The sequence below is a fragment of the Pseudopipra pipra genome, chromosome 1 (genome assembly GCF_036250125.1).
Source record: "Pseudopipra pipra isolate bDixPip1 chromosome 1, bDixPip1.hap1, whole genome shotgun sequence".
NCBI classification, from domain to species: Eukaryota; Metazoa; Chordata; class Aves; order Passeriformes; family Pipridae; genus Pseudopipra; species Pseudopipra pipra.
The window spans coordinates 61,616,538-61,688,626 of record NC_087549.1 but is presented as its reverse complement, the minus strand read 5'-3'; the positions used below and the strand labels follow the sequence as shown (position 1 = coordinate 61,688,626).

The 72,089-nt window shown below is 38.8% G+C and overlaps 1 long non-coding RNA gene across 3 annotated transcripts; it reads left to right on the top strand.

Moving 5' to 3' along the window:
* The first annotated feature begins 28,510 nt into the window (after nt 1-28,510).
* LOC135416120 (uncharacterized) lies at nt 28,511-66,464 on the top strand. 3 transcript variants are annotated; one of them, XR_010431445.1, is made up of 5 exons: nt 28,511-28,929; nt 38,610-38,822; nt 40,330-40,512; nt 54,660-54,753; nt 64,253-66,464. It is a non-coding gene; the product is annotated as an uncharacterized LOC135416120 (long non-coding RNA). The 3 variants fall into 3 exon arrangements; XR_010431450.1 differs by having other exon boundaries at nt 64,250-66,464; XR_010431447.1 differs by lacking the exon at nt 40,330-40,512.
* Nucleotides 66,465-72,089: the final 5,625 nt, after the last annotated feature.

The window sequence follows — 72,089 nt, the reverse complement described above, 5'->3', positions numbered from 1 at the left end:
GTTTTCTTACTGTGTCAAATACCCACAATCAAAAACCAGGCCCTAAAAGTATTAATTTCATCGCCCTGCATGTTCTACAAATTCCAGTTGTTGTGAGATAAGTGCAAATTTTTAGTGTTTGGCTGGCTCTCCATAAATGCCCATTTATTTAAGCTCATGAGTTGATAGATTCTGTGGTGTTGAGCAGAAAAGACACCGAAGGTCAGCTGAGGCCCTGGAGGGAAAAACATCCTTCTGGATATTCCAGGATGACATCAGTTAAAGCCTAGAAGAGATTCATAAAAGCCCTGGTTTTTAAAATAGACATCAGCTTTCAGAAGGAGCTTGGTACATAATACCTTTCACAACCAAACATGCCAGTGTGTTGAGTGAATCTAATCCTTCAAGTGCAGAGTAAAAGATAGTAGTTGGCTGTATACCATGCTGATTAATTTTCTTTGGATTTTATTCCCTAATAAACATTCTGGAGTTGATTCTCACGTTTCAAGTTATTGTGACACGATAGGGTGTACACTATTCTGAGCCTATGGACATCCAGCCCCCAAGCTTCAGTAGGGACACAGGATTTTTTTAAGTATAGACTGGAACAAAAAGTTCTAATTGTGAATCAAATTCTAACAGTGTGATCATAGATCCAATCAAAAATATTTCTCTGTCATTTATGAGTAATTTATGTTTGTTTGTTTTTTTTAATTAATGTGAGTAGAGAAGATGTTGTGTGGGTTTTTCTACAGCCAAGATAAACTAATTTGGACATCGCTCATTTGCTACTTACAATACTTTGTTGGCCACTTAAAACTTCAACTTTCATTCAGATGTATCCAATTTCCCTTTTTTTTTTAGGTGACAATTATGTTTGTCAGTTTTTCTGAGCTATACTTACTACCTTCCATAAATATTCAATTTTAATATTACAATTTATTCTTTTAAGAAATTGTTTGCAGCACATCCGGTGAAGTATTATCCTTGGTTTTAGAATAATGACTGGCTTAAGAGTAATTTACTAGACATAAATAAAAATGGTAAATGAACATGGTTCTGCTTTTCAAAGGAGTCAAGTGTCCTGCTTATTTCCTGCTACAGTAAGTTATCATTCATAAATACCTTACTTTTTTAAAAGTTTATTTTATTATTAAAAACTCCAGAAAATTATATTAGTAATGATTTTATGAATGTTGTGACTTAGGAACAAATCTGATTTAAAATATTTTTTTATGAATATTGGAAAGTAACTTCTGTGCCCTCCTTGGAGAAGCCAAATATTTCATCTGGAATTTAATTGTTCAAATAAACAAACAAAGAAACAAAAAATCTTTATTTGGGGGGGAGTTAGAATGTTGCTCCATGATATGGTCAGAAAATGTTCTCAAAAAACCACTGCAGAAAAATATAATTATGCTCACAAACAGAGTTGTTAGAGATGAATGAGCAATGAGTGGACAGAATGTGTTGCTCGATAAATTTAGCTCTGCCTCTGACTGCCACTTGTTTGTGAGCTGCTTTGGTCTTTCTCGAATATATTTGTTACTCTAAATTAGTCTCCAGTCATGGTGGCAGCTCTTGTGTGTTCCCACGGCCCTGGGAGCTATGCCAAATGTGTTCTGCTGCAAGCAGAGCCTTCTGAACAGGGCAGGTTGGAGGGGATGGGCCAGAGTCAGAATCTGGTCTTCTTAGCTTGGCCTTTGGGCAAAGCTGAGCACTCCCGTCCTTTTGATATAAAGCCAAATAAATATTACAGATAAATGATAACAGAGACAAATTACGCAGGTACGGAAAACAGACTAAAAGCTGAGAACATGGAACATCTGGATCTCATCAAAGGCAAAAATCACAGCCAAAGATGGAGTAACTCTCTCGAAAGCATATCCTAATCTCAGCAGAATGGAAATGGAACCCTTGAGTACGAAAATCTGAAAGTGCAGTTGCTGTCTTTGAAACAAACTACGAGAAAACTTGATATCAGCATGCGCGCTCTCACTGAAGAAACAGTAAATCAAGTCTAGAGAGAACTTGAAGGAGCCTATACCAGCTCCCAATGTTGACATTAAAATGTTCCTTACACTAAAGTATTAAAGTGGGAAAAGGAGAAGGAACTATACCTGTAACACAACTGCTCACAGTGGGATAAGATTACTTAGATTTGCAGTTCTAAATACCATTTCATTGCACTCACAATGGCATTTGCAAGAATATATCAATATTCAGAAATGGAATTCTTATCTACTAGATGAACCACAAACTGACTTAAGACAACAGACTAACATTCAGCCTAAGGGAACCTACTTGTGCTTCAGGCCTCTGTTGTGCAAGAGAGAAAAATGCTCCTTTAAATGGATGAAATTAAGAGACAAAGTACAGCTTAAATAGGGAATCTGAAGAACAGGCAAGAATCATGCAGTGATGTTGGTCAACAGGAGCTGGCTTTAAAAAACATTGATTGAAGTGTACAGAGAGTATCAATACTGTAGCTCTGTTATAAGGTATGCAGTAATTCAAAGAATAGGTGGATTGTTTTAATGAGTATCATCGTGGTGAAATGGATGAAGACAAAGATTCAGAGACATTTTCTTGGCAGCTGAACCACTTGCGAAAGCAATATTTTTTAAAAGAAGCCAGATCATAAAGGAACAATAAAATTTCTGATGAACTATTAAAATATAGGAAGGTGTAAGTTAAGAAAAAGATCTATCAATTTCTTTCTTATGTCAGGAATTTTGAAAAAAAACCTTACAATTAATGCAAAGTAGGATTTTCATAGGTACAGGACCACCTCAACTTGCAATATCCCATCTTATTTTTACAGTTTCATATACGTTTAACACTTACACAGAGGGCTTAGTAAGAAAATATGAAGGCATTACAGAAAAACAGGTATGTTGTTGCTCAAATATTTTCAGTTTGTCAGCTGCTTGAGAAAAGCAATAAGAATATATGATCTTTCCAGAAGATATGGAATTATATAGCTCAAGAAAGTACTGTGGACACAAGGAAAAAGTTGGACTCCCAGGAAAAGTATTAAACTTTGTCTTTGCAGAGTCTAACAAGAGAATGAGATCCCTGCCTAATTTGTTATGAAGTGATGCTACTCAGAATCTACAATGGGCTGAAAGGAGGTGGTAACGAGGTGGGTATTGGTCTCTCTTCCGAAGTAACAAGTCATAGGACAAGAGGAAATGACCTCAAGTTACAACAGGAGAAGTTTGGAATGGATATTAAGAAAAAATTCTTCACTGAAAGGGTTGTCAAGCATTGGAACAGGTTGCCCAGGGAAGTGATGGACTCAGCATCCCTAGAAGTGTTGAAAAGACGGGTAGATGTGGCACTGAGGCACACAGTTTAGTCGCGGAATTGGCAGTGCTAGATGAACAGTTGGCCTTCATGATCTTAAGGTTTTTTTCCAACCTAAACAACTCTATGATTCTAATCTTTGATAAGGTAGGAAGTAATTTTTAAAATGAGAATGGAAAAAGGGCTGTGATAATTACAAAATTCTGTCTTTGGTGTAGGTGGCCTTTATTGACTTCTATTTTGTGTTGATACATGCTAATGATCAATTTACCATGAAATAAACAAAAACCAGGATACAAATGAATATTTGAAAACTGTGCTTGAAGTAGCAAGAAACCCCAAATATATCTAAACCTATGAAGAACTGCTGAGCAAGCTTGCTTAGTAATAATCTGATACCACCAAATCAGACAACGTAATACTTGGAAGCATTTCTTGTTAATAATGCCAGGCGGATGGCTGAACTTAAGATGTGCATCAGAAGCATGATTTTCTATTTATCTAATGGGCATATTTAGCCACCAACAACCCCTGAGGAGAAGCAATACTGGCCCTCTGTAACTTGGTCTATGCATTTGTTTATGTGGATGTATGATGAGCACATACAATAAGGATGAGAAATGCCTGGTGTCGAGAGACACTTTTTAGTGAAGAAGGGCAGCAAATATATACAATAAAAACTCTGATGAAGATTTCACGGAGGGTAGTAAAGATTAATAACAGTAAAAGTAGTGATTCCTGATCATTTTTGTGGACTGAAGTGCTGTGGTGTTAGAATAAAATTTGATTGAACATGTTGTGGTAGGCTCTTTGAATATTTTCTAAACGTGTAGCTGATCACAGTAAGAAAGAACAGCACTGAGTGAACTAAGCCTGAGAAGTCTCATGTAAAATACCTGTAACAGGAACAATATGACTGTGGTAAGTTGTTAGAGCAGTCCAGGACCTCTAGCACCCTTCCTGGCATAGTGTCAGCCCTGATTATTATTCTTTATAAGTATATGATATGAAGAATTATGTAGGCCTATTTAATGGAAGAATATGACAGTGGTTATGTCCTGCTAAGGAAAAATCTGTGAACCATGCTATCAATGTGAATTGCTGTGTATCTGATTAGTACCTGCACACTAAAATTGCTCTTCAGTTTTCACTGAATTTGCTGTTTTGCAAAGCAAATTCCTACAGCTCACTTATCATTAATAGATGTGAAGAGACCCAAAAAAGTCACACAAGGTGAGTGAATGGAGTTTTTTGTCTAAAGTATTTGTGCTGTTGTACTTCTCTCACACTAATTTATTTATTATTTAATTTTTTCTCTTATTCTGGGCCTTGAACTTCACATACTCAGTATGGGGGTCAGAACTTCTTGATAAATCCAATTAATTTGTGAGCAGTTGGCATCTACGGAATACACAGTAAATTTTTACATGAAGCCTCTTATGAAATAGCTGTTGTTGTTGCATATGTAATGACAGTCAGTGTTTGAATAGGATTTTTTGATTGGACCAAACAGAAACAAGATCTATTAGAATTATGTTTCCATTATTTCCGTTTTACAAATTAAAAAATATCCAATGGATTTGTACCAATTCCAGATGTCTATCTGAGCCAAGCAAACCATCAGATTTCTGAATTACTGAAAACTAGTTAATTGACTGTAAACTCACAATGCTTTTTGTGATATGATTCCATATTAATCTGAGAGAGGAGACTGTGGAAAAAAAGGACTCATATGGCTTGAGATAAGGGATGACAAGTGGCCAAGAATGTTTGGTTTTGACTAAAAGGACATCTACGTCTAGAGGACAATGGAACATGGATACAGTTCTGCTTAGAATTAAGCTGTATGAGAGCATTTGAAGCCAATCATTTTGCACATGAAACAAAGAAGGAATCAGTAAGCTCTATATGAAAGAATCCTTCATACCTGCTTTACCTGGTTTAATGCTGTAACAAGCAATATATGTATTTATTTTTTTTAAAAGAGCTATTTTTCAGGCAAGTATTTCTTGATTTGTTTTGATATCAGATGATATCACCTGAAATTAATAATTCACTTATTATTCACTAAAAAGAAAAAAAAATCAAATTCTTAAAAGTATGTTTAGCTGGTTATATATACTGTTTTATTTACAATAGATACATTATTACATTTAACTGAAGAGTCTAAAAATCCTGTTGTCTGTGGTTAACCCTTATATGGTGGATAAAATAAGTGTCATAAGCATGTGGATAATGCAGCATCATTCACCAGACACACTGAGTAACTGAAATTCATGAGACTTGGAGTGCATCTTATTATTTGAACACTGATAGCTAGCACTAGGCCTGGCATTGCTTCCTCAGTACTCAGTAAAAAAAAAAAAAAAAAGAAAGCAAATTCTATTCTGTTCCACTCTTTATAGCACACTAGGTTTCCTTGGTATTTGAAGTTCTATACAGCCATCTGTTAGACAAATGGAAAGGGGGAATAAGAAAGCCATGTTTATAAAGTCAGAGTTTAGGGGCAGATTTTAGATCATCTTTTCACAGGCAAAAATGGTACCTATAATTCAAAGGAATTACATCAGAATAATTAAGATCAGAAAATGACCTTTCAGGACACATCCTGCTCACTCTTTCTCTGACCTTGTGTACAGCTTTGCAGCAGAAGTGGGACCAGGAGCTGCTCCTAATAGGTTACACGGAGATCCTCAAGACATGAAGGATATGTGGGTGCTGTTAAATGGATATATCAGTTCTGTCTCTGTATTTGCACCCAAGGGATGTCTGAGCTTGGCTGGAATCAATAGCAAGTGCTGAGTAGCATGGTAGGAATTGCTTTCAGAGAAAAAGCCTCTATAAAATAACAAATAAATTATGAGCATAACCTAGTCATGTAAAATCCTCCTGCAAACACGTGGAACCAGGAGGTTTGTATAACCTTCTGTAACTTTTGGCTGGAAATGACACAGATCTTTCCATAGGAGGCAAAATATGGCCCTTCAGAAATAAGGGACGAGCATTGTCATACAGATTTTCTTTTCTGGCCTGTGGCCTGATACAGCTTTCAACGTTTTCCTAATGTTTCAGGCACTGGTGTTTCCTGGCCCTTTTGGGAGGAAAGAGAGGGAAAGGAAGGAAAAGAATTATATGGCTGCTTCAAAAGCTTTTGCTGGCTTGACAATCACTTAATTCAACTCTTCATTGACTACTTGCTGAAGAAACAAGGCTTTCACCTGATGAATTTAGGGGACAGTTATGAGTGGAAAGTGGAATGATAGTTTTATAAATGCTCTGGTTCTGCAGTGAAATAGCCATGGAAGCTGGTGGTCAATTTATTGGAAGAGGGTTTTGTTTTCAGTGTATGCTTAGGAAAAAGCAAATTGAACCCTTTTGTTTTCTCAAAATCTAGGTCTTATTTTGATAATGACAACAATAAAAAAGGCCACAAAAGACCAGAGTTGTAAAGAAAAAGCTACATTAACACTATGATTTCTCAGCAATGATCATATTAATGCCACTACTGAAAGAGAAGGTTTTGAACCTCAAAAGGTAGATCAGAACACTTTATTGGCCAAAATAGAAGATGCTGGCTACCCCATACAGCAATGCATGTGTGCTGCTCAGTTACCACTTCTTCAGCTCCTGAGGAGGTAAGATATCTGAGTAGACTGTGGGTCTTCACTCCCCTCTAGTTGTTGGTCTTTTCAGATCTCCATGTAGGTGAGTCCAGGTTATTGTTAGCCCAGGTATATACCGAAATTCAATAAGGCTCAGTCACTTTGAAATTATATCACCCTCAAAAAAGTATGATCAGACTTCCCTTGATTTCAAACAGCTGTAATTTTGCCATACATATTTACATTGATGGTGTGAAGTAAATCTCAGGAGCTTTTGAAGGCTGGAAAATTTTTCTATGCCAGTAACACAAACCAAGAGATGTCTAGTGTTGCCAAGTGGAGTTGAGTGAAACATTTTTCATTGCTTTCTTTGTATACAGAATAAATAAAAATATTTGTGAATACAGGTTGTTTTAACTCAAAAGTTATTAACCTGATATCAATGTTTTCCAAACAGAGATTTTATTTTTTATTAAAAAAACATTAATGTTAGAAGTTAGTTACATTTAATAGTGACATAAATGAAAAATTTTAAAAAAAATTCAAAACCCCACAACAAAAGAAACCCCACCCAAGCTTAACAGTTTCATTTGATCTGAAATAGATCAGCCTTCTCTCATTTATTTCACTGTGGAAAAAAATAACCAATGGCTGATGGTCAGATAAGTCAACTCTTTGTGCTGCCCTAGTTACAACTGCCTTTCAGTTCTGTGACAATTCAAAATAATTTGCATGTTTGATGTTTCTTTTCTTATGGCACATTTTTACTGAAAACCCAAATATTATGCATAACCCCAAAGTGTGCTTTTTTAAAATTTTTTATTTAATCGTGGCAAAGATGCATAATTACAAGTGTTAAAAGTTGGAGCTGTGAAGAAAAGTGGTTTTTTTTACCTGTGACTCAACACTGCAGGTTTGCTGTGGAAGACTGTGTTCACCCAAGAAAGTGATTAATACTCAATCCTGTCTGCAAAGGAATAACTAACTTCTTAGACAATTTTTATCTTACATCATGCTGTGTTCTCCTGTTTTCATGAGAAAATCTTTGCAAAAGAGAAAAGTATCGTTAGTTGCTTTCACCATCTAGCATAACCTTCTAGAGCTTCATGTGAAAAAAGTGATTTTTGATACCACCAGTTTGAAGAGTAGGAGCAGAAATTGGTCTTACTGTCATACTTCTCAAAAAACATGAAGTAGCTGAAGCACTAGATAAATTTTAAAGTACTTGACATTTACTTGCAATATACTTATAGGTATTGATTTCTTTTTCAGTGTTCAAAAGGCACAGTAAATATTTTCATTAATTGAAACTTAAATAAAAGAAAGCTAGAACTTTCCCTCCCCATTTTCTAAGCAGCACTTAAAGAAATGTGTTCAGAAATGCCGTGCTGAAAGTTTTCACCATTTTAATTGCACACTGTCCAGTCCTGCTCCTCGTAGTTCCTGAAGGTTCCAGTTGAGATCGGGATCTTCCTCCTGCAAGCACTAACTGTACATAATCAGGGGCAATCCTGTTTCCAAGACCTTCAAGGCACATGAAGCAAGACAGGAAAAATAAGCACCAGTGTTCTTGCTTTTTCCAGCTGGGCACTAAGGGACTGAGTGATTAGGATACTTGCCCAGCGTCAGTAAAGTTTATTGCAGTAACAGGAATTGAACATATGCCTTCATTTTCCCAGGCTCCTGCTTTAAATAGAGACTGCCTTTCCTTCTGCGAAACCTTATTCTGTCTGAAATGCTGTATTCAAAATTCACAATGGTCGAACCTGAATATTTGAACATAGGTTTTTCAAATTTGTTGTGTTTTTACAAACTTCCAAAAAATGGCCTGCTAACACTCTGTTTTTAAAGGCCATTAAATAGTCTGGGCCTAGATGTCAGGCCACACTTTCAAAAATTTTTGCCAGCAAAAATATCTTTCTTATGCAAACAAATCAATATTTATGCGTCCTAGCTGGATATTTACATGAACAAATATGAGTTTTACCTGGGCCAACACTGATGCATATCCAGGCATATCTCAGGCCAGAGCTTTAATTAAACATGTTTTCTAGCAATAGGTGAAGTGTCCATTTTGAAAGTGTAGTGGTTTATGGTATAAGAAGAATGATGTTTTTCATGTTAGTAAAATCTGGAGAAATAAATAGTACTAGGACAGAACAGACATATTTGATTCTACTTTTTCTACTAAGTCTTCAAGTTTAACATATCTTCCTCCTACAAAGTTATTATTTCTCCTTTTGCAATGTACTCTACATTTTTGCCATAATTTCTAGATGCAAGGTCTCCTACATAAATCATTAATTCAATGTCTATTTAGGTTCTCGGTTTTGAATGACATGCTTTGATTGTAAATTCAGGACAACGAATTAACAACTTTTGAGCGGGCAGGGAAGAGAGAAAAATCCTGTGATTTTAATTTCCCTAGAAGGACTGTTTGTCTTCTTTTCTGACAATTTGTCTTGAGTTATCCTTATTGGCTGTAACTGCCCACCAACATAAAATGGAAGATTCTGACTTGAGAACTGAAGACTGTCCAAACTTTATGGAATTTAAATAAATCTAAGTAAATATCATCTCACCTGCAGTGCAATTCTTCTGTTCAGACTGGGAGGTCTTGAAGGAGTCTGTCTCCTTGATTCCTTTTAGCACCTTGGAATTCAATCCAGAAAAAGACGTAGGTGTTTAAATTTAAAACTGCAATTTAAAAACAACTCCTTACTTGCTACCAACTCATAGAATGGTCTGAACTCCACAGTATGACTTATTTTTGTCTTTAGGCAGTCTTTAGGTATCTGAAATATGTGCCTCTTTTACAGATCATCTTATGAGATCCTTTTTCAGCCACTTCCTTCTGAAGAGGATCATGAGAGGCAGATGGATGATCTACCCTACAAGCTTGATCATTTGGATAAAGAATGAAAAATATGTATCTATTTCTTCTTTGACCTATATATTTCCTTTGAAAATTCAGTTAAACCAAACCTCCCATTGCTCCCAGTCAATAATGGAGGAGGAGCCTCACATTTTTTTATTTGTTATTGCAGACAGCACCAAAGATCTTTCTCAACTCTTACCCAACTGCAGAGGTGTGCCACCAGGTTCACTGAAAATGTGTTTATGCTGATACTGCAGTCCCTGTGGCTTTGCACAGTGCAGTCATTCCCTTAAGAGCACAGAAGTTCCTGCTTTTGTCTTCAGCCTGATCTCCATCTCCCTTCATGGTAGCTGCCAACTGGGACCTTCAATGCAGGCCGCTGTTTATTGCGGCCCACCAGAGCGAGGGTAAAACAAAGAGATGTGGTAAAACAAAGATAGATTGGCCCACTTTTGGGAACTTTCTTGAAACCAAAAATCACAACAGAGGTTTGTTTTCAAGAGTATTAAACAGCCTACACCAGCCTGGCCTTGAGAGTATTCTTGCACATACATAGTGTAGATGGGGGCTAATATGTGACTGCAGTTAATAGGGGCAGGCAGCAATGGAAGTGTGACCTCTTTCATGAAAGCATTAAAATCAGCCCTGCACAGCAGTCTCACTTTAAGACATCATATTATACATTGGAGCCACAAACTGGCATCAATGTAAAAACAAGATTCCTTTCCACACAATAATTTAACCTTTGCTGAGAGAATCCATTGCCCTTTCTATCATTTTTTATTAGATAATATAATTCTGCTTTCCTCTTCACATCCTTTTAACTATGCAACAAATAATACTACTTGTTACCTGTCACCAGAGGTGTCCTGGGCCACCTTCATGAAAGGGGTAATCTGTCTAGGCTTCAAAATTAAGGATGCATAGTTAATCCTCTACTACTACAGTTAAAAGTAGAGAAAAGCTTGTGTTTAGAAAAAAAGATTGTAAAAATTAAAATGAATACATCAGTTACTTGTGCTACTTGAAATATAAGGCAACACAACTTCAGAGTTTCTCTTTCTAGATATATGTCTTATTTTCAAAATCAGATTGTTTAATAAAATTCTGGTTTTCATCTTTGCCAGAGTAGGTTGAAGATAGTCGTAACTCGGGAGATACAAAATAAAACATCAACCTGTCTGAGTTTTCCTTGTAATTCTCTATGTGCTAAAGTGCCTGAACGAGTAAGACTTGTGGAGAAGGCTCGCTGAGAATAGTCTGAGAAGCCAGAAATGGAACAAAAAGTGATTCATACATTATCATTCATTCACGTTCAAATAGAAAAGCTTATACAAGATTCAATTCAAAGAAGCCTAGGAAGAAACCATGCTATGGTATATTGAGTGCATACTTACCCAGCATTAGTATACAGGGAATTGAGAGAGGCACTATACCTGTCAACAGCAGGAACAGGGAGTTGTGGGGGAGTTTTTTTGTTCGCCACGTATAGACAGGTAACACCAACTTGTATTGTTCAAAGAAAATGTAACTATAGAAATGCTGTTGACTGGTCTGCATTTTTACCAGGTTTGGCATTTTTTCATGTTGTAAATATGGTTTATTGTACACATTCTCCAACCTAATCACGAGAACTGTCCTGCTTCTCTGGGTCTGCCCATAGATGTGGTTTTAATCCCAGTAGCATGCAAAACAAAATATCACAAGTTTCGGCAGGAAGGGGAGCCAGGACCTGAACGTGGTAAACATCGACAGTGTCCTTGGTATCCTGCAGCACCTGAACATGGCAAGCAGAGCATGTTTTATGATAACAACTTCAGCCAAGAAAGAGTCCAGCCTGCCAGAGAAGCCCACAGCAACATGGTAGGTCCAAGGTAAAGCAAGCAAGTCAGAAAGTCAGTGGTAGGATCACTCCATTCTTGGATATGGTTGCCAGGTCAGACACAGTCTGTTGGTCACAGTGATGAGGCAGGTCCATGGTCAATCCACGGAATCAACTTGGAGGTAAGGCTAGAGGTGCAAATCATCAGGTTACAATGTCGAGGACTGGACAAGTTTCAATGCAGCCACTCTGACCAAAGCTGGGACTCTCAGATTAAAAGCTGCTCTGGAGAGAAAAAGGGAGAGTGGCTGCTGAGGCTTCCTAGTGGTCTTGAAGAGCTCTCATCTGGGCTCAACACCTGCTGAAATTGGCCCTGATCCCAGACTGCCAACACCCTGGGCAGAGGGGGGCTTGCTTCAGTGAGCAGCGTGCTCCATACAGACCTGTACTTGTGCTGCAGTTTGCCCCTAAACACACTGAGGCCAGCATCACTCAGCTGTGGTCTGTGGGCCAGTGCGCATTTCGGAGGCATGAAAACAGTGATGCCCAAAGTGGTTGCTGGATCCTGATCTTTCAAAGTGCCCGGGAAAAGGATCTGTTGCATTTTGTTTGCAATATCAATTATAGTTTGCATGGTTGCAATTATAACATAATGCACATTTGGTAAGCAGTAACATTAAGTGGAATTAATCTGGTCTAATTTAGGGATCTAAAAATTACATGGCTAAATCAGACATCTCAAAAAGCTGAAATGTATCTCTTGAGCAAACCACGATGAGAAATTTTGGCATTTTGGTGATGTGCACCACTCAATTTAACAAGATATACAAATGTTGATTTTAGTATTTTGCACTTGGAGTTTTTTGCCATATAGTTTCTTGTGTTCTGTCAGTTAAAACCTGCAGTGCTCTCAGTTCACCTGAATTCATTCTCTCCATGTCCTAGCAGACCAAAAGTGACTGTTAGATGTGGAGAAAAAAAATTGTGTTTGTTATGTACAAAAGATCTGTCATTGTTTGTATAAAAGTTCACTCGCAGCTCCTGCTAAAAAGCAGCTTGAACTCTATATTATTTCTCATGAAAACCCCTAAGTGTTCACAAAGGAAAGCCCCATTTAAATAGAAAGTAAGTGGCTTTTAAAAACAGTCTCTTCTTGCACCTTTTCACTTAAATGTGAACACAGCTTATGAATCTGTACTGTCATATTAGAACTCAAATTTGTATGCTAGATAATAATAAATGCATTTCACTTGCATTTTTATAGTTTATAGCTCTATTTCAGACATGTGAGGCATTTTGTGCATCAATTCTTCACACATTTTATGGCCCCACACAACCCCTCAAATAGATTGTCATAGATAAGGGTCAACGAAAACAAATGGCATCAGATCTTATGAAAGCTCTATGTTTTTCTCTCCTACCAAAACTGGCAAACTTTTGACATATTGTCTTCCTACACTTCTTGTTAATATACTAGCGCTAAGCCGGTAGGTCCACGTCCCATATTGATGTAGATAATTAATTCAATTAGGTGTCCTTTATGAATTTCAGGCTATTTTTTTCAGATCAGTTCTTCAGTCTGTAGACATTTGGCATACTTGTAGACCTCTTCTCTTTTTTGTCATTGGCTAATTCAAGTAAACATCCTCTCTGTTTCTTCATATAAGCTGTTAATGAAATTATTTAATATCTTTAAATCCAGAACAGTTTTCATGTTTCTCCATTCAGCACTGTCTTCAGGCTGACGGGAACCATTATTAACTAGTCTGTGTGCAAACTGCTCTAGCTATGTCTACATCCATGATTTGATTCAGAGAAGCAGAGTTATCAGTGGCCTATTATGTGTGTTGGTTTAGTTTTATAGAACATTTTGGAGTGTGTGACCTAGAGTCTTTTGAGACGAAACAAAATCTGAATTTTGGCTCCAGGTATATACAGAAAGATCTGAAAATCTGTCCAGAGACTGCTGGAGTACAAACTAGTGATTAGTTCTTTCAGTGTCTTTGAACACAACCCTCTAGTTGTGTCTGCTCCTGTTGTGCCAAATTAGTTGCTGTGTATGCATGTTTTTCAAGCTTGTTTATGAGACTATCATGTAAGACAAATTTGAGAGTCCTGATAAAGTCAAACCTACTTTAACATGATCCTTATTCCACAACTGTGTTCATGATTCTGATTCCACAACTCTGTTACAGTGACTTAATGCCATTGCTTTAATGTTTTCTTTAATGTGCAAAAGCTCCTTTGTGATTTGTAACTGACTAAAGGAGTATAAATCTACAAATGGCTAAACTGCCTCTTGATATGTCATGGGAGCTACAAATTGTCACATCAGTCAGAATTCTGTGAAGTAGCATAGTCTTTCTCTCTGAAAACTGCCAATTTGAGCACAATATTTGTCAAAACTGGCTTCTTTTTTTTTTTCTTCCCCCCCCCCCCCCTCCCCCCCCCAGTTCACTTCTATTTGTCCATTTTACAATCAGGCAAAGAATATGCCTAGTAAGACAGATCTTTTATCTGTATTGCTCCCCAAGAAAGGCTGTAGTTGTTGGAATTGTCTGTTGCCAGCTTCTTGGAGGAAATTGTGCTGGTTGCTTGTGGTTGCTGCTATTAAAATGAGTTGTATGATCTTCTAAGCAGCAGGAGCCTCTGTAAAATTTTCCATAAAATTTGTCTTTACAGGGCAAAGTACCAAGGTGTGCAACTGGGGGAGATAAATGAAAGAAAAGACAAATTTCCTCTCCCTCCTCCTACCTTCAATGAACGCTTCATGTTGGGAAGTGTCAGGTTTCTAAAAATGGGGCACTCTTGAACAGCAGAACTGGGATGCTCAAAGTTTGTAAGAGGAAGCTTGAGCCAAACACAGACCAAGATGCTGTGCCTAGTCTTCTTCTAGTAAACGGGTGGAGCCCCATTCCTGGAGAGTGCACCGTTTTACACTAGTTACAGTTTTTTCGTGGCACTTCCAAGTGTCTTTTCCAACTGCAAACTTTTGCTTTATTCTCTGACTCCGATTTTCTAAGAACTGTATATTTGCTTAGTAGTATTTACTAAAAGATTAAATGCCTGAAAATTTTTGATGCATTTATCACGCTCTTGCTTTCAGGTCTAATTCTCCTGCCAAGCTTTTTGTCAATCTGAAATAATGCATGACAGCAGTGACAGTGCCTCTAGTGAAAGCTGCAGGAGAATCAGGCCCCACATATTTTTGTTATTTATATACCCAGAAGTTCCTGCTCCTGACAGCAACTGCAGGAGTGTCAGCACCAATAGTGACTATGGCAACAGTACTGCTTTGCAGACGGAGTTATCATCCCTTGTCATCACTTTGGTAAATCAAGAAGCCCTCCCCAAATATGCTCAGACTTCCTTATTTCTTGCTGGTTGCATGGCACGTAGGCCTGTCCTTCGGTCCAGCCTCATGCTTGCTGTGTCTGGACTATGGCAAAGAGAAGGTCCACTCTGGTGGTTTGTGTTCAAAGTGCTGTGACCAGAGAGGTCTGTGCATGCCTGGATCAGGCTGTCACTTCACATGGTAGCCTTGGTGGTAAAGCACGTGGTTAAGTAAGGACTGTAATGATCCTGGGGAGCAATGAGAGCCTGGGAGCCTTCCCTGCAGCAACTAACCAGCTTTGTGTGGCGCCTTTCAAAAGAGTAACTTTGATATAAAGAACAGCTCAGGCTGTTGAAACTGGTCTTCCTAGATTTCTTCAAGGGGGAATTACTGATTTAATCACTTGACTGGCCTCTGCATCAGATCATTGATTCATATGACGAAGATCTTAATTAGGGCTAAGGTCTATCACTGCATGTGGCAGACACTTTCTCTGCCTCTTTCCTGGGGATCTTTCAGCTTCAGGAAGTGAAGTGGCAAGCAATAAAAAGACCATTTTGTACAGTTTCTGAGGAGTTGTGTGGGCCAGTCAAAAGAAACAAATACTTCTGAGAAGGCTTTGAATGAATGAGTGGATCTCTGGTTATCATCCAATTGGGAAACAAATCATCTCCTTTGTAACATTTGAATTTTTTTCAATTGCTCATTGTTGCTTGTGGTTCTGGTTCCCAGGACTTAGTGACCATAAATCTTCGTGCGAAAGCAATGACTTCTATTTTGATTTATGTAAGATATGTTAATATATCTTAAGATACGAAAAAAAAATCCCAGAGTAGACCAGATTGCAAAGGACATCTTGATTCAAACAGGCCAGAACACTGGTAGGTCTAGCTAGAGTCCAAATCCTGCTGACTCAGGCTTCTTTCCATGTATTAGCCTGCAAGGTTCTTTGCTGGTTTAATCTGCAGGCAGTTTAGGCTGGCTGGTCCATAATTTCTTAAAAGCAAATCTCTCAGTCAGAACTTCAAATGTCTCCAGAAATGGCAGTTTTTAACACAGGAGAATCTTTATGTAGAAGATCTTGTCATTGTGGCAGAATAGTGAAGAGAAGGCCCTTGGCCACACGTGAGAAATAGGACACAGTGACTATGTGGATGATTATCATTAGATTTATTGCTAATATTGTATCTAAATACTGCCAATGCTGTATCTAAATAACAGCTCTATCACCTGTTAGAAAGGATTATAGTAGTATCAGGTCACGATCCCTCCTGTTGTGTCACAAGCTTCAGTGAGACTCCCTTGCTTTCTAAATTTCTGAGAGATGTCTAGGTGCGGCTAGGTCCACTTAGTCTCAGATTTGATCAACACTTTATGTCTAAAGGGTTATAATGTACAAAGGTTCAGCTAGAAACATAGAAGTTTAAAGGTTTTGGCCTTGCAGATTCCCAACTACAAAACAACAAAACACCTATGTGCCTATTCTGGTTTTATCTCCATATTTGACCAGGTCTTAGTGCTTTTTACTCACATGTCCAAAAGTGAGCGTCTCCTGTCTTCATGCTGGACATACCCTGCAAGTGTCCCTGCCAGATCCACCCAGAAGCTGCCTGCAACCTCAGGAGACCAGTTTGCACAGCTGGCCCAGTCTTCAGCAGCATTTTATACCCTTATTCAGGCTGATGTGCACCAAAGCCAATCATAAAGATCTCAGCTCCCCATCTCTGGAATGCGTTAATTATGTGAGTATCCAGACAGTTCATCCTGAAATACTCAATTGGTGTTCTTATCTGGAAAAACCACATTACCCATCAGAGAGGGAAAGTGTGTGTGTGTGCGTGTGTATGTGGGAGGACACATGCAAAGACATGACTATCTTTCATTGCCATCAGCGTAATTCTTAGTTTTGTCTACAACTTCTTATGTTTTTGCAGTGTTGCAGCATGAAGTCGTTTGTCTTGATTATTTAGTCAGCCTCCAATATAACACGTTATGAAATAATATAAAAACGTGCCTATAGTGGGTATCTTGCTACTACTTTCATGTCAGTGATAACATAGAGGTGCCACAACTTTATGCATTTCATTTCCTGTCTAACATGGTTGATGGATGATCATTAGGTGCTTGCCATCATTTGAATGGTTTAACTAAAGAATTTCATTTTAACCAAGATATTTGTGTCCTTTTGTATACCAATTAAATACACACTAAGACCCCATATCAAGTAATCAAACATCCCATATCTTTATTGTCATAATAATTCAATGTGTTATATTACAAGAAAGATAAGAGAATGTGCTTCATCAAACTTATTGAGACTTGTGGTTGACTGAGGAAGCTGTGCTTATTCTCCACAAGTTACAGCTCACTCTTGAAACATTCAAGTGAAATCTGCTGCTTGAAATCTTCGGGTTGCAACGACTCAATGTTTCACATACTAAGGTGAAGATCTGTCTATTATGTTTTACATTTTAGCACCTGGAATCAGGTTCCTCTCACCTCATTACAGCTGACTTTGCAATCCATGCTGGCAATGGAAAGAAATGAGAACCATTAGCATGGTATTCACTTGACCTATCTTAAAAATCTGCTCAAGGCATAAAAAAGTAACTCCATAGTTTGTGTTAATTAGACTGACTAGATGTCCAATGACTCTAAGAACAATTTATGGTGCTTAACTCCTATTTAAATGTCCACGTGGTACCTTTCAACCATCAGACAAATGGTGTTCCTAATACAGGAGGAATCAGTAGCTGATTCCACCTTAAATAATCAAGGTCACAGAGGAGACTTAGAGAATCCAAAGATTTATATAAAAAAAGCTGTTAATTTATTTGGTGCTCCTACTTCTGACCTATTTTGCTCCTCACAGCTGCCATTACTATTTTTCATTGGAGTAGCATGGGCCATATGTACCAGAGCATACAGAACAGAACAGGGCAAGTTACTTCTCCCAGTAAAACAGACCTTGGTTCTGGTTGCCCAAGGCTGTGCTCTCCCAAAGTAGCAGTGGTGCAACATTTGCAGAAAGCATTCAGCATGCCTGAAAAGCAAACTACTTCAACTTAGGTATCTTCTGTGCAGTTTGAATGCTCTTGTCTCAGGCTTCAGCTGTGAAGGAAGGGTGGTTGTGATATTGGGCTTTGTGTTGGAACATAAGGTAAAGAAAACCCTCCCACTTTTACTATCCAGAAAAAAAAAGGATTCTCTCCTCTCTCTCCTAACTACTACTCAGATTTTAGAAGAAAAGGCTAGCACATTTTTTGGCACAAAAACACTTCCAGATTGTGTCATATTTCTTTGAACTATGCAGGCTAAGATAATGATATAAGGATAATTATATTTCATGCTTCAAACTGAAGTTGATAGGAGAGAAATATCCTTCTGTGTGGAGCTTTTACATCATGTTTAAAACATCTGTTATTAGCTGAAGCCAGAAAGACCTATGCATGTATTTAATGAATATATTTAAAGAATGGAGAACACAACCGGCATTAAAAAAAACACCGAAATTTTTTTCCTTATATTAACTAATCTGATATTTTAGTTGCATCAACAGTAAAGTCACCAATGATATATCCCATGCTGATCATGAGTGTACCAGAAAAATAATTCACAAGCAGTTTCAAAACACTCAGTTTCCAGAAAAACATAACGGTAAGATTATCTTTTTTACAAGAACCCCCAAAAGCTCTTACCACACAAAAAAACCCGAAAAAAGCTTCAAGAAAAATACAGAACGCTTCTTTTGAAACAACCTCACCAAAAAGGAAAGAAAATGCAATGATTTAGACTGCTAATTCTAAATTAAATCATTCAATTCTGCGTGCAAAACAGATTTGGACTAGAAATCACGAGGCTGTTTCATGAGGGCTGCTGAGCTTCATCACTGAGGATGACCATGGTAGGGCTGTCTATAGCTAGGCAATGCCTCTTTACATCCCCTGTCACTATTCAAGAAGCTGAGTAGTGATATGTTGAAGGCTACTTCAAAATTGGTTATTAGATAGATGGTTGCAGAGGGTCTGGATTTCCCCTCTTTTACGTTTTGCACGTTTTAAAACCACACTGAGTGAACACATATCATGTAATTGAAAAAATAATGAATAAGTAAACTTTTTGGAACTTCAGAAGAAGAATTCTTCTGTGGGTCTTTATTGCTGTGCATGGAGCTGAAGGAAGAGCACTCCAATAATGCAATAGCAAGCATTAAGACTTAGTTGGCACTTGGCTCTCTGCTGGGACATGAAGCATCAGGACTTCTGTGAGACAGCTGGCAGGACAAGACCAGCAAAATGCCTAGTGAAATAAATGAAATCCATCTCCTTTAAATTAAGAAAGGTGATGGACTGAGACTGATTGTTCTGCACCCAAAATATCTGTGATATGAAATCCTCCATCTTTCATCTTGTTTCACCTATAGCGCTCCTGCTGCAGGTGCTTTCATGAGAGGGAACTGAAATGTAACTTAAAACCTTATGTTACCAAATGAATTCCTCTGGAAGAAGGAATTCCTTTGCTGCCTTCATTTATCCTCCAGAATAGATTTTGTAAAATTCTGGAAATTTTGTTTTTCTTCTTGTCCATTAAACTTACAGAATTATTGGACAACTTATTATCTTTTTCTTTCCTGTCACTCACTAGTTTTGATACTTTACCTTTAATCACTGTGAGGTCTTAAAGGTCTGATAAATAAATAAATAAAAAGCTACAATTTTGGGGTTAGCTCCAAATTTGTGATTTTTAGAAAGGAATGGAATATCAAGATCACCAGACTCAGTAAAGATAGGTCTTTCACACTGTTAGAATAAGAAAGGGCTGTAGAAGATAAAGTTGTGCCATTTGCAAAGGAGTTGGGGCAGCATCTGACAGAATATCTGACAAAGCAGTTTGCTTTTATGTGTCTTGTTGCATGCAACACAAAGCTGAGCGCTGGCAGAAACTCTTTGAGTGAAAGGATGTTATTAGGTCCCCCTTGCCTCTGTGACTGGCAACATGACTGTGGCTGACTGATTAGCGAAATTGCTGATCATCACTTTTAGTCTTGAAACTGTGGGGCTGTGTTTTTTGTTTTGTTTTATTTTGTTGATAGAGAACAGGATAATAATTCATGATGAGACCATATAGGCTACAATAAAAAGCACCCATAAAACAGAAACCTTTGCATAGCAGTTGGTATTCAGTTCTCCGACAGGCAGAATTTAGAATAAAAGGTTGCTAACATTTTGGCAGTGTTTTCCTCATGCTTTCTCTTGTATTTCTGCCAAATATCTCACAAGACTCAGATTTGATTAAAATGGCAATGCTCTCTGCTACTTGAATGTAATTAGAGCCATTCATTACCGCTTTAGTTGACAGTTTGGCAACCTGTACATTTTTCTGAATATGGACAGTATTCCATGGAAACAGTTCAAGGGAAGAGTGCAGAAAGAGGGTCCTCCCTTGAACTGCAGCAAATGGAAGGCTGTCTATGTTTAGAGAAGTTTACAGGTTTCCAAACTGTCAATCGAAGCTGCAAGGAAGAGCTCTAATTAGATTAACCTAGCAGAGCACTACAATTTTTGTCAGCCAGCTCCTGCAACCTCCTGCTGTATAGTTATCACATATGCTATAGGGCAATTAAGTATTTCTATTGCAAGTCATTCTATTTTGCTGCTATTAACCCCAGCCTTAGAACACTGTTGGATGGCAAGTAAATCAAGAAAATGTAAACCTTCTCTGCAAGCCAGCTTTTTGCAGAATTTAGGAGAAGATTTTTAATCTGCTTGAATTTCCCACCCTTTCTAGTATGTATAAAATAAAACATGACTCTAGTCAGGTCAGAGCAGTCCTAAGCTTCTTTCAGGTTCCCAATGAATTGTATCTTTCAGTTCAAAATATTAAGTCAACTATTGTTATTTTCATTTTGCATTCTTCTGTGCTGCACCCTGAAAATGATAAAATACAGGAAGAAATATCACTTAATGCATCTTCCAAATCATCTGAAAACACAAAACTGTGGATTCCAATTAATTTTTCTTGTGATTAAAGTAGGAATGTCTTAGTCCAAAATCTGATGAGAACAGCTCTTTGTTTTCCCTGCGGATCATCACTGTTAAAAGGGAAAAGGAAGAGTGCAGATTAATGGATGGGGCAATCTGTAGTTTGTTTTTGCATTGCTTGTTGCTGGGCTACCTCACTGTGCAAATCAGGGGATGATAGCCTCATTGCCCTTTTGGTTTCATGGCAAACTGAATACCTCTCTTTGCAGGAGAGAGAGTGCATCTGCATGAAAAATGGGTTCAAATTTGGGAAAGCCTTGAGGTCATTTGTTTGTTTACGTAATTGTACATAAAGCCCAGTTCCTCTCAACAGCAATAGGAACAGGCAGACCATGAGCTTTTGCCAAAGTCTCCCATCAGACAGTTTAGCCATGTGCCAGGGAAACATCTGTCTCTTTCTGCCTCAATTCCTTTATCCCCTGACATTTAACTGCTTTCCTCATTCCCAGCCTTGTTAGATGTCCCTGGGTCTGGAATCTCAGAAAACCTCTTAGCTCTGGGTGGAGCCGTGGCTTTGGGCTGGATGTTTGGAAATGCTTTTATTCTGCTTTGCTGTAGTGTGAGTTGCAGAGTTGTCACAACTCGGGACATGGAAGGCACCAGGAAGCTGTCACCTTCCTGATCCTGAGCCACCCCCTCTTTCCTCACAGATCATCTGAACCTCCCAGAGCAAGCTTGGTGTAATTTCTTTTACAATACCTATGATGTCCCTTGGGGTAGTTGCTTGCTATGTCTGTTCTATTTAATTTCTCTTAATCCTTGTGTATTTTTATACCATGTTAAATACATTAGATAAGAAATCAAGGGAAGCTATGTGAAACAGCATCTTTACTGTCAGAAATGTAATCACAAATGTTTAACTATTTATGTAGCATTCTGTCTTTCCAACTTTTCAGCTCATCATTGCAAATCCACTTTATTTCCTTCCCGTTCTTCTTGGAACCTCCCTCTGTGTGATCTCCTTTCTTTCCCATACATAATGTAAACAACAGCTTTCAGATGCCTCTGGCTTGGCAGAGGACCTCATAGGTGATACCTACTCAAGTGATTCTAACTCATAAAATGGGATTTTACTGGCAGGCCAACTGTACTTGGTGCCTACCTCTGTACAAAGGCATCACAGTTGTGTTCCATTCTCCCATAGGGAGTGCAGTAAATACATCGCAGTGCTGAAAGTTTCCCTATGCCTCAAAACCAATTTCATGCAGTTCTGTCCGAAATTTTCTCTAAAATGTGTATGCACTTAGATGTGAGAAGCCACTCAAATCACTTTAAGAAGCATCCTTAGCTCCGTGTGTTCTTTTACTAAGCCACAAACATTAATATCTGCGTTGAATATGAAAGGGAATTTGAAACATATGTAGGTATGTATATGTAGGTGTAGTAAGTACACAATTTGACTCTGAGATTGAAAGCAAAATAAAATATTCTTTGGAGAGCTCTGTTCTTATCTTGGTTTCTAGTAGTTTTCTAGTAGCTCATTTGTGGTTCCCTTGTCTGTGTTACAGCCTGCAGTGAACACATGACTTAGACAGAGATGGTCACAAATGGGCTTCAAATGCGGTTCCCTATCTGGTTAGGGTGATCAGCACCATTTCTTTCATCTGATGCATGGAAACCGTTGTGGCCAAATATGTCTCGCAAGACTCCAGGGTTCACACTTCAACCTGTTTCTCTCTTTTCTTAGAAGACTATTATATTGTGTGACTGATATTACAGTCATATTTCAAGGTCAGTCCCTGGCATTAGAATCAAAGAATGGTTTGGTTTGGAAGGGACCTGAGAGATCGTCTAGTTCCAACCCTCCCGCCATGGGGGATTGCCCCATCCAATTTGGCCTTGAACTCTTCTGGAGATGGGGCATCCACAACTTCTCTGGGCAACCTGCTCCAGTGCTCCACCACCCTAAGAGTAAACAATTTCTTCCTAATATTTAATCTACTCTCAGTTTGAAGCCATCTGCCCTTGTCCTATCACTACATGCCCTTGTAAAAAGCTCCTCTCCATCTTTCTTGTAGGATCCTTTCAGGTACTGGAAGGCTGCAATTAGGTCACCCCAAATCTTCTATTTTCCAGGCTAGATAGAGAGAAACAAAGACAAAAATTAAAATAACAACATTCCCATCAACATCCTCTTTTCCCAGGCTCAATATCACTCTTTCATTCTTGACTATTTTACCTCCTTCTCCCCTGAGCAGTGCAGGGAGATGGGGAAAGTGGGCTATGGTCAGTCCACAACAGCTCTTTCCTGATGCTCTTTCCTCCTCATGCTCTCCTCCTGCTCTTTCTGGGTTCCTCTCACAGAATGCAATTCCTTCAGATAAATCTGCTCCAGCATGGGTTCTCCCCAGGGTGTAGTTCCTTCAGGAAACATCCACCTTCTCCATATGGTGTTCTCCATGGGCTGCAGTGTGGGCATCTGCTCTACCATGGTCTCCCCAGGGACTGCAGGTGAGTCTCTGCTTGGGTGCCTGAAACACCTCCTCCCCTTCCTTCTGCAAACAAAACTGACATGCTTATTTTGGCTGTTCAGACTCCCCTCTGTCACCACCATCTCTCACATGGTAACTGAGGCTACACTTTTAAGTTAGGGTACTTTTTCCCTCAAGCTCCTCAGGATCACAAAGGTGGGAAATTTCTAAATACCCTTCTCTTCACAGATTCTCTGATTGGCCTGTCAGCTTTTCAGGGTATCTTGCTTCCAGCCATCTGCACAGAGAAAGAAAGGATGCTCTGACAACTTGTTTGCTCTTCTGGGCCTCCCTGGCATCTTGCTGCACGTCAGAGTGCTTTCCTGATTATCACCAGCCAGTAGAAGACACTTTCATCTGTTTCCTATGTTATGTATGTGAACTAGCTCCTCACATAATCCACACTGCTGCTCTTTGGCTAGTCTGGAAGGTGTGTTGGGCAGTGATTTTACATGATGAGGTGCCTTGGGGCCCTGCTTTGGAATTTGCCACATTTATTGATCAGAAATGTATCAGTGATATTCATATGAAATCATAACTTAATAACATCAGGTCACATTAGGGTTACGTGGCTCATACACTTATGTGTGTAATGTACATATTTCACTTACAAGAGATTTTAAAATACACAGGGAAGAAAATTCAGGCTTAATCCATTAAAAATTATATCAGAAATGTTGCTCTTTCTGTCTCTTTCTTCCCTGTGGTGGGTTGATGTTTGCTAGATGCCAGGTGCCCACCAAGCCACTCTATCACTCCCCTTCCGAGCTGGACAGGGAAGAGAAAATAAAATGGAAAACGACTTGCACATTGAGCTAAGGCAGTTTACTAAAGCGAAAGCAAAATCTTGTGTGCACATAAGCAAAGAGAAAAAATCGAAATTGTATTCTCTACTTCCCATCAGCAAATGATATCTAGCTGCTCCTTGGGAACAGGGCTTTAGAATGAGTAGTGCTTGCTCCAGAAGGCAAACATTGTAAATAACTAATGCCCCCCCTTCCTGCTTTGTTACTTAGCTTTTATATTTGAACTGACATCATATAGTATGGAATATCCCTTTGGTTAATTTGGGTCAGCTGGCCTGGTTGTGTCCCCTCCCAGCAGCCAAAACACTGATGTGTTATCAACACCCTTCTAGCTACCAGTGCACTGTGAGGGCTGCTATGGGGAGCTGAACTCCATCTCAGCCATACCCCATGCATTCCCCTTGCCCATTTAACTTGCTGTTTCCACTGGAAGGGTTATCCCATTCAGTCCTTCGTATAGTCCCAAAGCACAACAACTTTTAGAGCAAGTTTCTTGAAGAGGTTCTAGTCAAATAATTTCACCCCAAAACCTATTCTATATTTTCCCTTGGCCATCCTTCTTGGTTAAATTAGGTATAATTTCTCTCCCTTGTGATCTGCAAATCACTCTCTATTAAGCTAAGGGTGATTTTCTGCACAGTTCTGCTGACTGAGAAATAAAATCAGTTCCCATCCTTTGGTGATTTTTAGGCCCATTTGCGTGTGAAATGGATCCAGTTCCTACAGAAATCACTATATTAACAAACATGCTCGATACAAATTCGTAAGGGAGTTAAGTGCAGGTAGATAATTTGCTTGGTTGAAACTAGATACTGTGGCACTTGCTCCTACAGCAATTTGACCCTCACCCTTAGCCTTTCTCACTTCAGCTCCCTGTAGCACAGCTGTCAGTCTCAGCTTTCCCTCTCCTCTCAGCCGTGTGACCAAGGCTGTGCCTACACTCTAGATGCCAGAGCCAGCTCCAGACTCACTGCATGGTGTTAATGTGTTGCCAGTTTCCCAAAAAGGACTTGATCCTCTCTATGGCAGACTGATGAAATTGCTTAGGCAGCTCTTGCCCTCTAAGTGCCCACTCTCCTCCTCTGAATTTGAAGGGTTTATGTGTGGGTATCTACACTGCAGATAGTGTTTCAATGCTGTGCGTGTAAAACATGAGAATTGCAGTGGTTTGTAGCCTAACAGGGCAAATGTTATTAAAATAGCAAATACCATGCTATTTTAATTAGACAGTTCGCTAGGTAGCACTTTTAGGCTTTTCAAAATTCTGTTCTGTAAATTCTCTCTGCAGTTCATGTTTGATCAAGTAATTTCAAGCTTTCTAGATTCTGTAGAATCAGAGAATCCTAGAATCATTTAAGTTGGAAAAAGCCAACCGTTACCTAACACTGCCAGGTCCACCACTAAACCATGTCTCTAAGGGCCATACATACATGTTTTTTGAGCACTTCCAGGTACTGTGATTCCACTACTACCCTTGGCAACCTGTTCTACCCTTTCAGTGAATAAATCTTTCCTAAAATCCAGTCTAAGGCTCCACTGATGTAACTTGACACTGATTAGAATGAGGTACAAATAAATTCTTTGTATGCATTGATTCTTATGATAAGCTGGATGCAATTGAAGCAATTTGAAGGGGGAACTCATAACCTTTAAATAAAGTATGACAGCTATAGAAGCAAAGCCACAGTTCGGCCCATATGCTAACAGAGCTACCCAGTGCACTAGGTACGTTTCCAACTGTGCTGAACTTCCCAGCACTGAGGAGGACACTTCTGTGGGTACTAATACCTTTAGCTTGCCATCCAGGCTGAACAGTGCCTTACTGAGCACGCCAGGATGAATTATGGCCCAGAAACAGAGACCTGAAGCCATACCCCTGCATGCACTCTGGGTGAGTGAGTATTTGTTGCAGAACATCAGTAACACTGCATATTAGATAATTATGGATATCTGCCTCCATTTTGGCAATCTTGAGGGCTCATCACTTATGTGCTTTTGGCAGTGCTGGGATCTGTTTTGTCTTGTGCTGTGTGTATTTCCAGAGGCTGGAATCCACATGTCTCTCTGAAAAGAGAAGCAGATTTTCTGTGGATCAGTTCTGATATCTCAGCTTTGTTATGGGAATTTTACCTGACGAGATGGGTGAGTGGCAGCACATGGTGTGGCAGGGGCACAACCACATGAGGTTGTCCTGTCAATACACATATGCTGACTGGCCACCTGGCTACCATCTCTGGCCATGCACAGTGGCAGGATCTCTTTGGCAGAACCAGCTTGGTTAGTTTTTCTTTACCCAAACAAAAAACTTGAACAAGTGTTTCATCTTTGACATCTTCATCCACCCAGTCAAGTGAAATAAAAATACTCTGTTGTTTCAAAAGAGAGAAGGAAAGAAAAATGTATGAGTGGACAGACCTTATTTCCTTAGAAACCCAAAGTAACCCACTGATCTCCAGAAACCTGGAAAATAAGAAAAAACTCATTGGACTGTTACAGAGGGGTATGTAATATAAAGAGTAAAATATGTCCTAGGTTTATTATTTTGGTTCAGAGCAGTAGGACTATGAACGCAAAGATGGAGTACCTATGGGGAAGAGATTTGAATTTGGTGACTGGAAGTCAAAACATGGCCATCTCAACCCAAATTTCCTTCCTTCTGTACAGTTTTCTGGGGTAGGGTTTAATGTTTTCCCTGGCGAGAAAAATTAAATGTTTTCTTGAAGAGCATTTGTAAAACTAAAGAAGTCTACATGCTTGTGACATCAAATCACAAATGGAGTGCTATATTGCCCTGTGGGCATGAAAATTTCAAGCTCTTTAGTACACTATTATAATAAGTTTAAAATTCATTTCTTGCAAACAGTGTAATTCCAGGAGACACTTTAGTTGTACTTTGGCTTACAAATTGTTATCACAGTTGTGGAAAGAAAAGAAGAAAATATTTCTCTTTCCAAACACCAGAATCAGACTTACAGGCCTGTGCTCTATTTGAGGGATCAGTGGTGACTTCTGTTTTCCTTTGACTGTGAAACTGCTTTCCAACCCTTATGCGAAAGCATTAATCTTTGCTAGAAACAAAGCAAAGCACATCTATTCGTAAAAATCCCTTCAAGAATTTATCTCAGTATGCTTTCAAGAAACAGTTTTAAAATGCTTTCACTGAAGCAGGTTAAATTAAAAAGAAAGATATGACCTGGAAAAATTGCAATGACTTTTAGTCAGATACCTCAGTGTCTGGCCTTGCTGTGACATTCAGGTTATGAGGCCATTTTCAGCATACTTGTCAGTCTGTTCCATGTATTTCAAGGAAACTAGGTTGTAATAAATGGAGACAACTTGTGACAACATAACATTTAGCTCACCACAGCCATTTCTGATGATTTTGGTGAGAAGGTGGATTCCCCAGTTCTCATCTTTGCCTCCTGAAAGCTCTGATTTCATTACGCTGAAGTAACTCCCCACAGACTGATGTCTTGAATATCCTCCATGAAGTTTATTTCACAGCTTTTCCTGGCATCTTGTTTCTGATTTGCATCTGTGTTTATTCTGCCTTCACATAGTTATGAAAATGTCCCTAATTTTTAGTATGCATTTTTTTCATGTTAATGCTTTATTTTATTACCTCCTGGTCTTCCCCGTTGGTTAGTAAGACTGAATTATCTCTTATCTAATATCTATTCATATGTCTGTGAATAACCCTGCTTCCCCTTGGTCTTTTATTTCCATGAAAGCTTGTCCATAGTTGAAGATATTTTCAAATTCAACAGCATTTTTAAAATTTGCCCCTATATTTAAAAAAAAATAAAAAAAGAATTCAAGATTGGAGCTAACTGTAGTGACATAGTTCTATTTTTAACATGTTGTTTTTATTAATATTACCCAACATAGTGTTTAACTTTCTCTGACAGTCATGGTAACTTGAGTACAGTACATTAACAGCTTTAATCTTCTGATATGACTTGCTGATGTCTTTATAATGATGGGTTTGATTAAATCTGGATTAATTTGAATAAATTTTCCACATCTGATTCAAGTCATATTTATTTCTCTAAAACCCTGGACTTCTGTACCAAAAATCAGTAGTGAGTTTTAACTGTCTCTTTTGGCCTGTGAACAGACTTCAAATCCAAAGTTTTTGATGCTTAATTCAAAAAATATAATACATTTTAAATTATTCAGTGCTTGAAAAGTTTTAGAAAGTGCTAGCTATGAATGCCTGGCTTTGCTGACCTAAGGAGAGCTAACTGCACTGCTATGACGTGGTAGAAACATAAGCAAAGGTAGGGGAAACTGCTGTGATAGTGGGAAGAAGCTGGTAGCTGCTACCAGGAAGAAAAACAGATGCAAAGACAGAAAAACATGATCTACGCTGGAACTGGCAGCAAGAGAAGTAATTTTGTTGGAACCGTGACTGAGAACTGAAACATTATAGACCCATAAGAACCTCTGATAGCAGTACGTGATTTCATAGTAACCTGCAGAAGGTAACTGGATAACACTTTGGACTGGACAATAACAATTTCTAGCCTGAACAGCTTACCCATGCTAATGAAGATGGAAATGGGCTTTCACATCTAACTCTTACAGGGTTTTCCTGTGTCTTGGCTAAAATGGATTTTCATTTTATCACCGATGGCAAGAACTTACTCAGGTCTTAACTAGGATGGAATAAACCTACCTAATCCAGGTATGAAATGGTATTCTTTGAAAACGATGTTTTCCCCTTGCAGTAAGTTTTTTCCAGTGTGATTTGTAGTACAGATTTCCTGCATGTCATTAACATGAAATGGATTGCTCAGTAAATCTTCTAGTTTTGGCTTCTGCTAGACTAAAACCATCCACTTCAAGGATTGTCCATATCACATCAGTGAAAAACATCTCATTACTTGTTTTAAAATTCTGAATTCGGACGGGTATTTTAGTCAATCCCAAAATTGGTTCTGGTTCCTAAGAGATAGATTCTTAAACGCTTGTGTTCAGTTCCTTATCCTGGTAGGATAATAAAATGAGACTGGACTGGATTATGATCATGCATCAAGAAGACTGCTACAGAATTTCCTTGAGGAGATTTAAAGATTCTTGCAAACTGTTCCTTTACAGACAGTATCTTTTCCATTCTTGCCCCAGATCCGCTATTACAGAGCCAGTAGCTGATTTTCTGTGGCTTACCGGTTCCCCAAAAAACACATAAATGCTGTACCTTTGCTTCAGCTTCATGCATCCTTACCCCTTACTTGCCTCTTGCTAAAACAAGTAATTTATTTTGTGTTGTTTTGGAAGTGCTCCTGCTCAAATTGTTTATTCATGTTGATGCTCTTCTGTGATAAGATACTGTACAACTTTACAGTGTCACACACTAACCACAGCAGCATGCAGGAGCTCACATGATGGTCATTTAATATCCATGACTCACAGTCCACAGGACTAGGATTCCGGCCAGCCAGGATTTGTTCTAAGTGGCGTGAAATGACAAACAGTGCATGATATACAGCTCAGATACCAAACATGGTGGCCAAGCATTTTAAAAAACATGGCTCCTTGCCCTCTCCAGTAAAAAAAAAAAAAAAATAAATAAAAAAAAAAATCCTGCAATATATTCACCCAATGACTATTCAATATTATTTTTTGAAAAATTAACTGCCAAAATAAAGAACATGGCGTCTTGGTCTTTCTAAGTGGTTTCTGCACCCTCTCTGGTCTCTGGTTATTCTCCTTTGTTTAATTTTCCAGTTTGAGTTTTATGGTGGCAACTGGTAACTGCTCTGACTGTGCTTGTGATACCTCTGCCTGATTTTTGTATGTAAAACTGCAACTTATTTTCCCTGGCTTGTTATTCAGCTGGGATGTTATACAGTTGCGGAGTGCGAGAGGGATTAGATGTTACTCTGTGATTCACCCAGTCCCTGAGGACAGCTATATAAAGATCATCCTCTTCCCCTTGGCCCCAGGGAAGCTAGGGGGCAGATTACGAGCTAGCGGAAAAGACGAGGGCATAAAGAAAAAAACTCACCATCTGCAAAGAGGTTCCTGGAGCACACATTCCCCTGCTCTCACATTGTACAAAACTGGGAAAAAATGCGCTCCACTGCTCGGCTACTGTTGGTATAGCCATAGAGGGGCAGTTCAAGGGAGAACAAAGCCACTAAAAGTTCTCTTTCCCACATTGTGACTGCTCCTTTCACAGAAGTTTCTCAAGGTTTCCTTTTCCAAGAAGAAGAAGGTGATGGGAAAGGCAGGACCTAGAGACTCTGTTGTTTACAGATGCCTTTTCCCCATGGCCTGGGAATCCCGAAATGTGATTGCCTTGTAAGGGCAGGTTATTTTCAGCCACTCCCTTCATTATGTTCCTGTTAAACCCACGGTTTAAGTGGGGCTTCTGTCCTGGAGAGATTTTGCCCTGGCTGTCTGCCCAGGGATAGATTGCAGCAAGAGTAGCCTCCGACAGAAATAGGTGGCTATGTGTGTATACCTCCAAGTCTTGAAATGAGAATATTGCTGCTCAAGGTCAGGGTTTACGCTTGCCAGTATTTCCCTCGTTTACTGAAGTCAGTTGACACTCCTTTGCCAGCACTGGCTATTTTTGTAGCAGTCTCACAATGGCGGGGATTTTCTCATTTCAGTCCATACAGAAACGTCTCAGCTTGGGATACTTTTGCCTCTGAGACTTCGCTAAGAAGTTCAAACTCTGTGTTTTCATGGTAAAATTTCTTCTAGATTACTTGTTTACAAGTGAGAAGTATTTTAAATTAATTTCAATAAAATATTTAATTGCATTTTGATGTGTTTTATCTGAGGCTTTAATATTTTAAGACTATTATTTTGTTCTCTGGAAACTCTTGTCTTTCCTAATCTCTCAGAAGGAAAGCTCTGAATTCAAGAAAAGAAAATCAAGATAATTGAGTTGTGAGGTTTGTTTGTTTTTTTTTAAACCAATATTTGTTGGGTTTATAGTGCTTTTCAAAACACTTGGAATTATGGATTTAAATCCAAAAGTCTCATATTTGGTCCTTATTTTGCTTTTCCATGGTTCCTATGGAAGAAACAAGCTACGATTTGAAAAATTTGAAGAAAGAAGGAACCTGAAAGCCGACAGTGGTGACAATGCTTGCCTCAGCTTTCTGTGTTCTGTGTGGCACATTCAGTTACATTTATCCTTCTATTTTTGCATCATCATTTTGTCCCACATCTTGTCACATGCAATAGGGTTTTGCTGCTTCAAAGTCTTTGTCAACTATTAAGTCCCTGCTCCATGTAGTTTATTTAAGACGAAAAGTCTTTCCAAAATGGAGGTTTGGCCTTTTTACAACAGGAACAGTGTATTTTCTTTTGTTTTCTTCAATTTTTAATTAAGAGTTTTGATGTAGCACTATCTGGTATTACCATTGGCTTTACTAAGTCGTCACTGCCTTAACTTTTGTTTTTAATGTTCATTATGCTCAAATGTGTTTTGTTTTAAAATTCATGTTGCTATTCATGTTACTGAGAGCAAACTCAAAGTGTCCTGTACAAGAAGGTAATGAGATTTGTGATGATTCTCGGTTCCTTGGGGAATGATTTCAGCCTTAGATGGCACTTTGGGAACACTCTGTCATTCCACAAGTAAGCTTCCCTTAGTTATAAGCAAATACTTAATATAGGGTCGGATTAAAATGATAAAGGTTGTAATGACTTCACTGGGTCAATGATTTTGAAAGACAAAAATGAATAGATATGAACAACGTGTTGCATTATCTCCCTTGTTAAGGGACATCACTTTTGGCATGAATCTTTTATTTCAACAAAGCACTTCTTCTGAAGGAAGAACTGTAGTGTGCATGGAGATGAATTCATACTATGCTACCCATTGGACTTTTTGGGGTGTTTTGTATTTTCTTGGCAATAACACACAAGGAAGAGAGAGGTGAATATGTAAACATTTCTTCTCTGTTAGTAGATGACATTGGTAAGATGTGTTTAAAAATTCGTCTGTCTGGCCTTAATCTCTTTACTGATTGGCAGTCTAAGCTATTTATTACAGATTACTGAGCACTGAATCCGTAGATATCTAGCAGAACATTTCAATCACTTTTTGACAATAGATGTTCCTTTCTAGCAGTTTCCACTGAGTATTGAGCTATTGAGAACTCATCTTTGGTCAGCTAGGCTCTAGAGGCTACTGTTGTTTTCTGGTACACATATGGGAATAATGGACAGGATTACAATTTTCAATAAAATATTGAGTTACAAAGAACCTAACAGATTAAGAATTTTCACAGAAATATTATCCAATCTTAACTCCTTAATGTCATATAATTTGGAGGGAGTGAACTTAAAAAAAAAAAAAACAAACAAAAAGAAAGAAAAAAAAAATGAGAGAATTAGGAGTTTCTCAGATTTGGAACAATTCATTTTTCTCTGCCTTGCTCTATAGTTTATGTTTCCAAAAGAGAAAGCATTGGTATTGGCACTGTGTTGACTGGAAAAAAATTGGTATTCTGAGCCCTGCCCTACATTTTGCAGGGCTGGCAGTGCTTCTTTACTTGATATCACTGCACCCTACCTTCCACAGGCCTGTAGATAAAAGGCCTGAATCAAGGCACTTTGCTCATCTAATTCACAACACAGTCTCTCTCTCTGCAAATCAACTATTAGGCCACTGTTCCCTTCTTTCTACTGTCCTGCACGATTTCTTCTGTTTTGTAAGAGGAATGCATGCAATTGTGTTGGTCTAGGCGATGTAAATTTCAATTTGCTTTGCTTAATAGTTTCAGTGTGCTCACTTTTGTTGCTGCCATCTCTCTAGTCTGGTTCTCTGACTGGAAGTCAAGATTAGAAGGTCATGTCTACATGGACATATTGTGAAGACAGGATTAGAAGATGTTCTGAGCACATGTTTTGGAGAGGACCTATAAAACTTCAGTGAAGTTGAAGAATGTTTTACATAGCAAAATGTCAGGAGTCTAAAAGGCTTTTAAATGGAAAGTATTGTAAGAAACCTCCTTCTCATCTGCTGATGCCTGAGTAGCTTCTCCTGTAGAAGAATGCCCCAATGCAACTTGCTATCCTTTGCAGCTTTAGTTTAGCAGACAGAAAGAAAAGAATGAAAAGAAAAAGACAGATCTACTGTCTGAAGGAAACAAATGATAGAATTCAGTGTCTCACTCCACTTGGACCTTGAAGGTCTGCAAAAATCATTTGAGGCAAAAGCAAGGTAAAGTCTGTGAGACCAAAAGTCATAAAACATTTCAATCTTGCCGACCAAACTTCTAGAAAGACTGATTTTTGTAGCCGAATGAAGAAGTACCCAGCTTCAAAGACCTGGACCGAGGCTGGGTGTGAGCTCATTTCACAGTAAACTCTGTGTATCCGGGTCTAAGGGGAACGCTGATGACAGTGGGGTCAGTGAGTAACTTTACTCACCATTTGGGGGGATGCAAACAGCTTCAGCACAACACTTCCAAGAGAAGAGAAAGTGATCAGTAGAAAATTCTCCTATTCTCCCTCTGTCATTCGTGAAGATTGGTGAATGTCTTTGCAGCTCTGTCCTGTCCTCGTCTTTTCAGCGAAAGAATCCTGCTAGTTTTCTCATAATGGTAGAAGTAATTAAAAAGGGGATCAACTTCAGAGGAACATAAAACACACACCAAAAGTCTGTCTCTTTAATGCTATCCCCTACATACTTTCCTGGCGGGCATTCTGCTAATCTAATACCTGTTAATTCTATTTTTAATTAGGAATATACCTCACCAGAAGCTATTTTTTATCTAATATACATGTGGTTAAAGGGTTTAATCCTTGATTAGGGAAATAATCTGGAGCTATGGAAAGAGATTTTAGAAGAGACTGGAAGATATGACACACAAGACGCTGGAAGTTCAATAGCTTGTTGTATCTTGGCTCAAAACCACCATGGAAGATGCATGAAGCTTGCTTTGTACTTTGGACAGAAGGGAATTTTATAGGGACAAAGCTCACTGTGTCCATAAGTGTATTAACTTTCATTACAGCCATGTTTTACACAATGTTTGACAACTCAGAAATTTAGGGCCACTATGCTGTTAGCAGAATGGAATTATGAATATGAGGCATACTCCTCATTCCCCAGTGTCCCTCCATTACTGAAGTGAGGCAAAGAGAACACCTGGCTGCTAGGGAAAGACAGCCTCTAAAAAGGAACTATATATGTATGTGTACATATTGCCTCTGTTGGGGGCAAATGTACCACTTTCAAAGTTAGGCTGAAATTTCTCAATTAAATTAACGTGTAGTTGAGACTGAGGATTTTACAAGAATTTTTCATTTCTTTGTAATACAGATGTCCTGTAGAATTCCTGTCCGGGTTTGCTGGATTCCTGGCAAAGCAGGTCACTCATCACTCAGTTTCAGGGGAGATCCAAGAGGCATATTGCCAAACTTTGGGTTCCCAAGCATGTGCAGAGTCTTATGTTTCCTAAAACCATAAGCCTGAAGGCTCTGGGAGGGAGAAGGATCTGAAAGCTACAAGGCTCCCCATCACTGAACTGAGATTTAGCTTCTATAAATTCTGGAGTGGGCTTCCACAGGGTCTGCAGCTGGAGCACTTTCTGTATGATGAAGTTATGACAGAACTGTGAATCACATATGCTGCCCAGAGCCTTTAAAAAGTGGCCTGCAAACATGGATTTTGTGTTGGAATAAGATTAGCATGTATTTAGTCGTGACTTTACTAAGATTATTTTGTAAACCAGGCCATCCCTGAATGCACTGATATGGCTTCATATTCCTTATAAAATTTGCTTGCTAATAGAAAACTTTCTGGGTTTACCTCCACTTTGTCAGAATCCTGTCTACAACTCTTCATGAGCAGTAGCTTTCAGTTAGGTTGAAGATAATGTCAATAATTAGAGTTTTAGGAATCATGGCTGTACTGTGGAACACATTCCATCTAGGTCATCTCCAGCTTGTATTGAATAATAATTGATGACTATCTTGTCAAGAAACAATAATTTTCCACAGTTTTTCTGAGGCTAATTGAAACTACATTTGGAAAACTGCTATCAAGTTATTCAGTCTTCATTCTCGTATTTGCAGAGGGGTTTTTTTACTATGTAATATCGATAGCTCCATCCAACTGAAATTCGTATATGAGGCTTTTGCAATTGCTCTGCTCTTTGAAAAGTCACACTGGGCTGGCTTGCAAAGTATGAGGAGCAAACTTCAGGGATTTACCGAAGAACTTGCACTTGAAGAAAATTTGCAAGTATTATCACACTGGAGATGGCTTCTGCAAGGAACTGGATATGAGGTTACAAGGAGGGAATGCCTGGTAAGTCTTTGAATTCTAAAGGAGCTTATGGCCATCTATAATGCTTGCAGTAATATAGGGCACCAATCAGAAGAAAATAAGGTTATACATATCCTCTATGAACTTACAGTTATTCCTAATAATAACACCTTCCATCACTGCAATTCTGTTCACTTCTGACAGTTTATGTCTCTCAAACTCCCGTATTATGTTTTAATCCTTCGGTTTTTAATTTGGTGCCTTTTTTTTTTTTTTTTAAATATGCATGTACTTACACACTGATAGAGTTGCACAAGACTAAATCAAACCAAATGAAAACATCTGGAAATGTCAAAATGTGGATGAATGGAAGTCTCAGCTGGATTGTTCCATACAATTTTGGATACTATATTTCAGAAAATGTGTGGGCCAAATGGATGTACTCTGCAGAGATTAAAAAAAATAACTGGAAACTGTGATCAGCAAGGAAAGCAAAAGCAGAATTAGGTTTATTTAGTCTGAAAAAGAGAACTCCAAAGAAAGACAGGAGAAATATTCCTTAGGTATGCAAGTGCTTCCTGGGAAGGAATTGCTTGCTCTCAGAGCAATCACAATGCACAAGAAATAGACAATGGGTCTAAACTGCAGTAAAGAAAATTCATGGCCCAATTAAGGGGTAAAATATGAAAAGGTACTCTAGTACTGAATTATATTGCCTGAGAAAGCTGTTAAAGCTCCATCATTAAGGGACATATTTGCCATTGTTTTAGGCAAGTATTTCTCAGGTATGTCTAGGTGTGGGTTAAAAAGAGGGACTAGGTTGAGTTTTGAGAACACATCCAGCCATATTTTCTATAATATGTTTTGGAAGTAGGGAAGGAGAACTATTAGAGTTTGGAGGCAAAACATTCAAAAAATATGATCTTTCACATTATTCTTTTGTTGGCAAATGCCACATATAGAAAGTATATACTTGTATCTTCCCTAATACATTTAGATTTCAAAAAATAGATGACTGTTCGCCACATTTTTACAAATGTGATGAAGTGATAGTCCTGTTATTATCTCTCTCATTGTTCTATTACTGAAAGAGCAATAAAGTTACAATATTTACCCTACAGTAGTTTTAGGCATTAAAGCCCAGATATTGTTGTCAGCCCCGCAATAGACTCTCTCTCTGATATTGTGCAAGGCTAGAAACCTTTGCCATAGTCCATTTTATAAACGCCATTACTCTTCTGCCTCACAGACAAGGCATAAGCTATTCAATATCTGCAGACAGTTTGATCTATGTATTTGAAGGAAATATAAGGTATTAGTGTCTCACTTATTTGTATTTTAAAATATCTCATAAAACCTCCTCCATTTTTCTGTTCATTTGATTTTGTTTGGTTTTTTAATAGAGCTTTTACAACCTGTCTGTGAAAATGAACTAAAGAGTGATTATCACGTGATTGATATTTTTTCCTTTCAGCTTGCTTTCCTAAGGAATTACAGTCATGAAATCCCACTTTCTTCCTTTTCTTTCATTTTCTTTGCATGTGCATTTGCCTTTTTTGTCTGCTGGCCAGTTTCAGTGAGATCTGATAGAGGGCCAGAGATCTTGAACATACTCTGTTCCTGGATGCTTCATGTAATTAGGCACAGACTAAGAAAGGGTGATACTCTTAATCCTCATGGGGGAAGAAATAGGTTATCTGTTAGAGAAACTCTTGGAAAAGAGTTGTTATGATTGACCAGCCACAGGAAATGCTTCCTGCAGACAACACAGGATCTGCTCTGCAGCCAAGTTTTTGCTCCTGTGTAGATTCTTATTCTCTGGTCATTAATAAAGGGGTAAGAAAGTTTAAAAGTCAGTTATCACAAGCCCAGAAGCTGCCCAAAATTAGGCTGTGTTAGTTCATGTGTTCAACCAGCTACTTATTTCCTTGTGAAGAAACTCAATTAAAAAAAAAGTAATTACCAGAATCCTAAGAGTGAATTGGAAAACAACAAAAACAAAGAAATCCAAAGGTAGGGCTCTGTGGTCTTCCATACAAGCCATGCATTATTAAAAGACCATTAATATAGTACTTTGTGCTAAATTTTATAATGATCGTTTTAAAATCTGTTTCAACCCATTTTTAATGTTCCTTCTAGCCTCCCTTAAGAGTTTCTTTGCTGCTGACTTTTCTGGGTGTGAGGAAAGCAAGTGTCACATTGGCTGGCTGCCTCTTCTCTTGGGCATGGTCACTGCATATTGGTGCTAACCAATGTTTTTCAAATGTTCTGGGGAAAAACAATGGGACAGGAAATGTCTGGGCCTGTCTGACACTCCTGCAGCATGAGCCCTGCTGGAACAGCTGAGGCTTGTTATTTTGCTGGGTATCCCTTGGCTCAGGCTGAAGTTTCTTGGCACCTTTTCACCTCTCCTTTGCACAGCTCCTAGAAAAATTGTGTCAGGATCCCGAGTGCATTAATGAGCCTTAGCTGCTCTGATGGACCTCACACAGGGCCTCCACCCATGTGTTCTGCTCAGGGGCTCCATTGCAGCTCAGTCAGTTACGGTCTAGCTCCAACTGTGTTTCAGTCATGCCTGGCCATGGCCCCTGCTCCTAGCTTGACATTGGACCTGCCCTGTCACTATGGACTTGTCTGTTGATCATAAGAATTTGTTTGACCCTGGCTACTGTTGTCAGACCTGGCCTGATCCTGACTTGATGATTTGCATGTCAGGCTTGACCTTGAACCTAGAAATGTCACCACAAAATGCTTGAGACTACAAGAAGTCTCCTGCCTCAAAGGTGTAAGGATGCGGCTTGTCTTAAATGGGGAGAGGTGTTTCCACTATCTGACCTCTCCTGTGGCCCTTCCCTGAGGAAAATTACCCAGGTCGAGCAACATTGTAATTTTGACCATCTTGAGTAGGTGAATTTGCTCTTATCCCTCATTCTTGCACATCCAAAAAATCTTGTCTAATATCAGGCACATACTTACACATACTGGTATTTACACACGTGGTATGGGCACACCGCTGGGAGGGCTACCACATGACTTACTATTGCTAACCCAGTCCCCAAGGAACAGATAATATATCCTTCTGACAGGAGACAGTGGGACTTATGTTCCTTGAATTTCAACTACAGGTGGAAGAAGGGAGAGAGGAAAGGAGAGCTGGGTATTGTTGCTGTCTGCTTCCCTGTGCACAGCACATATTTCTGCATGGATTTCCAGCAGCAGTCATTGATGATCGCATCAGCAGTAACGTCCCTTGATGCTTGCAATCCTTCTTAAGGAGTCCAGGGAATGTAGCACTGCATGGGAATGGGGCTGAAAGCAGCAGCAGATACTGGTGACAGGTGAGTAGAGAGCAGAAGAGCAGAGACCAGAGAGAATTAAGGAACTGTCCATTTCTGGAGTGACTCCTCCTTTGCTACATCCTCCTTCCATATCTTTGGCAATCCCTGAGCTAGAGATTTACTGGTCAAGAATCCAGTTTGTTCTATTTGAAGACTCCCAATGGATAAGACCATCATCCATATGCTTCAGGGCAGCTTAATTGCGGCCTTCCAGCACCTGAAGGGAGCCTGTAAGAAAGCTGGAGATGTCTTTTACAAGAGTATATAGTGACAGAACAAGGGGAAGTGGTTTCAAACTGAAAGAGAGCAGGTTCTCTGGAACTGATGTGTTCTTTTAGGATGGCATAACATCATTCTCAGTGTGTGACTGAACAACTTGTGTCATCCTTCTTTGCACCCACAGAGATGGAGGTGAGGTTTACCATTTAGCAGCTATTAGTGACCCTCTTTGCTCACCAATTTGGAGTCAATGACACACTAATACCCTTGTTTAACCAGCAGCTGGCATCCTAGAGGCAAACCAAAGATTGGTCAGTTCCCTGAGCTGGCTTACAATGGCTTAATAAAATGTTTTATCATTGGCCTAAATTATGTTCTGGTCACTAAAGCACCGTGGACTTGGTTTATCTGTGATCTCTTTTTTTTCTCCTGATAATTTCCAAGCTAATTCTTTATCTGGTGCACAACCTCTTTGCAAACCATTCTGGCAAAAATAGCATTAATGAAGATGATTCTTTCAGATGTGTGTTTCAGATAAATAAAACTTTGCCTCGGACCTCAAAAACATTTCAAATTCTTAAAAGCAAATATTTTGAAAATTACAGAAATACAAGGAGAACACTTCAGAAAATTAGTTTTCTGTTTGGTGACAGCAAAGAAAGCATTTAGTTTAATTTTTTTTTCTTTGTATAGCAGTCTATGTCAACCTTGGAAAATGGTTGAACTGAGGATATTTCCTGTCAATTCAAAGATGGGTCTGAGTTGAATTAAATCAGCACTTAGAATTCCACCTTAAATTCTACAAAGATGGCACTTGTTTAAGGTTCTGAAGATGGGAATATGATCTGCTAAAAATCAGACAAGTGAGCAGAAACAAACTATGACTTCTGCCCCAGGGGTAATGGAGATGGAGATGAATCCTGACAAGCACACACATGACAAGACCTAGGCAGAGCAAGAACGCGTGACTCATAAATTGTAGTGGCACGTTCTCTCCAAGGGCCTCAGTGTGCAGTAATGCCTGAAAGATCTCAGCCAGGATCACATGATGCATACAGTGGTTGGCTGACTGTTGAGCCATATAATAAAACCCCAACAAATTAAGTATAAAACAGCCTCTGGTGAGCTATAGTCCTAATTAAAAATAGAATTAACAGGTATTAGATTAGCAGAATGCCCGCCAGGAAAGTATGTAGGGGATATCATTAAAGAGACAGGCTTTTGGTGTGTGTTTTATGTTCCTCTGAAGTTGATCCCCTTTTTAATTACTTCTGCCATTATGAGAAAGCTAGCAAGATTCTTTCACTGAAAAGACCAGGACAGAGCTGCAGAGAAGTTAATCAGTCTTCACGAATGACAGAGGGAGATCAGGGAACTTTCCTGCCGACCAGTTTCTCTTCTCTTGGAAGTATCTGCCGGAATTGTTTGCATCCCACTTCCTCCCCTCGTGCCACCTCCCACGTCCCAAATGGTCAGTAAAGTTAGTGCCGTCACTGACCTCACTGCTGCCAGCGTTCCCCTTACATGTGGGCACGAGTTCCCTGCTGTTAGAATTTACTGTGAAATGAGCTCATGCCCAGCCTCAGTCCAGATCTTTTAGCTGGGTGTTTCAGGCTCCCAAGGTGCTTTTGTCTGCCTATCCTTCCTTTTCAGCTGTCCGTCTTTGTCCACTCTAGTCTTTTTCTCTCTGCCCAGTCTCTTGTTATTCCTTTTCTTTCTGCTCCCTTTGCATTTTTTTTTCTTTTCCTTTGTCCTCTTATATCCTTTTTAGTTTTTCTCACTTTGGCTATTCTGTGCAGAGTGCAGGTCTCCATTTCTTCTTCCTCATCTTGCAACATCAGAATACTGTCCCTTTATGCCATCCGAGTAAGGGTAATCCTGGCCACACAGATATTGCGTGCAAATCTTCATGCAAGCATGGATATAGCAAATACTCAGAGCACAACAAACACCAGTGGCAGTGGGGGCAATCAGAGGTTGTCTCCTTTTTTGGTTCATCAGTGACCTCCTTCTAGCCCATCATCCTGAGATTCTGAGTCCATGAAAGAGACAAAAGGATTGTATCCCCTAAATCCACAAGAGTAGACTCTGCAGTAAGCCATCTCTCATGCTGTCTGTTGGACCTGTAAGCATATTGTTGGGATGTGTCCCCGCCAGCTCTACTGGGTAAAATAAAAGCCATCAGTTTCCAGACCTAAAAGTCAGAGGGGGTTCTTGTCTCCCACACACTCACTGCAATTCTGCTGTGCCTGTTTGGTACAGATCACCTGTCCTAGGTGTAGTGGCCTTACTGCACTTAGAGTGTAGAGCTTTTCTGTACAGATGTAGTGGTTATCTAATCATGATTATGATGAAACTGCGGTCAGGTCTTTGAATTTCAAAGTCTGCTGTTCTTGCACATATTCCTGCCCAGAACAGCAAACTTTTGGTGAAAGATATTTGATTGAAAAGCCTCTTCAAAGAGGCCTTCTGCCTGAGTAGTCATGTCACAGGAACAGATTGGCTAGACCATGGTGTTCAGGAAAGCAGCACTTTTTACAGTGTGTTTAAAAAGGTCCTTTGAGAAAATCAGATATGGGTTTCAATTAGTTGTCCAAACACCCAGAAAGAATGGTTGCCTCCCATGTTCTCAGGTAAATGCAATTCCTGGAAAGTGTTTTTTAAAGTGTTATTTCAAGTTTCATTTATGCATCTCAGTCTGGGTAGTCCCATTTTGCCAACATGAAGTGCTCCCATTCAGGGTCTAAATGTATTATTTACTTTCTCCCAGGTGTGCTCTGTGCTGATGGTTTTTATCTATTTCCTTCCTTTTAGATGTGACTGCGTTTTATGAGGGATGGAGAGGGTTCCAGCTGAAAAGATGGATAGATTTTGGCAATTCTGTTGTCCATTTAAAGCCATGACCCTACAAGGCCCACATGGTTTGAGTTGGCCAATAGTATTCTGGCAGACTCTGTAGACAGCTATTGAAGTCAATTTTTGGCAAGGATTTAGCTAGCTGGGTTGTGACCACACATTTTTTATAGGTACTGTGGTTTACTTTGACATGGAGGGAGTGATGTAGCATACACAAAAAAGTTTAGATTGTTACCACTTTAATGTTAAGAGCATAGACATCAAAGGGTGGCAAATGTGTTACTGAAGTTCAATGAGTTGCTGTTTGTCATTACAAATCAGCCGAGGAGTGCTAGCAAATTAAGTTCTGATAACCTGTTTGCTTGTAATCTTCTTTTTAAAAGATTACAAAATAAGCTTGTCATTGATCAGCTGTGAGCACGTCTGGATGTGGATCAGCCATCCCGAAGCATGAAGGGGAAGCCACATACCTCTAAAATAACTGTCTACTTCCTTAGCGCAATCTCATTTTCTTTTTCACATCTGTGCAATGATGACTGCATTTATGTGTTTGCTGCCCTATTCGCTGGATATGTCTCAGCCAGGAAATGCATTAGAGGATTCCTTGTTCTGTGTATTCTCCATATATGCTTCCATGAGGGCTTGAAGAAATAATCTATCTAGAAAGTGAGGCAGCATTTGTATTTTACTGAGTTAAAATGCTACACTGGGTCATAAACATGAAAATGAATTTGCAGTTATAAGATCTGATAGTTTCTGTTTATATATTTTTTTCACATACAGAAACACAGAGAGACATACACACAGTGTTTGTCACAATTCAGTACAGCTGGTAATTTTCAGTTCACCAGAAACTCAGAATAGCAGAGAAATTGTTCAGTCAGGCTTGATGTGGAGAACAAGTGTTTGCACACACTCCTCGCTCTTGTTCTGGGAGGAAACTATCAAAAGAGGTTTGAAAAAAGAAATGTCAAAGAGAAGAGAGGCAACACATTTGCCTGTTCTTTTTAATATACTTATTGCTGATATACAGGTGCAGATTTATCTGAGAAGTAAAGCAGGAGTTTAGAATATAGCTTTAACTGGAAAAGTGGACAGGAGCAAAGCAGGTAGCACCTCATGATAGAGAATCTTTTGCTAAGTGTGTCATATCAACAGAAAAACCTTGAGAGGTCTTTCTAGAGAAATACCTTATTTATTTATTTACTTCATATTTCCCACCCCAGAAGACTGGAAAACTTGAGACCCATCATATCCATCTGAAAAGGCAGAGACACACATGACCAGAGAATAGTTTGTTAGCCCAGGAAATAAAAAAAATTACAAATTCTAGATAAACACAAACTGATAATAAAGTGGCTCTCTTCCACCCTTCCACCCACCAGACTATATCCCAGAGAACACAGTCTTTCGATTCCATCACTTCAGACCAAGCACCACACAAAAGTCTCTTTGGGGCTGTGTATTCAGTGTGAGAAAAGCTACCTTCTCTCAAGAGTCACCAGTAGATTCAGCTGTTCTAAGAGAACTTAGAGTTATGCAGACACTCAAAGCCAAATGCTTCCTCCTCTCTTTCTCTCAAAGCCAAAATATTTCCTCTGATATACATATTCATCTCCATTGAAGATAATGGGAACTAAGCAAGTCTCAAAGCAACTCCACAGAAACCAACTGTTGTTTTCTGCAGTAAAATACAATTTTCTACAGAGTAAAATATGTCTCTTTTTTAAAATGCAAATTCTATATATAAACTCCTCCTGACATTATACCAATATTTCTAAAGAATCCCTCTCTCTTCCCTGCATTAGCTGAGCAAGGAGACTACATCAATTTATTAAGTGGTCTTATATGACTTAGGGGAAAAGATCCTACATTTTGGCTATAACATTAACATTAAGATTTAAAACTGAAATGCATCTCTTCTTCATGAAACAAATCCAAAATTTCATTTTAAGTTACATATATTTTATCTACATCCAAGAGCACCAGACAGTTTACTGAAATCCATCCTTTCCTGACATTGGCAGTATCAAGAAAGAAGATCTAAATGCAACGTGAAATATGAAATTCTTTAACACATTACAAATATAGATAAGTATATTTTTAATACAGATACATTGAAGAGACATGGCAACCAGCTAAGTTCCCTTGAAAATGCCAAACCAATTGTTTATCTGCTGCATGAAGCTGTAGGCAAGTATCCTAGTGATTTGCTTGCAATGTATGAGCTTTTGTTCATATTATACAGTGAAGATAGACCAAATCTGAAAACTTCTCAAGTTTGTTTACGATGTCATCTAATTAATTCACATATGATAATGAATAACCAGTTTTGCTGTATTTAGTTGCTAACCATTTTTGACACCAAGTATTTTTCCCAGCGGTTTCAGTATTCACGATCAGGAATAGGTGGTGGAGGGGATGAAATCTTTTGGGACTAGATGGGGGAGATTTAATCTATTGTTTTCAGTCTTCACTATAATAGACAGTGGAAAGTCAAAAACCCAGTATTATTTCCCTCACTCTCTCACAGGCAGGCAGACTCTCTACAGAAACTTTTGAGCTGGGATTTACATAATGCTTTGGAAAATCTGAAAATGTACCATAAAAACTATGCAGTATTTTAACTACAAGAATGACTTAATGGTTACTTCGCTTTCACTGCAACTTGTGTGCATTCTCAGATCTTCCAAAACCTTTCTAGGGATTCCACCAAGAATCCCTAGATTCTTGGGCATTGCTTCTCTGGGGTATACACACTGGCCAATTCAAGCAGAAGACAATTTGGCTGAGCAAACTAGGAAGCATGATGTGTATTCCATTAAGTACTGCCATTCTAGCTGAATGTGGTTTCTTCAAGCTAACTCTGTACTGAAGATAGCAAGCTTGGTTCAATTATTCATTTGCACAAAACTTACTCCTGTTCTATTATTTGAGAATCAATCACAAACATTCATCTGCAACATATAAATGAATATTGTTCATGACACGTTGAACTGTCTGTTAGTTACCAGTTGCTATCTGAAGGGTAGTTGATGTAAACACATGGGAGCCACTCATGATATATTTGCTCTGACTGTTGAGGACTCATTTCTACTCTGTTTTTTATGTAACTCTTTTACAAATATTTTAAACCAGCATAAAGATTTTAATGGTGGAAAATACTAAATAATGAACTAAAAAGACTGGAGAAATAAGATATTACCCTGTTTGTGAACAAGTACCTTTGTCCACTTAAGAAATTAAGTGTGAAATGTGTGAGTGCCACTTAGCAGCCATCAGAAGAATAGATGGACACAAGTGGTCCTGTAAAGGACCCTCTGGACTACAGCAAATATAGTTTGTTTCTGAGTGGAGTAACAGCCTCTCAACACCTGCACAGGCATGCATCACTGCTGTTCTGTTTTCATCCAAATACTGCCAATGGGTAATCAAAATCATCAGGGGGCACTCACAACAGTGAAGCATTGGCTGTCTTGAGCAGTTCCAGTGCATTCATCTGGACAAAAATGTGAGTGCGGTGTAAGTCCATTTCACAGATACAGGTTGGAAGATAATAATAACAGCAAGGACTGACCAGGTATTATAACTATATAGATGTCTGGGCTAAGTCTGCTCAGATGATACATGCAGAAATAGAGTAACCTTGTATTTGCACAAAGGATAATCTGTAAAGTGGTGACTCTGAAAGAGACTCAAATGTAAACTGAATAATCAGCTGAATGTGAACTTCTGTGGTCTCTGGCTAAGAGTGCTGCAGAATGCTCTGTAAAAAGCAGTGCTGTCAAGTAGCAATAGAAGGTGGTACTGCCTTGAGGAAACTGCCACTAAAATCCTGTCTAGTCCAGTCATTAGGAAAGAGTTCAGAAGAGAGTTGCAAATCTGTAAAACCTATGTAAGTGTGACTGATGCAATATGCTGTTTAGTATCTATTTAAAAAGAGCTTAAAAGAAGAGTCATTTATGGCAGAAAAGAGCTGTTGAAGACTAAAGAAAATAGCAGAAATGAGATTTATATTTCTGTAAAGTAAAGTGGATAAATCAAGGTAGAATTTATGTGCCTACTTCTTGGTGTGGTTAGCTGACCCCTGGAAACCACTTACCTAGACATGAACCTTGCTCATGCCACTTGAAATCTGTACACCAATACTGGATATATTACAAATGTTGTATTTCCATCTCAGTCAGGAGTTATGACTTTGCAAGTGTTTTCAGGTCTTGGACAAGAGAGGTCAGCAATCTAATAATATCAAAGACCCAGTTAAAAAGAAACAAGTGTTTCGAATAACTTATTTGAAAAGCACTTAAATGGGAATATTAGTCACAGACCGGAGCAAACAGATTTATACAATGCTATATATAAAAGCAGGATAATTTTATGCACTGAACAGTTAGGAAGTTATCAGTGCTGAAATTCTGAGCATTTTACCACAGTAAAAAATAATAACTGGCAGCTTGCCTATAACAGAGGAATCTCATCTAAGTTTTTGTGCGGAAGCAAGGGCCTCATAGCACTTGCAGCTGAGTTGCAACGCATCTCCGGCATAAGCATCATTTGATAACCATTATGCTTTCTAATCACTTTCTAATTAAGCTGTGTTATTACAAATATGATGTGCAGCTGTACATTATTTGTCATATTCTTCCTTGGACTTATTGGCTCCAACCTGTAGTCTAATTTTCATACTATGGGGCTGCCTGAAAAAGTTCCTCTTGTCAGTTCTGGCTGCGAAGCTGAAAACGTCATTCCTTCTGCTGTCTATTAGCTATGCTAATCTCCTTTGATATTTCCCTTCTTTCTTTCTTTTTTTAATCTTCCCTCCCTTACCTTCCTTTCCATTTCTCCTTCCCTTTCTGTTTTCCTCTCTTAATCCTTTCTGTCCCTTCTCTCTTTCCCTCTTCTCTCCCAGCTTCTCTTCCTTCCGTCTGTTCTTGCCTTCTCCTTTTCCTTCCTTCCTTCCTTCCTTCCTTCCTTCCTTCCTTCCTTCCTTCCTTCCTTCCTTCCTTCCTTCCTTCCTTTCTTCCTTCCTTCCTTCCTTCCTGGAAGTTCCCTGGCATCTGAAGTGTGGTCTGCTGTAGAACTAGTGTAGTCTGGTGTACTCCTCTTTCAGCAGACTACATACCTTTTCAAATCTTGAGCTTCACCCTTCCAGTGGTTGCTTGGTATATGTACTGCCCTCCTTCCTGCCAGCGTGATGCTACAGCCCCCAACTTTCCTTCCTGCAAAGGCAGAATCTGTTTCAGCTACCAGTAACAGGACCAGGACTAGCTTTCATAGCCTCTCTGCCACAAAGAGGAGGGGGCAACTGAGTCATGGAGTCTGGAAAGACAAGTGTACCAGGATAACTACATACTTCCCCAGGCACTCGGATGTAATAATGCATTTTTACAGCATGTAAGCTATAAATATAGTGAACAAACTTTTGGCAATGGGAGCTCCTGTAGCTTTCTTCTGGACTTGTGACTCCATTGCTACTGAAATGAAGCATTGTATGTACAGTGAGACAGTATAAAAGTGACTTAAGTGATATTTCATGGACCTCATGACTAAGGAGTAAAAGGTAAAAGAGGCTTTTGACAAAACCAAACAATGTCAGTTTCTGGACAGAATGTATTCAACCACCTTACATCTGTTTGAAAGACAATCACATTTGACAATACTTTGTTCAGTTTCTCACCTAAAAGTACAATGCATTCACATCATTGCCTCTAATTGCATTTGTAAAACTCATTGACATCTTTCACGTTTTACACTGCTTGCTTGTTTTATTTAGTACAAAAAGAAATGCACTGAAGTGGACTGCAGCATTACTAAGACATAGCTTTTCACAGCAAGCAGTTTGGATATCATAAAAGCGTCTTCAGAATTCCAAGTGAATATTATAAGTGAGATGGGGGAAGCACTACTGTATTGTAAATGAGATTAATACAATTCTACTGACTTCACTATCAATGTTGCAAAACTGCAGGACAAAATTTCTGTGTTCAGGTTTCTAAAGAGTAACTGTATATATGTTTCCATTAACCAAAAGGAAGAAAAAAAAAAAAGAGAAAGCATAGTTAGTTTTATTCATTACTACTCTTAGTTACTACTCTGTTATTTCTGGGTTTATGTAACTAATGTTACGTAATGTGTGTGACAATTATTTTAATATTTCCTTTGTATGTTTCTAAAGAAATGGTGACATTTAAAATGTCTATTAACTACCAATGTAATGTTTTATCATCCCCTTATTTGGTTATAAAGCAAATACAGAACTGAAAAGATGAATCTCCATATTCTCACGCTATACAAGCAACATTAATTAATTCAACATGACAAGCTTTGTGAAGTATCTGGGTAAGTCAATCTAGTATCATTTTGTTCATGAAGCCCAAAATATAGACTGACAAAGCACAAGTATGAAATGCATTTCAATCAGTTTAATCAAATAGAGTCAATGTAAAGAAAAGGGGCATTGTCAAGATGTGTCAGTGAACATTTGACCTGCCTTGCAGTTAATATTGTTTTTGTGCAAATTTCTCTTGGGGGGATACCCGCTCTGCTCTGCATTTCAGTTCTAAAAACCAAAAATTTTATTTTTGATCTGGTGAGTGGCAATCTATAGTAGGAATGATATAGGAAAGACAACACTTGCAAATCGTTATCCTCACACAATCTGAACGTGCAAAATCAGACCCTCTAAAGAAACTAGACCATTCAGTGTGACTTTGCCTGGATCACAGGAAGTTCTGGTTTCTCTGAATGACCTTTTTGTCTGTTTCTTGCATAGATGCCAAGGATAAGACCAAATCCAAAATCTGCTGGAGACTTGAGCTTGTTCTCTTCTCTAAAACTTGTGCAGGAAAAAGATGCAAGCACATAATGAACCTGTAGTAGAACCAAGCAGACACAGAACTCGGCAAGCTGTGACTTTTTAAGGGCACTGGAGGGGACTTGCCACAGAAGGTTTCAGTGAGACTTCAAGAGGGATTCCCTGGTAAAATAATTCAGGATTTCTCCCAGGATAGATTTCCCAAATCTGCCTTACTTCTCCCAAGGAAGGGCTCTCCAAAGGGAGACTTCATCTCAAGTCTCCCTTTATCACTTTCCATGATCCCAGTGATAAGTAAAACAGAATGCAGATCTATATTCATTTCTGAAAATCTCTTCCCAGGTTTCTTTTCCCAGTACTTGATCTAATGCTGTAGTTTCTGATCACACTCAATATGCAGGATAACATTAATGGTCACAATATTTCTTTAAATCCACCCCTCTGCAATGGAATAATGTAATTGTTTAAAGGGCTTTAAAAACTGCCTGTTACTTTCTCTGAAAACTATACATTAGGCAGGATTTAAATTCACTGATTGTGAATATACACATGCATGCACAGCAGAAACCAGAAAAATAGCCGTTAACCTTTTTCAAGTGAAGACGAAGCTGTGGAGGTGACCAAGATTTTCTCCAAAAATCCCATTTCCCACAACAATATATATCTGACTGTCTTACTCAGTTTCCTGGACTTTCAGCTTTTGCTGCCTAAAAAAATCATCACTGTCTAGCAGCTGTGGTGACCTCAGACACATGAATCAAGGTTTGCCAAGATATGGAGAGATTTGCAAGGTGAATTGTTAATGAATGCCTGAACACCTCTTTGAAGTCTTGAACCTTGCCCCCAGGAATGAATGCTGACTTTTCATGTTTAAGTTTCATGCCTTTCTTTAGAGACAAGAGGAAACTCACAAATTTTCTGAATTTCATCCCCACTGATGAATGCCATTTGTACCCCCCTGCCCCGATTCCTGGTCCCTTCCCCTCTCCAAACCTTGATGGAGCTATTCCCAGAGCTCAGCAGAGGCTCTGGATGTACAGAGAGCATGCCCAGAGGACAGTCAAGCCCTAGAATGACAGTGGACCGAGTCATACTTTCAATATATGCACACTGATCTGAGCAGGGACCATTTTGGCAATTCATCTACAGAGCAGGTTTTTGAGGCAATGCCCCAAAGATCATGACTGCGCATGTTTCCCAACTTGTTGATGGGTGAACCACAAAAAGTTCACAAGTCTGGAGAGCTCTCCGTGTATTTCAATATTTCTCCTAGATCTCTTGAAACCTTAGTACTATGTTGAAGTATTGCAAGCTCTTCTATGGTATTTTTTGAATGCTTCCTTCTTCAAACTTCACTGGAATAAGTTTAGAGGCACATGGAAAGAATGATTACTTGCAGAATGATTAATGAATCATAGGAAAAGTTGGTGGCTGGTTTCAGCTCTGGAGATGCACCTGTAACAGTCTTATTTATTTGAACTGGTTTACCCTTCAGCCAATGAACTAGAATAACCAGAATGGTCTGAAGTGTCTCATTTTTACATTTGCAGCACTTTCACCCCACTATTTTATATAAACCTTTCTCTTTTTCATGAATATATGCTGCTTAGTTCTTGACTAAAACATTTAACAACGTGAGAGTGGAGTATTTTGGTGCTACAGACTTAGACCTTCTGAAGAGCCTAATCAAAACCAGATTTTTTCCTTTAATTGGAAAAGAAATGAGTGTTTTGCACACTAGCTAGTTAGCACTATCATAAGCAACCTCCTATTAATCACGTACCATTTTTTGCAGCTGTGTACAGTAACTGACCTGCCTAGATACACTATAACTGAAGCAATTAAGGATCTTTTGTATTTTTTATGTAATTACCACTTCTGAGCTAGGTTGCTAAATACTTGGGACATTTGGGGTTATAATTTCAAGGTCATTATATTTTTGTTCATCTCATTTCCTAGGAAACCTATTTGCAGACTTGCCTAAAGCATCCCAGATACTGTACATTAAAGTATGGCAAATTAATTCAATCCTACCTCCTTCCACTCAGTAGGTGCATGTCCATTTTTCCAATGTATAATACACAGTGTATTTTTAAATTGCAAACTATTCCAGGTTTTAATGATGCAAACAATGGAGAGACCAAATAAGCTAAAAGAGCTAACACATTTATCTCTACATTCTGCCATCTGTTTGAAACTGCTGATGTAATTCCAGTTTTAAATTGCATTAGATCCTGCCTTCTGGATCCCTTTCCCTATTTACTTTTATTTATTTATTTATTTATTTAAGGCTTTAGAGAAAGCAGTGCCTTCAGGTTGTGGACTACTTAATAAGAAACTCCGACTTACAATCTGGACTTAAATTTAGGTTTCCTGGACAAAGAGGTATAGTGGAAATACTAGCTTGATTTCCAAAACATGAAACTTATTCTCTGTGTACAATTTGATGAGCTCTGTTTTCAGCAATAATGCTAGCAACCAGCAGATTTGTTTATACTGAAGAAACGGCAGAGATTAAGGTTTGTGTTCTTGCATACTCTATTGTCTAATGATGGAATTTCCAGTTTTATCTCTGCGTTTATGCTTCAGAATTAGTTTAATTTCTTTTATGTAACCTCTCCCCTTTATTTCACTGGCTTAATTAACAACCTTATATTTATTTTGCTTAGTACTTCCTTTGCCTTTTCAGTCCACAGTGGTGATTCTCCATTCTCTTCTGGCATCTTGTGGCTCAAATCACTTATTTTTCTGGATCTGATACTAATGTTGATCTTTTAAGGATTTGCTTCAAGGCATATTGGTCAGGCTCTGTCTTCAGCAAATCTATCAAACACAAAGGCTGATTTTTGCACAGTTACATTAAGGTCTTGAAATGAAAATTCAGATTTTAAAACATTTGTATCACAGAAATTAAATTAAGGTATTCCATTTTACTTTTAAATTTTATTATTTTTACTTTGGTTACATTCTTTATGTACTCACAGAACAGTCTGGATATAAGGACTTTGGAAGAAAGATGGAGTCCTGTGCTAAAAAGTTTGCAGACTTCTCATTTGAATTGATTTTAGAAAGAGAGAACATATAATTAAAGTCAAGAAAAAATGCATTTCAAGCTTCATTTTATTCATCTTGGTAATGAAACTTTACATGAGCATATTTTCAAAAGTCATCATAACATTTTAAAAAATGGTACAGATCTTAGGATGATTGGAACAACTTACCCATTTAGAATTTCCAAACCACACCAGGCAAAAGTCTGAAGAAAACATGGAAATAGATCGGTTTGATTCTGATCCTTTCATAGAAAATTTAGATTACTAATGAAAATTATTTTCATCATTATTTCTCTAAATTTAATTTGGAACATTCTTTAAAATTAAAATGAAAAGCCTCAAAATTAAACCTTTTTTGTTTGCTTTGGAAGGAAAACAGACACTGGGTTCATTTGGAATTTAAACAGATGATTTTATCTTTCACTACCTTACAAACTATATAGAAAATTTGTTATTAATAACATTTAGAAACTGTAATTCATATGCAACTCTAGTCCTCTTACTGAATGACATCTCTAGGAACTATGACTATTGTCAAATGAGTATCTTAAAATTTCTAGTTGAACCAGTTTCCAGAATGGTGGCAATTTTAGTAGATCAGTCACTGATCCATGAATTTTTGGAAAGTTTCTGGGAAAGAACCTTGACCCAAGTTTCAAAATCAATGCTACCTATAAAAATATACACAATCAATCACTGTGACTTTAACTATCATCATGCTTAATCACAACAAAAGTCTGGTGATTAAATTGCAACAAACTTAGAACAGGCTTTCTATGTTTCCTCTCCAGCCACTCAAATCAATGGTTAAATTGAAGCGGTGGCCAACTGTTGGGAATGTGGATGACTCTTTTGCTTGTTTGTTTATGCCTACACTGCCCACCACCAGTGGTGAAAACCTGAAGCAGGGAGGTGCTCTCACTCCAGCATTGCCAACCCTGGCTGGACGGATATGGAAAAAGTCAGCAGCTTCCCATGAACTGCTGAAGACTAAGTCAAGCATTTCAACTCTGAATTGTATTTTCAGAAGTTGGTATAGGACCATGTAAACCATGTATTCCATATTTTCATATAAGGCTATATTCTTTGATGATTCATCTTGCTATGAAAATATAACTGCAGAAAAGTTAAACCAGAGATGACCAGGTAAGACAAAGCACATACATATTTTAAATAGGTCTGAAGCAGATGAACGTGACAAAATATCATAGTCATAGAATCATGGAATGGTTTGGGTTGGAAGGGACCTTAAAGACCATCTAGTTCCAAATCCCCAGCCATGGGCAGGAACACCTTCCACTAGACCAGGTTGTTCAGGGTCCCATCCAGCCTGGCCTTGAACACTTCCAGGGATGGGGCATCCACAATTTCTGTGGGCAACCTGTTCCAGTGCCTCACCATCCTCTGAGCAAAGAATGTCTTCCTAACGTCTAGCTAAAATCTTTCCTCTTTTAGTTTAAAAACTTTTCTCTTGTCCTATCACTATCTTCCTGTGTAAAAAGTCACTCTCCCTCCTTTTATAAGCCCCCCTAAGTACTGTCAGGCTGCAACGAGGTCTCCCTCGAGCTTCTCTTCTCCTGGCTGAACAATCCCAACTCTCTCAGCCTGTCTTCACAGGATAGGTGCTCCAGACCTCTGATCATCTTTGTCACTCTCCCCTGGACCTGCCCCACCAGATCCACATCTCTCCTGTGCTCAGGACCCTAGAGCACAATGCAGCACTCCAGACAGGGTCACACAAGTGCAGAGTAGAGGGTTGGAGTCACCTCCCTCGACCTGCTGGTCAAATATTATCAATTAAAACTTGTTATGGAAGCTTATATCAGCTTTTCATAGATACAGGCAGTGACACAGAGCAGAGCAAGAAGTGTTGATTTTCTGCTTACAGAAATACTTATGGAGTCTGAGCAGTTTCCCAACCAAAGAATTTATGACTCCACCCAAGCCTACAAAGACAAAATAATTGAAGTCATATTATTTCTTCAAATACTCAGATTCCAAATGTTTGGTAACCAGCTGCCTGTTGGGGTAATGCTCCTACTTCTGTACAGAATTTGTATTCTAGACCTATATAAAATTAGTATACAAAATGAACCAAGTGAATGATTTGTTAGAAGAAGTTTTTGTTGTGAAAATGTAATGAATATTTCATCATTCAAATGCAAAGAAACTATAAAATATCAAGTTTTGCTCTGATGCATAAAAACTATTCATCATAACTGTTAAATACAAACCATATTCACTCCTGCTATGAACCATAAATATGACAAGAAGTCCCAGAAAGTTGTAGTTATGGTTAAGAAGGAGTCTATGCGATGAATACAGTAAAATTCCTCCCAAATGTTTTAAATAATGCTGTCTTTCTTGATGATAGATTGCATTTCATCGGCATCAAAATTTACAAATCAGTCAGAGTCACCAAAACTCAAACACTGTCATTGAATCCCTAAAACAGTGTAATATTCAAGTATATTTAAAAATGTATTTAAAAAGTCGAAGATTATGTCTTGTCAACTCCCGTGCCAGTTTATTTGCAAGAATTTCCAAACATTTTATCCGGTGTGCACACCAGGCCTTTCAACACAGTTCCTGGTCTTACAGAGACACTTTTGAAATTACAGATCTCGGGGTAGCCAAAGGAGCTGTTTGTAAACTGAAATGTAACACTAATACCATGGACTGTATTTCCCCTGTAGTAAAATATACTTTTGTATACTTTTTGTTCTTGAGTTCCATGCTGTTGAAAATATCTGATACTTCTTAATCACTTCTTAATCATATGTGTTCATATGATTTTTAAACTGATTGAATAAATTTTATTTGAATGGCTAATTTATTTAGTGATGCTGAGATCTTACATTTTCCTCCCATTCTTTTCTTATTATTGATTTACAGAACTTCATTTCTTGAAAGGTGGCATTTGCAGCAGAGCTTGGTGCTTTTTTCAGGTCTTCTAAGACACACGCATTTGAAAAGGAATTCAGTCCAGGTGAATTGCCCTATAATCAATCCTATCAAGAAAATCCGTGCATAAATTAAATTAAATTACATAAATAAGGGAAGTCTCTATCCTTAATCCACTGTGATGCCTGCCCATCTGAAAGAGCAGGCCTGCGAGCTGGAAGGATGGCAGCATGCTATAGGCTCTGCACAACAGTGCTACACTCTAGGTTGTTTTACAGAAAATTCTCTGACTGCGGCATTCTCTGTTCTAAGGATTGGGGCTGCCTGATTTGACCGTACAGACAGTGTAAAATCTTGGACAAAGAGCAGAAACACTGTGGTTGCTGTAGTGGTTCAGAGTTATAATAGAAGTGAGGCTTGTAGGGGACCACTCTTTCACATAGCCAGGATTCCCGCCTAAAACTCCAATTAGAAACCTTCAAAAAAATCAGCAGACTATGAATCATGAGCATGAAACATTGTTCATATTACTGAATGAATATACTAATTTTCAAAATGCATATGCCTGAATGTATTTACTTTATATCCCTTCAAAGACACTCTGCATATACAGCCTAAATCCAACCTTAATACAATTTGTAATAAGTTGACTAATGAGCTTCTGGTTTTGAACAACTTGACTCTATTTACAAAAGATTAGACCCACTGAGAATCACATTATTCTTATTTCATAAAGCATTTGAATCTAGCTACTGTAGGGTTGCAAAATGCTGCAGAACAGTCAGATTCAGCGATTATTTAATCAGTAATAAAATGTCATTGTAGGTAGCATAGCAGTACTTCCTAAATCCCTCATTGCATGGCTGACTTATTTCGCTAGAATCCATGCTGGCCATTCTCCAAAGATTCAGAACTAATGCTATCTGCAATTACTGGATTTTGTTAAGCACAGAGTATTCAACAGGTATAGTTAATTATCTGAAGAATAGCTAAGCAAGCCCCTAGTCTGTTGCTCATTGTTTTAAAAAAAATTAGAGCCCAACCCTATCATACTTAGTTGTAATATGACTCAGATCAGCAGAATAAATAGCTCTGCACCTTTTCTCCCAGTGTGGCAAATGTAATGAATTGCTTGCTATTTTGCAAATGATGGGCTTTTTACTGGAAAATCTTTTGCTGAGAAATAAGTAAGATGTAAACTGTTTTGTAACAAGTAGGGGTATGATACCTACCTATCATGGTTCCTGCCTGTTGGAAAAATGATCTATTGTTAGAAAAAAGAGAATATAACCTAGTCTGTCACTAGAAATATCAGTGCCTTCTAATTAGCCCTCAGCAATCGTAAGCTCTCATGGTGGGTATTGTGTGTTGATAAAGCCGTAAGGGGAAAAGACTGCAGCTAATAGCTAGCTCTGAGTTCAGAACTGCAGCATGTTTGGTGAAGCTTCTGGATGTCGACACTTACCGAGAGCAACCGAGACAGGGCTGCCCTGGCAGAAAGAAAGAGGAGAGTTTGGGTGTAAATGAATCAGGGCAAAGGACTTAAACTTTGCATTTGTAATTGCACAATATTGCAATGTATTATTTATTGCAAATGTATACATTATATATTATAAAATTAAAAATAAAAATATTGCTAATTCAAACACTTTCCTAGAGAAAAACAACTTTCTATTCTAGAGCATATAGAGCTATTAGATGAATTCAAAATTGTTTTGGAAAACAAAAACTCCACATGGCATTCTCTTACAATGGGTCTCTTAACCAGACATTCAATACTATTATTGATAAATCAAATTTAAAATATTTTTATGTTTTAAATTACATCGCCATCATTAATTCTGATAGTGACAGCTAAGTTTGGCTTTCTATTGAAGCAGCTTGGTTATAAAACAGTGAAAGAACAATGTATGCATCCTGAAAATGCCATTTTCCTGTATCCGCAGTCCATCAGTCTCAATTACCCTCTTTTTCCAGTGTCTGATTAACAGGAGCTGCAGGGAATGGTATTAAAAAAGTATTAAATGGTATTAAAAGTGAGCAGTTTGGCTACTTCTCCCCTTCAGTGTCTTGGTCTCCATCCTGCTGTTACCTACTAACAGAGAACATCTTAGCCGAAAATGGTTGGAGGAACCTACAAGGCAGGACATAGGCATGGCCAAAAAGAGCTGTTACTGGTGCCCACGGCTGAGAAAAAAAAGTCCTATTGTCCCCATTTCCATCAGCAGCAGACTTTAGGCAGCTGAAGTTGTCCTGCATAGACACCAAAACACCTGTCATGGAGAGAGGTATTGCCAGGGCCATCAGTGCCCCTTGAGGGGCCTCAGCACATTCCTGCCCCAGGCTCTGGCATCGCCTTCAGCTCCTGCCTGAGCTCCCATCCCACAGTGCCCAGGCAGGGTGTCCTGAATGGTTCTGCCCAATTTAATGCTCCCACTGAGACTCTCCAAACCGCATGCCACTCCCTTGCTTCCCCTGCTGCAGGCTGGAGAGGGGAATTGGAGGCACAAAAGGCAAAGATCAGATAAGAATACATTAGTTGAAATAATAACAAATTACTGAAAACAGCAATGAGATAAGAAAAGGAACTGCAACAGCACCAATATTAGTAACAAATGTGTACGAAAGAGAGAGAGTGATTCACATGCAAAATGCTCACCACAGAGCCCAACCCAACTGCAGCCACCCCACCCTGACCACTCCCTCCTTCTTGGAACAAGCACCACCCCACCACCCTGTCTGACATGCTTGCTCAACCAGAAGAAACCCCTTCTCCCCGGAAAAGACACCCTTCACCTTGCCCCAGGCAATGATGTGAGGTGGTATAGAACAAGCTCCAGGTCCTAGCCATACCCCTTCCTGTCTACTGCAGAAATTAACCCTGTCCTGCCTGGAACCACAGCACAGGGTGAGCAGAGCTGGCCTGGGGCTGCTGCCTGGCACCCAGGTTAATGTGGAACCGGCCTGAGGGCAAATGGGATATGCAAAGTAGCACACCAGGGTCTGGTCTGGCACTGATCACCCACAGGACAGGCCCTTCTTCAAAAAGAAACACAAAAGGCAACCAGAGCAAGGCTGTGCCACAAGGGAGGGACAAGACAAAATCCAAGGGTGATGACGGTCACCCTTACTAGGCACAGTGCAGTCCCACAGAACCTGACCAGGGTGAGCAGAGTGCTAATTACAGGTCCTTGGGCAATCACAGTTAAAGCAAAACCACAAACCAGGTCCATTCAGGAGACACAACCAGAGACAAAGCTGCAGCATGGTCCAGGGTCTATCTAGGAGCCAGAGCTAGCTGTGCCTAATCATAGTAACAGCACAGCTCAAGGATGAAATGAAGAACAAGGCTTGAGTTAAGATGAAGCTACTTGGCCCATGGGCAGAAGATACAGGTGAAGGTTTGAGGGCAGGCTGGGCAGGGCCATTAAGGACTATTGATGCATTCAGGGCCCTGAGAGACAGGCTGTTCTAAATATTAGAAAAATTTCTATGATGTCTTACGAAAGATTGCTGTTTGATAATTATTATAATACTATATATATCTTCACTGTAATAAATTAAAATACTTAAGTATCAAGAATTTATAAAAAGAGTTGTTCTGAGGAATTTTGTTTTCTAGCTTTTTTTAAATGGTGCTTCTGAAGTAGAATAATTTCCCTAAATGGACACCAAACAAAGTGTGAATTTTAATATGATCGGATTTTGTTCTAAAATCCTATATTCAAGCTAGAAATCAAGAGAGCTTTGAGATTCCTGTGCTTCAAGCAAGAGGGATGAAATCTGTGTTGGAAATTCAGACAAGACCACTGCAATTCTTTGTGAACCAAAGCCATTTTTTGACAATTAACAGCAAAGGCCACAACAAACTGATGGTCTTGTGGGAATGGTAATTAGGAACACAATCTGGTCCCAGAATAATGCTTTGCCTCCTTTACTCTTTCTCTTCCTTGTACCTCTCCACTGAGGAAAAATCATGAAATAGCTAGAGTTGGGCTATCATTTCCATCTCTGATGGAAATTATAGAAGATGCAAAAAGTTTAACAGACAGTCTCCACTTCCATGAGAATAATTTGACAGTCTCCTTTTTTTCTTTTTTTTTTCTTTTTTTTTCAGAGCAAGGTAAGCTTCTCTGTACCTAGAAAGAACAATCAGCCAAATATTGTTGAGAAGCTTTGGGAGGCCACAGATTGATGGACTGCCCCAAATAGGATGAATAGGATGTGATGAGTAGGAGCACTGTACAGTGAATTTAAAATTAAGGTGTTTTTGTAGAATTTCACAGAAATTGATGTAGTGTCAGAGAGAAGTCTGGCAGCTCAGTGATCACGGGCCAGCTGTGGAATTCAAATATGCTTCTGCTGGGTTTTTTTTTTTTGCATTTTACACATGCAGATTGCCCTCATTCAGGCTGTAGCTTTGTACAGTTGTCTCTGAAGACAATGAACAGAAAAAGAACTTCAGACTGTCCCTGATCAAACATAACCTGCACATTTTTTGTGGGATGAAAGTCACCCTCTATAAATATAATGGCAAATGAGAACTCTTGATGTTATGTTGTGGTATTAGGGGGTATGTGAGGAAATGTGTAGTTCAAATAGTTGTTTCCTTTCCTGCCATTAACTAGCTTATAAAAACACAGATGTCTGTCATGCAATAGTACTTTAGGTAGTACAACAATTCAGGTACAGTTAGAAATGTACTTCTTCTACCTGTTTAAAGGGCCTAAGCATATAGGAGGCCTCTTTAATTTCCTCAAAACTCTAAGAATTGGGAAAAACGAAACTTTTTTAAAGAAAAGCCACCTGGTAAAATGTTAATATCCATTTTTGACAGTGATCTGATTTAGTGTTCTTGGTGTTTCTGCACAGCTTGGAATTGGGCATCTAAGTCTCTGAAAGTTTATATTTTTTCCCTATGTGATCCTGTTTTCCCCATGTGATATTATTTAGAGAAGTCAGTGTGAATTTAGAACTCACCTGTAGTCTGTTACACAGCCTGAACCATCAAAATTTGCTTAACCAAAAAATGTACACTGACTTTCCCATTTATTTTTTTTTCAGTTTAATACTTCATCACTGAATATTTTGGATATAAAAGTATAAAAATAATCATCATAAAATAAAATAGAATTAAGCTGGAAAAGTCCTATTGCCTTTTCCAGCCATTAATGAGCAGGCAATTTTTCTTGTGAATGAAAGCAGCAGAACGTGACAAAGAGTCATTCATTCACTGGACGGGGTCAGTTGGAATGGGTCCTGTAACAAGGTGGAACGATGGTGATATATGCCATCTGCTGGGACCCCACTGCTAGAACATTCTCAGGTAGTGCTTGGTGGTCATAGAATCTCCCAGAAACTGTGACTTACTAAATCAAAGTAACTTTTAACAAGTTGTAGCAATAAACACCAACCTGCAAAGCTAGTTTGAGCAGGTCCTTTGCTGTTCTCATAGACAGCTAGTGGTTCAAAGACTGAGACCTGGAAACCACTACATTTCTCTGAAGGCTCAAGACATATTTCGTTTCCCAACTTTTCACATTTTTAACCAGATTAGTATGTATAGATATATGTCATATCTCACAAATATCACAGTCATGTTTTTTCAGCCTTGAGATATATGATTTAAATTGTTGAATAATCAAAATATTTCAGTGAAAATGTGTTTCAGATTGGTGTTCATGTTGTTTTATCTTCATTAGCCAAATCACTGGATGAAATTTTTATAAATGTTACAGAAATATTTAAGAATACTTATGGAAATGCTTCATAGGAATTCAATAAAGTCATTTTACCTGAAAACTTTATTTGATGATGTATGTTAAATCAGGTATCACAGAGAAACATATACCATTTCATCCATGCATCCAGAGCAGCTCAAATTTTTATTATCAAAAATACTGTGCACACATTATACATGCCAACAGTTATTCCTAGAAATGATCTGCAGAATTTAAATCAGAAGCCTATGAAAAAAATCTTAACCCTTCTGAGATACCTCGGGCACTGACTGCACCTATGAATTATGGTACTTAACCACATACAGAGACTGGTCTAAATTGTATAAGCTATGAATGATTTGTTTATATTCTTTCCAAAGTTATTGATGCCTTTAAAAAGACCTATCTAAACTACAGTTTTCACTGGTTGAATTCAAAGCCCCTAAATGTATTTTCTTGGATTTTCAGGAAGAGTTTTTATTCTTCATGAGGGTGTTGCAGTGGCAGGTTTTGACACAAAGTTGTCATGAAACAGGATCAATTGTTTTGCTGGTATCAGTCAGTTATTTCTACATTTCTGCTCCCTGCATGTTTTGTGTTTCTCACCACAAGATCAGCCAACTTTGCTTTTAGGAGGTTTATTCTCTATAAGTCTAGTAATACTTATCATTAATGATTCCACTGCTGGTTTCAGGACTTAAAAAGATTCTCTAGGAGACCAGTGTCCAGCTGCCTATGTATTCCTGGGAGCCTCTTTGGATAGAAGGAATTAGATGAAGTTCAGAAACCCACTAGGAAGGTCTCTTCATGAGAAATAGGCCCAAAAGCAATGCTTCCCAACAGAAGAAATACTTTTATTTAAAAGCTGTTTCATTCTTTTACATCTGGCAGTGGATATTTGGCTTGTACCAAAAGCATTAATCTTTTTTGCGCAACATGGATCATCAATTGAGAAAGGAATTTACGGTAGCCTGTTGAGAAAGTTTTCTGTCAGTGCTGCCTTACTCAAAAGGCAAAGCAGCTGGACAGACAGACTGTGCTAAGACCATTCATTAAGTTCTAACTTAGCACTGTCTCCATGACAGCTTTAGCTGGAGCAAACATTCAGATCATAGTACTCAAGCAACAGTGAGCAATGGCAGAATGTAGCAACACAATAAAAGCATCAAAATTATAACTCTGCATTTGACTTCCTGTTATGACTTGCAGAAACTCTGTTTCTGTACTTGATAAATTCTGTACTTGATAAATCTGGGACAGCTGTTCCATCTACAAACTAATTGGATCGAATAGGAAGAAGGAGATTTGCCAGGGTGAAATGTAGACTTACGTTTTAGAAGCTGAAGAATCTAAGTACCTCAAAATACTATATTTATCTCATCTTCACAACACAATTAATCAGACTGCTGACTTCCATGCATGCTTATGCTGCCAAAGGCACGGGATTTCCACATTAATGAAGAAATGGGACTTTCACAGAAGTATGAGAAAATGAGTTTACTCAGGATACACTGCCTGCTGAGTCAGTGATGCCTAACATGAGATATAACATCGTTTACAATGGTGACACAAATATATGAAACTTTGTGTTGGATGGATGGATGGATGAACAATGAGAAAGAACAATTAGAATCCACATTAAAATTTTGAATTACCCCAGTTGAAAAAAATGTTGTGGCCAAGAGAAAATCATAATGAGAATCCATTAAATGACAGATAAACCATCTCACAGTAGGCATTTTACTTATTATAACCCATATAGAATTACATTGATCCTATTAAAGTATTTCAGATAATGCCTGCTACTTCATACAATGTACTGGTATTTAATTTTAGAGCAGCAGCTATATTGACTGGGTTTGCAGACAAGCTTATTTTCCAGCTGCTTGTGGAAAATATTTCTGCTGCCTCTGAACCCCCTGGTGTTTTTCCAGTCATCTTATTGCTAAGGCTAAACCAAATACATACTATCTACTACTTTAACTTGTGTTTAGCTGAGCCATTAAACATTAAACATCGTACTCTTGCAAACTTCATAGACTGAAGGATTTAAGATTAAACGATAGGTCTAGAAGCCTGAGAAAATTCCAGTAGACACATTGAAAACACTTCTTATCAACAGCCAACTAAGTATCAAGGCTACTTAATGATCAAATCAAGACCTGCAGACACCACAGCCTGCACACTCTTTCTTAGAAGATTTTAATCTTTGTCCTTGTCCTTCAGTGGAGTTTCTTTCCAGAGCATCTTGGCTTAATAAATGCCTTTGAAGAAGGCTTCAGCACAAGTGAGAGAGTACTTGTGTAGCAATCTTGAGTTCTTATCAGCTGTATAGTGATCAGGTGAAGGAATAATTTATTTCAATCAGCAACACCTGTTTTTATAATTGCTCAAGTGATTATAATTCAATAATAAAAAGCCAATTTAACTATCTTAACTCTATCTTTACCTCCAGTATACAGCATAAGAATGAAATTGCAATTGGTTAAATTCCCCAAGGAAGACAATTGCTATCATACATTATCCTATTATTATTTTACTTTTTTTCAGAATAAAATACATTCATACATTCTCATTTGGAAGACCCCCATTGCTATCCATTCTCTACCAGTGTCAAAAATGCTTAATCTCTCAATTATTTTCACTTTCCTTCACAGTTATCTTTTTATGATTTGACATTTTCAAGATGGCATTACATTTTTGACACATAATTCAACTTGTGATTTCCTATAATACCTAGATCCATTTCTGCAAAACTGCTGCTTAGCCAGGTATTCTCTCTCAATTTTTGTGCACTTTGTCTTCCCACCCAAGTATAAATATTTGTGGTTACTCTGATTGAACTGCACCCAGTCTTTTTTCTAGGCATTCCTCCATTTTGCCAAGATCATTTGTATTCTAAGCCTGTATTTCTCCATTCCTGCAGTCATTCCCAGCTTTGAGTTGTGTGTTTAAGTTTACAGTCTCTTCAGTCCAAGAGATATTTACTGCAGATCCCTTCTTAGCACAACTTATCATTCTACCTACTAAATTAATGTTAACTACTTAACCACTGAGATTTCCTTCTTTTTCATTTTTAGTGAGATTTTAGTTCTGAAGACAGAAGCAAAGATAGGTGTATGATTTCCACCCCACCACCACCTTCTCCCTTCAGAAATTAAATGATGACTTTATATTTTTCAGTTTCTGGAATCTCCCTCTTTTCTGTGGGTTCTAAGAAGTAATAGCAAATCTTCTTGTGACAAATATCTGACCTAACGAATATTTTTTTTGGCATAGCTGATCTGAAAACAACCAAATATATTCCTAAAACATGCTCTAGTAACCTGTTTTAGTCTTTGATCTGTTAGCCATTTGCTTGCAGATGTGAAGAGCAAAGAAAAAAAAAGAAAAAATTAAACATGCTGCTGTTCTCAGTCTCATTTACCCATATCATTAATTATTCTTCAACAACCAGACTGAAACTTTTCTGATCATCTGCTTAGCATTAATATAGTTACTGAAAATATAACAAGATATTACTAATATCTCACATAGGCATTTCTAATTTTATCTGTATGTACTTAGACTATTATTTATGGTTGTTCTTACTAACCTGACCCGGTTTCTACCTTCTGTATGCTTTTTTTGCTGCCTAGAATATGAATCTCTTCAACTTCTGTTCTCAACAAGATGGAGAATAATGTCACTCAGCTTGGCCACCCAGTACTGGAAGGCAGCGACAGCATTTTTTTCTTCCTTTTGTTTTGTTATGAGAGACACTGTCATACTTATTAATTCATCCAACCAGCAACGGGGATTAGTGTTTTATGATCCTACTGAAAAAATAACATATAACTGATGTTTTGCTTTGGCACCAAGCAGGAGCGGGAGGAGCCCAGCCGCCCGGGGACATCGCTGTCAACTGCATCTCCATGGTGCCACCTTCCGACAGGCTGCAGGCAGCCGTGGGACAGCCGGCTCCAGGAGTATCCCTGCAAGGAAAGAGAAGCTTACGCCGTGGGAGAGCACATCTGCCTAGACTGCAGAGATGTGGGAGTGAGAGTCAGAAAGGAAAAACCTTAGAAACACGATTTGGCGTGTCTTTTGTGTTCCGTGCTGTATGCAGGACAAACTGGGGCTCCTTCAGCCTGTTGGGTGCTAAGACTCAAGCACTGTGCAAATGCTGATTGTCAGGTTTATGTCATGTTGAATTATCGGAAATGAAAGAATTGCCTGGAAAGAGAATATTTTAAAATATTTTAAAATTTGTTCTCCGGGAAAAAACCCCACACACCAAAACCCCTCTGTTTGTATCAGTTCCAGGTTAATTTACAATATGGTGACAGCAGAACTAATAGACTAAAATATTACTTATATTCATATTTTCAATGGATGGAGAAATGGTGGAGTTGATATTGAAGACTTTCCCAGTCGCTTGCCACAGCTCCCGAGCAGCTTATATAGAGATGAGAGCAAAAACGCGGCACTGTCAACAGCGTGAAATGTATGTCTTGCACTCTTGACTTAATTTCTTTATCCCTTTTTTAAAAAAAAATTTATTTCCCTCTATTTAACCTTATACAGAAGTCCACGGGAGACTGTAGACTTAGGATGAATGTTACATGCTGACTCACATCCTTCTTTGGTAATTGAGTCCTATGAAGGGAAATGCCACAAATACCTACTTGACACAGGTGTTGAAAACTAGGAGAATATATTGGGTTTTTTATACATTGAAGTACTCCTATATGTACCCGACTAAAGGGGTCTCAGAAACAGGTCCCTGTTCATTAATGGGCTGTCTTGCTTATTGTTCACTCAAATCTTAGAAGCAAGTATGGTGAAGATGCACAAGGAAAATACAACCCATCTCAGTCTACCTTGATCTCTAATACTCTTCAAAACATTAGAGTTACTGGAGTAACTTTAGGGAAAAGATTAGATTATTAGACCTCTAATACTTCTAAATGTTCTGCTGAGAAGTTTAAAAATTATTTTAAGTGTAAAAATCAACAGATATGTCTATAAGACGGTGTGGGGGGAAAGAATGCGATGGAGGAGTTACTCTTTTGAGAAAGTGTTCCTCTTCATAGTAGGGCTCTCTTAACTCTTCTGAAATTAATTAAAAAAAATTTGAATTACAAAACCAAATGAATTAAAGAAAAATTCCTGTCATTGTATGCTTTAAAAGATAATTTTTCTCTGACCTTTCTCTTGTAAGGGTTAGTTGCAAATGGTTTGCTATGAGACAGTGACACCTGATACTCTAGATGTCAATTGTTTTGTTTTGTTCTGACGTTTCAAATAATTGTGTATTTTTGCCCATTCTAAAGGCATAATGCTTACAAGGCAGAAGTCCTTAAGAAACTATGGGGTTTGGACTCTCTGTCCAAAAAAATAGTGCTGCAGGGAGAGTAGCCTAGCAGTAAGCAGCCTTGGCAAATTCTAGAAAACTAAAACTATTCAAGAGGCTTTTCTTTTTGTTCGTTTGCCTAGTTTTAAAATGATATTCTCAGTGGAGATATCTGGAACACTGCCTATTTGCATCAACATGAGGCAAAAATTCTGTCATATTATTTAAACAGAGTTGAATCTGATTGAACAGGAAAGGTACTCTTTGGTATATGACTTAATCAAATATATTTGTTTTTTGTGGCTATGGCTATACTGTCTTCCCCTCTTTAGAGAGCCTGTCTGTCCAAAGGGGCAGCTGCCATTTTGGGAATATTGCAACACATTATTGTGGAGCATATAAAGAAGATGTTTTCTATTATATGGAACTCATTTTTTGTGTTTTCTCCAGGTCAGTTGCTATCCTTCCTCGCTACCAGATCAATAAAAATATATGACCATGGTGCATAACAAAACATTACAGCACAGGTTTGCTTACACAAGGTTTCTTTGTTGTCTTACAGACAATCTGTGAGGAAAGAGAAAATGCAGTATTATGAAGCTCTCTAGAGATGATTTTGCAGATCCCAAAAATACACTTTATATGATGTGGGTTTCTTTCTTGATGGGAGGGCCAGGGTCTTATGCCAAAATATGTTTGTAGGCTTCTCTTAAAGAATAAATAAAGAAATCAACCCAGAAATGTGGATGTACCTGTTCAGAAGCTTGCTGAGTTTTCCAGGTCACGGAAGACCATTTCCTGTCACTACAAGAAGAGAGCTAAGCCATGGACTTGTTCATGGGTGAGTAAAAATACTATGGCTTTAGAGTGCTTTGTGTGTGGGGAGGGGGAGAACAGGGGAAGGCAGGGAGTTGTTGTGTTTTTTCCTCTCTCTAAAATAAAATCATATGCTTGTTCCACCATTAGGTGTCTGCACTTAGTACACCTTCAGGCTCTGGAATAAAATGCTATTTTAACAACCTTTACCTAACCAATTTAACAATGCCTGGATTGAATGTAAGTGGAGGCCAGTTCCAGAAGTAAGTATCTATAACCAGGCCTTGTCTTCACTTTCTGAACCCTGAGATGGCTCTTTGACTTCTCTAAGTAGGGAAAACATAAAATCCTGAACTGATCTTCAGTTTCCTTCACATGCAGATTATGGGATGACTGTCACCTTTGGGATTTTCAAAGGGTTCCTAGGAAAGATACAACTACAACTCTGTGCTTCCTGGTTTTAGGAAGCTTCCTAGTTTTTTTCTCTTGAAGGAGGGAGAGTAGAAATCATCTGGCTGTATGGGTATGCCTGGAACCATTCCTTTTCCCATTATCACATATACCATTCTGGTTCAGTTGTGTGTGGGCAACATGTTTTGGAAGGACTAAACCTACTTGATAATAAGGCCCTATAAACACCAAAGTAAAATATATTGGTCCAAAATAGGGCATTGATATAGCAATTGTAATCTGAAGCAAGACATCAATCTGAGTGAGTTTGTGAGGTTTTGTGTATGGGTTTAAAAGAAAGAAAGGTGCTGGGATCCAGGAATGATTAATGGAAGTTAATCCAGAAATGTTGCCTTCCAGCATTCCAAGTAAGAAGAGAGGTCCGATTCAGCCTGTGCAGTTTGTATGAAAATTGATCTTGCAGAGGAAGAGAGATTGTTTTTGACAACTTGACTCTAGCAATGCTGCAAGGCACTTAGAGCGGTCTTACTTTCTATTTTCCCCACTTCCTTATATTCCTTGAGGTGTTGATAATGAAAGACTCCTGCCCAAACTGAATGTAGCTCATGTTGACAGAGACAGCAAATACACATGGTAGCTTTCATATTTCTCTGTCAAATAGTTTGACTTTTTTCATGCCTTTTCCATAGGGCAAGCTGTGAAACAACATATAATTTCTGTCACCTGTTTGAGATTTCAGCAGCAGGGTTACAAAAGACATGAAGGTCTCTAGAAAAACATACAGAAAATGGTGTTTGAATGATCTTTAAACTCCCTTTAAGCTTCAAAAGAACTGCCACACTTTCTCCTTAACCTCACTAATTGCTGATAAAAAAAAGCAGATTTTAAAAAGAAATCATGCAATCTAGAAACATACTTTCCATCTGTGTATTGCGGCTGCAATCCAAAATAGGCCAGCTGGTCATAGCACAGCTCACATATTCACAGTATCTGTCCTCTGAATAAGTCATTTCATCATAAACAGTGGAAAGCAAAAAGCAGAGTCTTAGCTTCTCTGATTTTACCCCCCTGTATTTGACACTAAAAGGACTGGCAGATACTAAAAGATTCCTCTCTGATGTTAAATTTGATATCGTCATTGCATTTTATTTGCTGCTCAAATATGTCTTTTTAAAACTGTGTGATCCAGGATGTGGAGTGGAATGTTTGTTGTGGCAAATGCCTCTCTTCATTGGAGCAGTTTGGTCTGGCAGTGTTCCCAGTTGCTTTAGATTTAGCAAGTAAGTTGTGCACAATCCCTTGATTTCTGTTCTTGCATTTTGTGCCGCTCTCTCTATACCTTGAGAGCTCCTGGAGTTTTTGGAACTAGGAAGGTAGTGTCTTTCAGTATCTACATTTTATATCTAATCAACAGGGACTGATCCCAGCAAACTAGAAGTTCCTCTTTCAGTAAAGGGAAATTTCTTCTTTATTCCCCTCCATAGCGATTTTGCTACGGGGAGCAGACACTGTGCATAGAGGCTGCAACCTTCCCTTCTCCTTCCCTGGGCTGGAAAGGTTTGAACTTGTGCTTATCACTCTGTGCTCAAACCTTTTATACAAAAAATAGAGATGATGTGTTGGATAGGGGAGGAGGGATGAAAGGTAAAAGCCATAGTAGTAGCACTCAAGGATCACGAAGGGGAAGTTAGTTATTGTAGTCTTTTGAGGTGATCTAAGCCAGTTTTGATCAGACACAACAATATGGAGCCAATGACTGTAACCAGTCAATACATAATATAACCAGTGAAGGAAAAATGAACATGACTGAGGAAACTCTTGCAGTTAGGAAAGGTACTCAGACTCTGAATAGCACAGCAGTCTGGCAGTGGGGGGGGGCACCAAGCTACGGGAAACTGGAAAATAGTTCTGGCCCCGCTTAAGCTCTTCCCATCTTCCTCATCTATAGCTTATTGGAGCCCTCCCCATTTGTCTTGGTGGCCCTCCACTGAACTTGCAGCAGTTTACCAAAATCATTTTTGCGCTGGGGAGAATTATGCCCCATGCAGTGCTACAGGCTGGGGACAGAGTGGCTGGAGAGCAGCTAGACAGAGAGGGACCTGGGAGTTTTGATTGACAGGAAGCTGAACATGAGCCAGCAGTGTGCCCAGGTGGCCAGTAAGGCCAACGGCATCCTGGCCTGGATCAGGAACATTGCAGCCAACAGGTCCAGGGAAGTGATTCTTCCCCTGTACTCAGTGTTGGTGAGGCCACACCTGGAGTACTGTGTCCAGTTCTGGGCCCCTCAGTTCAGGAAGGATATTGAGGTCCTGGAGCACATCCAGAGGAGGGCAACTAGGTTGGTGAAGGGACTCAAGCACAAGTTCAGCCTGGAGAAGAGGAGGCTCAGGGGAGACCTCATCACTCTCTACAACTCCCTGAAAGGAGGCTGTAGCCAGTGGGGGTTGGTCTCTTTTCCCAGGCAACTATCAGCAAGACAAGAGGGCATGGTCTCAAGTTGCGCCAGGGGAGGTTTAGGTTAGAAATTAGAAAGAATTTCTTTACAGAGAGGGTAATCAGACATTGGAATGGGCTGCCCAGGGAAGTAGTGGATTCTCCATCCCTGGAGATTTTTAAAAAGAGACTGGATGTGGCACTTAGTGCCATGGCCTAGTAACCACAGCGGTAGTGGATCAAGGGTTGGACTTGATGATCTCAGAGGTCCCTTCCAACCCAGCTGATTCTATGATTCTATGATTCTATGAATGTTCAAAAAACTAGAACAAATGACAGTTGAACTAATATTTTGGTGCTTTACTTCTTTATCTGGTTTTATACTCTTGAAGTATGAATTTGGACAGGCTGTTTATAGTGCTTTGCCTACCTAATAGCCAGACTTTTGGATAATTTAACGATGGAAAGCGTAAGGCTACTGACTATATCTTCAGCAAATGGATATTAAGTTTGGAGTGGGAACATATGCAAAAGAATGGCTACTTTCACAAAAGTAACCAAAACCCTTGCTGCATGACCAGTGCAGTTTCTGTGCACAGTCAGTCGTGCACAGCCATATTATACTTCTGTGTCCAAATAACTACAAGCACAGCCTTACCCTGGGCTCTCAGAAGAATACTACTATGCTTTGTAATTGCAGCTGTGTGTTAATATGACTCCTCTTCCTCATTAACAATGGTATTCGCTATAATTGTATGGCCTTTTCTGTACCCTTTAAAGTACATCAACTTGTTCTGTTTACCTTTTTTTCCCCTTTTAGTAACAAAATGTCTCCTTTGGTAATTAGTTACAAAAGTGCATTTACTTGGTGCAGGTTTACTAGCATTACAGCATCATTCTGGAAGTCTCTAGTCCAACATCCAACTTAAGCAGGACCGTCTCCAAAGTTACAGCAGGTTGTTTAGAGCCTTGTCCAGTGGGTATTTCAACTGAGGTTCTACATCCTCTCTGGGCTATCTGATCCAGTGTTTGACCGCCCTCATCATGCAGACTTTTTTCTTAGATCCAGTTGAAAATTCTCTTATTGCAGCTGGTGTCCATTGCCTTTTTGTCCTATTACCAAAAAGACTCTATCTTCTCTATAACCACCCAGTACTTATTTGTGCTGCAGTTGTTTACGGAGCTGTATGAATGGCTGGGGAAGAGAGACAGATACTCTGAATAGATGTCAAGTTGAAGTAATTAAAACCAGAACCTGCTGGGCAGATGCTTCTGCAGGTCAGGAAAGAGGTACAGCTGGTCTGAGTAGCGGGGCAAAGCATTGACGGTCTTACCTGAGAATACAAAAAGAAAGGTGATACAGACACCAAAATGCCTCTTTATGGCTCTTCTTGCACACAGTTAGAGAAAATATCCTCTTGTGCTGGTTATGTGAGAATTGTCCCAGTTCTGCCACATAATAGTTTTCCCAAAAGGTAGTAAAGGGTAACTTGGAAAAACTTGGTCCTTAATGAATCCTATAGGTCTTACTGGGAATCTGAAGGGATTCCTTCTCCTTCTGTGTGGTTTTGGGTGAGTTTTTCTCAGTGAAAATTATTGCAACTGTTCAATCCTGTGAGCCATACCTGTCTGCTGCATGTGTTCTTAACCCATGCCGGACATACTGGAGCGTACCCTGCTCACTCCAAATGCACAGGTATGCACTGTGCTAGTTCTAGCATGAAAACTAGAGAAAAGTCTCTCCTGCTGAATTTTTGTGACATAAAGTTTCACACAGGGTTGGTATTAGTACAGGACAACTGATCCCTGAGATAAGATTTGAGATTTCAGTCTCTCTGGAATGCAGGCGGAACAGAGGTCTTTCTGCATTATCCCATTATCTCCAGTCTCGTTTCTGTGGTCTGGCACACATTATGTGCTCATTCCTCTCTTACCTTCATGGCAAGATCCATGCTACATGCACCTCCTAGGTTAGTACCAGAACTAGCAGCTCTATGCAAACACATTTCACATCTTTTGAACTCCTGATGAGATCAGGTGGCCTATTCAAGCAAAGCTGGCAGTCTTTCCATATTTACTTGGACAGTAATATGTACAATAGATTCTGCTTCCTATCCCAGAAGTTGTTTGTTCAAATCTGGTTGTGTGTAAGTGCTCGGGCACAAACAATTGTTGCCATTCATGCAGGATTAGGTGTGGTTTATATCCTTCCAGATTTGTTTATTTGTGGTGTGGTTCCATCCTTTGAGATGCCTGTTTGTTGAGGTCTCTGCTTAATTCTTTACCTCTTTACCTACTCATATACTTAGCTTTACTCAGTTAAGTAATATTGCTGAAGTTTAGCATGACTCCATTAGATTGAGGTCTGCCTCTGTATTAACTTACTGTAATGAAAATGTAAAATAACCAGAGCAAACCCCTATTCTAACTACATACACAATCAAATATGCCCTCAAGTAATTGGATCTGTAGGATAGAAAGCAAAACATTGCAAATGGGACTAGTTTGCAGTAATTCATAATCCTTTAAGCATATAAATCCACCAGACAGCTTAGAAGTGCAATTTCTGCCACCAGCTATGTTGAAAATGTGCTTGCATACTTAGTACTAAACTATGGCATCAAGCAACAAGCTATGCTCTAGGGATAGTGTAGAGCCCCTATCACTCCTGTGCCAGTTCTGGGAGTTGTCATGTCTTAGAGAGGC